The 72,089-nt window shown below is 41.3% G+C and overlaps 1 protein-coding gene across 1 annotated transcript; it reads right to left on the bottom strand.

The window, feature by feature from the left end:
- Nucleotides 1-13,737: 13,737 nt before the first annotated feature.
- On the bottom strand, nt 13,738-53,172 carry MRPS9 (mitochondrial ribosomal protein S9). The gene is made up of 10 exons (XM_065419988.1): nt 53,041-53,172; nt 41,949-42,011; nt 41,840-41,870; nt 37,661-37,740; nt 30,015-30,100; nt 26,223-26,298; nt 23,734-23,902; nt 18,476-18,584; nt 17,445-17,614; nt 13,738-14,012 (listed from the first exon to the last, which is right to left on the bottom strand). Exons 1-10 carry the CDS (start codon nt 53,083-53,085, stop codon nt 13,921-13,923), a joined length of 921 nt encoding a protein of 306 aa, XP_065276060.1. The 5' UTR covers nt 53,086-53,172; the 3' UTR covers nt 13,738-13,920.
- Nucleotides 53,173-72,089: the final 18,917 nt, after the last annotated feature.

Genomic DNA, 72,089 nt, shown 5'->3' with positions numbered 1-72,089 from the left:
TTGTATCTAGCACCTGTTAATACTAACAATTTGAAACACTGTCATTGAGTTATTAAGTACCATATATTACTGCTTTACCTTGCAAAGTCCAAGAGTAATTGAGTGGACCCAAAAATTCCAAGGTATTATTATTATTTATATTACCATAGCAACTAGTCATGTACCAGGACCCCACTGTGCTAGGCGCTATACAAACACAGCACAAACAGACAGTCCTTGCCCCAAAGAGCTTACAGTCTAAGTATGTTTTTTAAATGCCTGAAGAAGGCTTCTCCATTTACCATCTGGACACTGTGATACTAGTGAAGCAACATAAAAAAGCTTCTTCCCAATTAATGTGAAAGTTGTATCTATTGAAAGTTGTAAGGCTATTAAGAAAAATACAATCCTAGACAATTTGGGATCAATGCCTAACTTCAAATGTACAAATCCACAGATCTCAGGTAAAATTTTCAGAAGTGCCTAAGTGACTTAGGAGCCTAAGCCTCATTGAAAGTAAATGGGACTTAGACTCAAGTCACTTAGGCACTTTGGAAAGTGCTAGCCTTTGTCCCAAATCTGACTACATTAAAATATACAAAACCTCAGTGGCTTACCATCCCCCTCCCCCTATAATGTCAGGTAACTTGGACAAGCAAGAGGGGAGATTCTGAGGAGACCTATAAGGTTATGTCTGCATGGTCCAGGTCGACAGACTCCAGCTAGCAAGGCTAGTGAGAGTGCTCTAACAATAGCTGTGTAGACGGTTCTTTGAAGTTATGGCTTGGGCTGGAGCTCAGGCTCTGAAGCCCACCCCTTTTTTCTATCTCATTATATAGTTCTCGCCGAGGACCCTAAAATAACAAAAACACCTTGTATTTAACATGACAATGCCCAAAACACCCTTCACCATTGGCTTGTATGTTGTCATATCCTTCATCTGTTTTGCCTATGAGGATTGTACCTTTTTTTGTGGGCAGAGACAGTCTATGTGTTGGTAAAACACCTGCTAAAATGGGGCCACAAATGGGGGCCTCTCAGTTGTACCAGAATATAAATAATGAATAATAATAAGACAGTTACAATATCAAGCACCCGAAAGTTAGGAAATTCAAAAAGTTAACGTTTCCTCAGGAATATTAATTCTGCTGTGATGCACACCCAATCTATATTCATTCCTGTTTATCTGTTAGAGAGACAAGGTGAGTGAGGTAATATCTTTTATTGGACCAGCTTTTGCTGGTGAGAGAGACAAGCTTTCAAGCTTACACCTGGAGAAGAGCTCTGTGTATGCTCAAAAGTTTGTCTCTCTCCAATAAAAGATATTACTTTACCCACCTTATCTCTCTAATATCCTGGGACCAACACGGATACAACAATACTGCATATTTATTTGTTGTCAGTAGTATTCACTATTAGAGTTAGGCAAAAAAAATTGTCTGAAACTTTTTTCATTGAAAAATGCAGATTTGGGTCAATTAAAACATTTCACACATTCATTTTGACAAAATTATTTGGGTAAAAAAACCCCAAACCCTAACTTTTTGTTTCAATATTTTCTAAATGAAATGTTTCCATTCTGAATTACTTTTCATTAGAAATTTATTGAATTTTATTTAAAAAATATTTTTAAAAGCTCAAAAATTAAATGAAATGTTTTACTCAACCCAAAATGATTTTTTTTTACTTTTCAGTTTGCCGAAAAATTCAAATTTTTTATTTTAGGTTAACCCAAAATGTCTTTTTTCTTCCTGATTTTTCAGGTCTGCCAGCAAACCAAAAAACCAGTTATTCTAACAGCTTTACTTGCAGTGTGCTTTAAGTACAGACTATATTGGCTCTCAGCTGTCCCAGTGTGTGGAGGGGAACAGGAGGCTGAACAAAAAAGTGGTTGGGTCAAGCTAAATCCAGACAAGGTGGAGATGGTGCTACTATGAAGGGGAACTTATTTTGAGGAAGTGGTTGCGGTTACCTGCTGAGGATATCTTCCCCTAATTGTCAAGATAGTGTACAGTGGCAGGGTAGTATTGGATTTCTCTCCATTGATATCTAATAGTTATAGTGGTTTGGAACAGCTTCCCTCTTCAACCACCCAAAGAGCGCCCCCCCTTCCTCACACACATAGATCTGGATACAGGGATCCATGCTTTTGTCATTTCAAGACTAGATTTTCAAAGGAGCCTCGTGACTTGTCTACAAATGAAAGTAGTTACAGAATAGGGTAGTGTATGAATTTAATGTGGAATAGCTATTCCTGAATAACTCCATTATGTAGACAAGCTGAAGGGGATTTAAGCGAGCAGCTCCCACTGACTTTCAATGAGCCTAATTGCCGTAGGCGTTTCTGAAACTCCCAGCCTAGATTACAGCAATGAGCACTATCTGCGACTGGCATGAAGGGCATATAGAAATTGCAACTGGTCTTCTACTAAGGAGAATGAACAAGAGAGGTTGCTTCAGACACTCTGGATTTTGCTCTGAATCTCTAATCAGTTTCAGATTCAGTTCACAGTGCTGGCTCTGGCTTCAAAGCCCTTAGACCAGGGATAGGCAACCTATGGCATGCGTACCGAAGGCGGCACGCGAGCTGATTTTCAGTGGCACTCACACTGCCTGGGTCCTGGCCACTGGTCCGGGGGGGGGGGGGGCTCTGCATTTTAATTTAATTTTAAATGAAGCTTCTTAAACATTTTAAAAACCTTATTTACTTTACATACAACAATAGTTATATATTATAGACTTATAGAAAGAAACCGTCTAAAAAGTTTCTACTGGCCCGTGAAACTAGAGTGAATAAATTAGAGTGAATAAATGAAGACTCGGCACACCACTTCTGAAAGGTTGCCAACCCCTGCCTGACTTCTCCTCGTGATGGTTTTTCCCTCCATACCAAATCACAGCAGCTACAAGCAACCGACTGTGCCAACAACCTGAAAGGTGAGACTCGTAGGCATCAGTGGGAAGAGTGGAGGGCCTTGGCTGTGTCATTCCTGACCAGTGGAGATCAGGATGTGGCCAAGGCTTGCCAATGTATGGACACAGTGCAAAATTCACCTCTTTGCACAGGCAGATACCCCAGTGAAAGAGCTGAGGAATGACTGGCAACATCCTCTTAGCAGCCAACCCCCAAACCTTGAACCCATTCAGGATTGCACACAATCTGTGGAGCTTTTTTTAGGTAGAATCAATGCAATTTTCATTTCATATATAGCACCTAGCTACTTTGGTGATAGATTAAAAGGTCAGCATGAATGGAATGAAAAGGTGATATCTGAAACAATATCGTCAATGAAATACTGTATATTACCTTTGTCGGAAGACGGGACACAGGGTTAGATGGACCATTGCTCTGACCCAATGTGGCCATTCTTATGTTCTTGCATTCTGATTTTTTTGTGCTGAGCAAATTGATTGTCCTGCTTGCTTCCTTTCCTTGCCTCCAAAAGTGTTTATATAAATAAATACTTTCTGTAATGATTCATTTTTATATGCATGAGCATTTTATGAAAGAAATTAACTGTACAGGTAAAAGTGCAGATTTAATTGCAGAACTTTCCACATCCTAGGGCAACATTAAAAGCTTTACACTAGTGAGATAGAAAGTTGATGCATATTATTACTTCGCTAAATTGCCAGAAATTAGTACTCAGCTTTGTTTTGCAAGTCTGTCATGATATAGAACCATAAAATTCTGAATTAAGTTTATGCCATTTTTTAAAACAAACATTGCAAATCTGTTTATATAAAAATAAAAATATTCCACAAAAATGCAGCAGATTCAATCATTCTTTATCATACTAGACATATGGGCTAGAATCACAAATGGACTTGCACACCCTGCTGTCTAGTGGAATTCTCAACAGCAAGTTAGGCATCTAGGGATTCTCGGAAGCCAGAAAACTGAGCATGGAGCTCTAAGCTAGTCAGGAGTGAAATGCAGAGGAAAGGGATGGGAATTAGGCTCAGAGCCCCCGAACTCCCATTGATCAGAACCTTAGGCGCCTGACTGAAGGTGCAAGTCCAAATCCCTGCTCCAAATTAGTTAGAGCAGGGACTTGAAAACAGGTCTCCCGCACCCCAGGTGAGTGCCCTCGTCTCTGTGCTATTGGCTATCATGGTATGTCTGGCTCTGGCTTTCTCCATACTAGATGAGGCTGGGTTTTGTCTGCCTGAGCATGGGCTGACCTGGCTTGGGCACCTAAAGCCAGAAAAGAGTTCATAGCTTAGAATACTGAGCAGAGATCAGTGCCTGCCTCTGACCTGTCAGTCAGATGTCTAGAGACCCAGATCAATGGGCATTAGGTGCCAAAATGTTTTTGAGGATCTGGACCTACTCCCTCTCTTTCCTCTGCATTTCAATCTTACCTGGATTAGGTGGCTCCCTGCTCAGCTTGCTGACATCTGAGATTCCCTTTCTTAGGCACCTAACTCTCCCCATGCATTGTATGGGGAGCTTTGATGGCTGACTTCGCTGGCAGGGCACTTGGGATTAGGTATTGCAATGCCTATGTATCTTTGCGGTTTTAGCTCTAGGCACTTAAGTACATTTGTGAATCTGGCCCATTCATTTTTGTCAACCAATCAGGCTATCAATAACACACACACACAGAGCAAACTACATTTTGTGACAGTCAAAAAATTCATAGAAATTCAGATTTTCTATTCTTAACACATACTGTTTTACTGTATATGACAGCATCTGTGGTCTGGGAGATCATATTCTGGACTTTGAGCCCCCAATATTCAGGCACAACAACATATGTTTAGGACAGTGGGTCAGCCTTAATAACCTGGAATGAAATTGGTTTTGCTGGTAGGAGTAGCAACCAGAATCAAGAATGGTATGTCACTTGCTGTACACCAGTCTTAAATCATTAGATTAGACATTAACCTTTTCGTGTATAAGAAACAGGTGCAAGCAAAAACCTTTGTAGCTCTTTTGCTACATTCTTGGTTTCTCTAGTGTCCCACACTTCCCCCAGAAGCCTAGAAGATGTCCTTTTCTACTTAAAAGTAACACTCTCTAGAGGAGATGCAGCAATGACTTTTCCCCAGGCTTGGAAGACATTTTTTAAAATCTGTGGGAAATTATCAAGGGCTTTTAAAAATAAATATGTTCAACACTCATCCTCTCCTCACAAAACCCTCTGCTCTTTTGAAATGGTGCATTGGGGTCATGTCTGTTCACCAGCAGGCTAATATTACTTCCAGTTTTAAAAGCGATTACTTCTTTTAATGACAGGTTTCAGAGTAGCAGCCGGGTTAGTCTGTATCCGCAAAAAGAACAGGAGTACTTGTGGCACCTTAGAGACTAACAAATTTATTAGAGCATAAGCTTTCGTGGGCTACAGCCCACTTCTTCGGATGCATCCGAAGAAGTGGGCTGTAGCCCACGAAAGCTTATGCTCTAATAAATTTGTTACTTCTTTTAACTTTGTGGTGGTTCTTACGGTACCACTGCTCCAAAGTCAGGTTTCAAACATCAACCTACATATCTCTCAGAAGAGAAAGTGATTTCATGGGTTCTGGGACCTTCAAAGAAATTATTTATAAATGGAAATGAGTCTGCTGAAAACTAGCCTTATTGCACAACATTATTTCAATAATTAGGGAAAGTTACCTGCCAAAAGCCTTAGAAACAAAAACTGAATTAATCCATTAATATCTTCAAGAGATGTTTACATTTGCATTAATCTTTCATTGTACTTTCAGTAAGTAATTCATCATTATTTTCTTCCTGAATACTTAAACATTCCTTTTGGAAATACCCTTGGTTTCATTAGGTTGTAAACTGCTCCATCTTGTGGCAAAAGAGTGGTACTAATGGAGAGCAGAAAATGTCTCATCCTCATACAGTTCTGTATTAGGAATCAGTACTTCCCCACAGAGAAATGTGAAAGTTACTGGAACTGGACTCTAATGAACATTCATTTTGTCTTGCAGTAAAGCTAATATTTGCTGTGTCAACATCTGTTTGTTCCCTCCCACCTTCTGAAGGTAGGTTCAGGAAGGGTTGGAAAAGGCTGTTTGTTACCGAGACATTGTTAAGCAGAAGGCATGCCAAGCACATTTATACTTTTAGGCCCAGAGTCAGGAAAACCATCAGGCATATTCTTAAATTTAAGCATCTGCTGAAGTACCTTTCCTGAATAAGGATGCTTTCCTGAATTAAAACTTCTCTTTTTCCCCATCAGTTTAAAATATTTTCACTCTGTGATTTCAGTTCAGCAAGCAAAAGACAGGCAGCAACACTGGCTCCATGGATTTGAAGGGGAGGGATTGAATACAGTGGGAAAGTTTAATGCTGAGTTACATAAACTGAGTAAATAGGCCTTTTTCTGAAGTGAAGGAGTTTTCCTCATTACCACGGATACGATTTCGTCACAGTAAAATTAGGCAAAATTCACAGAATAGTCATGGTAAAAATGTACAAAATCAGGGTATGGTAACAGTGGGGCTGAAGCCGGAGCCCGAGCAGGGAGGAAGCCAAAGCCGAAGCAATTGCGGACATCTGTTAAAGTAATGGAATCCATGACCTCTATGAGCAAATCATATCCTTACCCATTACCTATGTGCATCTGTGCCAAAGGAAAAACAATAGTTACAGTAACTGTGGCTCTTTGAGAGGTTTGTGTCTGCATGGATCCCATTCTCGGTGTGCATGTGCCTCATACATATGGAACAGGAATCTTTTGAATAGCAGTGTCCATTGGGGCCATGCCTGTGGCCAACTTGTCCTCCTAGCCCCCCAAGGGCATAAAGAGCAGAGCAGGCACAAACATTCTTGTTCCTTCACCAATTCAGAATCCCAGGAGACACAGATTCCAAAGAAGCAAAGATGGAGGGTGTGTCTGATGGGTCTCAGGGAGCCCAGGACTGAGACACACCTTGTTACCCCCCTGCCTCCAGCAAAATGGAGAATTGCTTGTGTTTAACTGGGTGTCAGCTCCCTGACATCACCAGCCTGTTAGCCACCCAAACACTCTCCTCTGGACAATGCCAGCTCTTCCTTCGCTTTGCAAGTTAACTGTAAGTGTACCCCAGTCCCCGAGCCCTTTGAAGCGTTCCTCCGTAGTGTCCAACCCCTTCTCCACTGAACACTCACATATATGCCAGGTCTTGGACAACCTCTGGGAAGAGATTAACTGACTTTCACAGCCTTCCCCAATGCCACAAATAAATTTCCTGAATGGGTTTATCCTGTCTAAACACTAATGAAGGGGTCTTGAGCCAAAGTGTAGCCCTTAGATTTTCCCAGATTTGAGTGGGGTTTGGGGAAGAAAATGGACAGCTTGACGGTTTGGTTTAAATGAAAATCAGACACCATCTTGGTAAGAAACTTAGCTTTGGGCCTCAGCACTACCTTATCTCCAGTGGTTAATTTGTGCCAGGACTTGACAGGGCTGAGCCTGGCACCTCAAGGCTTGGCAGTTCATAGCCCTGGCACTTATGGGCTTGTTACATCAGTTATGAATGTAAAAAATAATTGCTTGAGCCCCAGCACCTCTTTCATTACAAGTTAAGCACTGCTTATCTCTGTGGCAGATAGTATAAAAAGAGTCTGCAGTTAGTGCTTGAATTTTGCTAACCCTCCTAGCTGAGGAGATAGCTACCAGAAAGGTGGTTTTGAGTATGAGGTGGTGCAGAGAGCACATGGGTAAGTGTTTGTGGGGCGGGGAAGGGGAGATGGGGATGGGGAGAGGGGAGGTCCGTAAGAAAAACATTAAGGGGAAAGGGGAGGCTTCCAAATTGGGAAACAAGCATGAACCCATCCTTTTAGAGTTTTTTAAATTGTGGGATAAGAGAACCCTGCATAAGTTTGAAGGGGTGTGTGAGACATGCTGAAATGGCAACCAAATGGGCCCAGATAGAGCTGGTGGTGTGGCCTGATATCTTGAACTAGAATATTTAATCCAGAATTTTAGGAACAGAGGCTTGAAATGGGGTGAGACCATGTTGTGAAGCCCCGCTGGAAAATAGATTGATCTTGGAGAGGGCTTCCTTCACTCTATAAGGATTTCTGAGATCTCTGTGGAACAATCCCTGTCTGTTGTACTCAGCCAGCCAACTTCCAAGCAGTCAGGTGTAAAGATGTGGGATCTGAATGGAAAACCTGTCACCAGTTCTGGTAGACTGGGGAGAGAATCAGCAACTGTGTGGACAGACCAGGTCTGAGAGTCAATGTCTTACCCAGTAAGGGGCTACCTGACCGTCAGGGAGAAGGGGAAGAAAAATACAAAGATCTTCAAACTCTTTGAAGGACCGTATGCATCGAGTCTTTAGGTGGCTTATGTTGGCTCCCCAACCTGCTGTGAAGGCAACTATAATAAGTATCATCATGAGGCTTGGGGTACAGAATGGTACCCCTTTGTAGACCATCTGGGGATTTGTCCAGCAGTCTAGGGAAGATAAAATCGGATTTGGTTTCATGAGATGAGTTGCCACATGGTGTTTGGTGGGCTGGTAAACAGACCTCAGTCAGCATTGGAGAAGGCAGAGGTGAAGTCTGGCAAGAGGTGTCACAATACCATGTGACATAATAGTTTGAGGTATTTTCTTGCTATTGTTGCTGGGTTCTCCTTGACTATGGAGGCCAGGAACGTGATTGTCTGAAACCTGTCTAGACAGGGCTGGCTCTAGGTTTTTTGCTGCCCCAAGCTCCGAGAACGCAATTGCCAAAGCAAAAAAAAAAAAAAGAATGGCCGGAATGCTGCCCCTGGAATTGTGCCGCCCCAAGCATGTGCTTGCTTTGCTGGTGCCTAGAGCCGGTCCTCTGTCTAGAGGAAGATATGCCTTTACTGATTTGAAATGAGAAGAGCCCCTATAAATCCTCCGGACTGGGTTGAAGTAAAGGGATGATTGACTCTCAACACTAAGGCATGGAATAATTTGAGGACTGTAGACAGCACACTGGAAACTTCCTGTGTGGATTTCCCTCTCAGAAGCCATTCATCCAAGTATGAGTAGATGTGTCATCTCAGATGTGCCGCCACTATTGCCAAGCATTTTGTGAATATATTTGAGGCTTTAGAAAGGCAGCACCTTGTATTTGGTAGTGTCCCACTAGAAACTGGCTGAATGAATAGCTAAAAGTGAAAATAAGCTTCCTGAAGGTCAAAAGCCATGGACTAATCCTTGAGCTTCTGTGAGCAGATGATGGAGGCTAGTGTCTATCATCCCCTGCCTCCATTTGAGTCAGTGTAGAAATTTGTTTAGTTCCCTCAAGTCAAGGATAGGATACATTTCCCCTTTTCTTTTGCAAATAAGGGAGTAGTGACAATAGAAACCTTCCCTCTGAACGCCTGAGGTACTTCATCTAAGAACCTCAAAAAATGTAAGCTACCCATTTCTCCCCTCAACTGTCCCTCATGAGATGGGGTCCTTTGGTGCCAGAAGGGACTTAGCTCCACACAGAGCAGGTGAGCCAAAGAATCAGTCCCAGCGGCCTGTCCACAGTGATCAGGCTTCAGGACCTGTGGTTTAAAAGAATCAGAAGGCCTGTGGCTCTCTTTAAAACTTTTGTTCTTTCTAGTTCTGGGGAAGAGGATTGGTGACGTGAATCACCCTTAGAGCACAGCTTAGATTTTCCCTGCCACAGTATAGTGGAGGCAGCACCAGTCCTTGGCACTGAACTCCCAAGTCAAGGCCAAATTCAGTTTGGAGGCATAAGGACAGCTGCCTAAAGAAGTTGCTGGCCCCTTCTCAGTACCGGCAACAGGAGAGGCCCTTCCTGCAGGAGCATTGAAGGAATGGTATCACTGGGCAGAGAATCCTTTTGGAGTCAGAAACATCTTTTGGAATCTGATGCTTCCCTCATGGACTGCTCCAGTAGGTAGAGCTTTAGCAAAGTATCTCCAGGGCAGCAAGTTGTGATGGAGGAGGGCTGGTATACAAAGCAACAGCAATTTGTGCAATTCAATATAGATATTTTGTCTATTCACTCGTCTCTGATTTTGACTAAATATGTCCCATTTATTATTGAGCCCCACTGGTTAATCTTAGATCTATACACTCAGAAAGGCTAATGTATTGGTAACTGGTTAAAAGATAGGAAACAAATCGTAGGTATAAATGGTCAGTTTTCAGAATGGAGAGAGGTAAATAGTGGTGTCCCCCAGGGTTCTGTTCTGGGACCAGTGCTATTCAACATATTCATAAATGATCTGGAAAAAGGGGTAAACAGTGAGGTGGCAAAATTTCCAGATGATACAAAATTACTAAAGATAGTTAAGATCCAGGCAGACTGCGAAGAGCTACAAAACGATCTCTCAAAACTGGGTGACTGGGCAACAAAATGGCAGATGAAATTTAATGTTGATAAATGCAAAGTAGTGCACATTGGAAAGCATAATCCCAACTATACATATAAAATGATGGGGTCTAAATTAGCTGTCACCACTCAAGAAAGAGATCTTGGAGTCATTGTGGAAAGTTCTCTGAAAACATCCACTCAATGTGCAGCAGCAGTCAAAAAAGTGAACAGAATGTTGGGAATCATTAAGAAAGGGATAGATAAGACAGAAAATATCATGTTGCCTCTATATAAATCCATGGTACATCCACATCTTGAATACTGTGTGCAGATATTGTCACCCTATCTCAAAAAAAGCTATATTGGAATTGGAAAAGGTTCAGAAAAGGGCAACAAAAATTATTAGGGGTATGGAACAGCTTCCATATGAGAGATTAATAAGACTGGGACTTTCCAGTTTGGAAAAGAGATGGCTAAGGGGAGATATGATTGAGGTCTATGAAATAGTGACTGGTGTAGAGAAAGTAGATAAGGAAGTGTTGTTTACTATTTCTCATAACACAAGAACTAGGGGTCACTAAATGAAATTAATAGCAGGTTTGAAACAAATAAAAGGAAGTATTTCTTCCACAGACTGTGCGTTGTGTGAACTCCTTGCCAGAGGATGTTGTGAAGGCCAAGACCATAACAGGCTTCAAAAAAGAACTAGATAAATTCATGGAGGATAGGTCCATCAATAGCTATTAGTCAAGATGGGCAGGAATGGTGTCCCTATCCTCTGTTTGCCAGAAGCTGGGAATGAGCAACAGGGGATGGATCACTTGATGATTACCTGTTCTGTTCATTCCCTCTGGGGCACCTGGCATTGGCCACTGTTGGAAGACAGGATACTGGGCTAGATGGACCTTTGGTCTGACCCAGTAGGGCCGTTATGTTCTACTGAGCTGAGATTTAGAAGTGGCTGCGCTTCCTGATGTTGCATGTTCTTGTGAGAGAGATCTCTGAAAAGAGACAGGGAAGGTGGGTGATGGTTGGGGAAGGTTTGGAATTGGAGGTAATATTTCATCTCTATGATTTCCAGGGCCCAGAAGTCTGTAGTGGTGGTGCTCCAAACATCATAGAAAGGGTGTGTGGGGAGGGGGGGGATAAAACACAAAAAAGTTACTTACTTGTACAGTAACAGTTGTTCCTCAATATGTGTTGTGCACTGCAGGTGTGTGGGCGCCCAATGTACTCAAAGTGGACGTTTGCCAGCAATACCAATGGATAGCACGTGTCTCTTTGTGTGCTGAGTTGAGGACATAAAAGCAGCCTCCCTCTGTTTAATTGTATCATTGTATATCTCATGGTAAGTGTTTGAGATGGTGCCCAGATTGAAGAACCTCTTCCACTTTGCTACATATGCAGCTCTAGTGTATTGTTTTCTGCTGCTCATTAAGATGGCTTAGACATTTTGGAAGCATGACCTTTCCTGAGTATTCAACAGAGATCATCTGTTCAGCGAGGTGGAAAGATTGGAGGCTGGGATACAGACTTACCCTGGTTCTGAGTAGGAGAACCTTGTCTAGGGGCAAAGATATTCGTGACTTGATGTAGGTCCGTGAACCAGTACTGACTTGGCCAACCTAGTGCCATTGGAATGGTCTGCCTTATCCCTTTTCAGTACTCTTGGGATGAACTGAGCTAGTGGGAATGTATATTGGAGGTAGAGTGGACTGGGGAGAAAGAAGGCATCTGTAATAAAACCCAGGCTGCAGACCAACCCGGAACAAAATCTCTGTTGTTCAGGCTGGTTGCAAATAAATCTATTACTGTCTACCCCAACTGGTGGAAGATCTGGAAGAGTATTACCTTCCTGATTGACCACGCATGTTGGTATATGAAATCCCTGCTGAAGATATCTGCAGTTGTATTTCTCACCCCTGGAAGGTGGAAAGTTTCAGAGATACCTCTTTTCTTATGTCTAATTTCTTGGGCTCCTTGTCTGAGTTGATTTTTGTTGACTTTGCTAAGACCTCCCAATTGGTGACAACTAGTGACCCCAAGGTGGGGTGCGTATAAAGTTCCCCGAAGCCCTAGAAAGGCACTTGATAGTGACGATCTTCCCCTTTTGATGTTGGTGCCAAAGCAGCAGGCATCTGCCAGAGCAATTTAGCTGGCTCTAAATGTCCCTTGGTAATAGGCATTGCAAGAGATCCAGGAACAAAGATGTACAGGATGTCTAGGAGCTTGTGTATTTTTCCTGGACCACCTCCACTGGAATCTCTGGTGTCCCAGCCCAATCAGGAGATGATATGGGAGCCAGCATGAGATTGTCCTCTGTCTGTGACTCCTCATAAGAGCCATTAGCAGTCTATTCAGCTGACAGAAAGAGCAGATTGGGCTGGCTGTAGCTCCCCTGTGAGGTGGTGGTGAAGGGGATCTAGCGCTAGATTGGAATGTAGACATTACTGGGCTGCATCATGTTAGAAGACCAAAGACCTAGGTGTTCATAAGTATAAGGGACAGATTGGTCAAGGGGGAAGATAGTAGGGAGTACTCTCCTTCTTTGAGCTTCCATGTCCAGGGTAGTAAAACTCAGCCATCAGCTCCATCTCAAGTTTCTACTGGCCTGAATACTTAGACCCCAGGGAACAAACTAGTGAAACCTTACTACTGCCTTCTGAACTGGAGGACTAGAATGAATAATGCTGCCCCAGACTGCCCGTATGCTGCTTCTGGTCAGTACTGCTGATGTGCTCAGTATCAGTGTAGGGCCAGCGATCGGTACTGAAGGATGTACCTTTATTACTGCAAATAGTGAGGAATCTGGTAGATATCAGTAGGTCTTTGGACTCCATATAGGATTTCGGTACCAAATCAGTTGGTGCTGAAGTCAGACAGGAAGATAGCATTGGTACCAGAATTGACAGTACTGGGGATCTTAGTACTTGGCAACTTTCGCAGTACCAAGGAAGTCGGTTTAGAGGCATGGTGACTGCTACCTGTCTGTATGCCAAAGGGATCCTTTTGGGACCTTGTACTACCCTTTTCAGTTGAGGATTGAGAGGATTTGTGGCTCCTAGAGGAAGGACCTGGTGAAAAACTTAGATTTCTTCTTTGTGTGTGCTCGGTGCTCTTTCCTTCCCATCCCCCGAGATTTTACTGGAGGAGGAGGATAGGTTTTTAGGAGCAACTCTTTCTACTTCCTAAGTAGAAGAGCTAGCGGGCATGCTTTTTGATGATAAGTGCTTAGAAGTTTCTGCCCCAGGCATTCTGGGGTCTAAAGAGGGATGCACTGATCTCTCCATCAAGAACATTTTCAGAGAAGACTCAGTAGCTCTCTGGATTCTCTTAGAAAAGGCTCTACATATGGCATCTCTCTCTGTTATGTGCTCCTCACTCAGGCGCAGTAAGCATCTGGTATGTCCATCATTAAGGGTATGACTACACAGCAGCTGGGAGGTGTAATTATTTTGGCCTCATAGATCAGACAAAAGACTTTACAATTTTCAACTTTTAAAATCTTTTAACAACTGACTGCAACTTAAAAGAAATTCATTTTTTTAAAAGAGGAAAAACACAGTAATTAGAAACCAAAAAATGTATTACCAGATATATTTACACAACAGTGATTGTAAAGAAATCATACAGTTGGTGATGTTTTGAAACTGTTGTAACACAACTTTTAACATCTGCTCCAGTTAGACTCAGCGTTTTTTCCAGGTGAACTTCCTGCGGGCTCCCTCTTGACCAGGCTTCTTTCGTTCCCTGACACGTGGATCAGGTGTCAGTAGTCCAGCTACAGGACAATATGAAGACAGTCATTTCATGAAGTACAGCATTCACTAATATTTTGTGTGTGTGTGTGTGTGCGTGCGCGCGCTTCAGAACAATTGGTGACTTTGCACACCACATGAATTGCAACATCTAGGCCCAAAAGGAGGACAAAGGTACAGCTTGAAACCAACAAATGGGAATTTAGTTTAGTCAAACCCCACAGAATTTTAACACTATTACAGTATTTGAATTTTGTACATTACAAATCTTATAAAAATCACCCCAGTGATGTAAAGGACATGTTATTTGTTCAAATATTTGAATTCACTTTTAGACAGCTATAAAAAATTATATAAAACAAATGGAAGAAAGAGGAAGTTGATAGTAATGAACATAAATCAGAAGTTAGTAATTGTAAAAAAAGAAATCGGTAAGGGAAGCAAAGGGACACAAGGAGAAATCTATGGCTAGCAGAGTTAAGGACAATAAGAAGGAGCTTTTAAATATTTTAGGAACAAAAAGAATCCTGACAATGGTATTGGTCCACTACTAGACGGTATTGGGAGAATTATCAATAATAATGTAGAAAAGGCAAAAGTGTTCAATAAATATTTCTGTTCTGTATTTGGAGAAAAACAAATGATATAGACTCATCATATAGTGATGATAATACTCCTTCCATTCTACTAGCATCTCTGGAGGATGTTAAACAGAAGCTACTAAAGTTAGACATTTTTAAATTAGCAGGTCCAGATAACATGCATCCAAGAGTTTTAAAAGAACTGGATGAAGAGCTCACTGTACCCCATTAATGTTAATTTTCAACAAGTCTTAGAGAAATGAGGAAGTTCCAGAATACTGGAAGAAAGCTAATGTGCCAATTTTTAAAAAGGGTAAATGGAATGACCTGGCTAAGTCTAAGCCTGTAAGCTTGACATAGATCCCAGGCAAGATAATAGAGTGGCTGATATGGGACTGGATTAATAAAGAATTAAAGGAGGGTAATGTAATTAATGCAAATCAACATGGGTTTATGAAAAACAGATCCTGTCAAACTAACTTGACATCTTTTTTTGATGAGATTACAAGTTTGGTTGATAAAGGCAATAGCGTTGATGTAAAATACTTAGACTTCTGTAAGGCATTTGACTTGGTATAGCATGACATTCTGATTAAAAAAACAAGAACGATATAAAATTAACATGGCACATATTAAATTAATTAAAAACTGACTAACTAATAAGGTCTCAAAATGTAATTGTACGTGGGGAATCATCATGCGGGTATATTTCCAGTACGGTCCTGTAGGGATTGGTTCTTGGCCTTACACCTTTTGATATTTTTATCAATAACTTGGAAGAAAACATAAAATCATCTCTGATAAAGTTTGCAGATGACAAAAATTGTGGAGTGGTAAGTAATGAAGAGGACAATTCACCGATACAGAAAGATCAGGATTGCTTGGAAACCTGGGTGTAAGCAATATGCATTTTAATATGGCTAAATATATGTGTATACATCGAGGAACAAAGAATGTAGGCTGTACTTATAGAATGGGGGACTAACCTAGGAAGCAGTGATTCTCATAGGCGCCGACTCTGTGGGCGGTCCAGGGCTGGAGCAACCACGGGGGAAAAATGGTTGGTGCTGAGCACGCACCATCAGAACCTCCCACCAGCGCCTCCTGCTTGCCAGTGGGACCTGATGATCAGTGCCAACCCTTCCCTCCCTGCGCTTCCCGTCTGCTGCAATCAGCTGTTTCGCAGGGCGTGGGAGACTTGGGGGGACGGGGGAGGAGTGAGGATGCGGTGCGCTCGACGAAGGGGGCAGAACGGAGCAGGAAAAGGCGGGGCTGGGCAGGGATGGGAAGAGGTGGGTGGGGTTGGGGCCTTAGGGGAAGGGGTGGAGTGGGGGGTGGGGCCTGGGGTAGAGCTGAGGGTTGACCCCCACCCCCATCCCCGGCACATTGAAAAGTGGGCACTGGTGGTGACTCTGAAAAAGATTTGGGGGTCATGGGGGATAATCAGCTGAACATGGACCTTCCAATGTGACGCTCTGGCCAAAAGAGCTAATGCAATCCTGGGATATATAAACAGGGATTTCCTGAGTAGGAGTAGAGAGGTTATTTATTTTACCTCTGCATTTGGCACTGGTGAAACCACAAGTCAAGAAGGATGTTCATTAATTACAGAGGGTTCATAGAAGAGCCATGAGAAAGATTTAAGGATTAGAAAACACGCCTTCTCGTGGTAGACTCATCTAGTTAGCTTAACAAAGAGAAGATTGAGGGGTGACTTGATTACAGTCTGTAAGTACCTACATGGGGAACAAATATTTAATACTGGGCTCTTCAATCTGGCAAAGAAAAGTGTAGCACAATCCAATGGCTGGAAGCTGAAGCTAGACACATTCAGACTGGAAATAAAGCATAAATTTTTAATGATGGGGGTAACTAACCATGGGAACAATTTATTAGGGTTGTGGTGGATTCTCCATCACTGGCATTTTTAAAATCAAGATGGTTTTTCTAAAAGATATGTGCTACAAATTATTTTGAAGAAGTTTTGTGGCCTGTGTTAAACAGAGGGTCAAACTAGATGATCCAAATGGTCCCTTCTGGGCTTGGAATCTAGGAATAAGTAATTCAAAAGCACATTAAGCGAGACAAAAGCTTGCTTAGAATTATGCTGCCTTCATTATTATTAGGAGTTTAACACATTTCCCTCTAGTCTATTTAAAAACTCAATGTTTCTAATTCTGCATTGTTGTAATAATGTGGTATCTTCTACATATAGGAAAATATCAGTTACTGCAGCTACCTAGGGTGGTGGTTGTTTTATTGGTGCCTTCTGAATAAGGGAAAGAGGAGGATCCTCTAATCTGGTCTATTTAAAGTAGCCTACTTATACTTATGCTCCTTGTCATCCCTTCAGATCAAGTTGAAACTAATCTACTGGTAGCCCTAACATTTGGTGCTTGAATGCAGGAACAAGAACCTTTAGAATATAGGAGATTTGTTTCTATTCAACTGATTAGCAATCTTGGAATCTTTTCCTCCCACAAAATTTGGACTCAAGGTTTTTCTCTGACTTGATATATTACTACATATTGTGTTTTTGCACTGACAGGATGCAGCCTAAGCAGGTTCTCAGGCTGGGATTGTGACCCTAACATCTCATGAACAGGTGCAGAGGCTATTCAAAGAGGAAATACAGTTGGGTCATTTGAAAGATGTCAGGAAGACTGACTATTAAAACTATTCATGACTAAAGTCTGGGTCCTGAAAATACTTATGCACATGAGTAGTCCCACTGATTTCAATGGAATTACTCACTTCTGTGTTTTCGGAGAGTCAGGCCCTTAACAATCTTATTAATCTTAGTCAGTTACTGGAAAAGTGTGTAAACACATATTACTGTTGGAATTATGCATTCTTTCCTACTTATGCTCATACCTTGCCTCAGAAATTCCACTTCATTTTCAGTGATGAAACTACATAGGGCTCTCGCAGAGGCTAAACGGATTGCTCCAGCCTGTGAGGACCTCCCTCCACCAGAGACGGTACAGACCATATCATGTATTCCAAGTCTATCAAGGAACTGGAACGGGAACATTAACTGTTCTCTGGAAAAAAATATAAGATACACACAGTATTTAATTTTTATAAATTGCAGATTATATATAACATTGCTAGTTTATGAGAGAGTTAAATGATGACCTGACATATGTAATCTAAAGAAATGCAAGCTTCCCTGTACTGCTTTGTCAATACATTAAACCAGATGTGAAAGGACTATTATGCATTTAGATTATTGGACTATACAAGGTGTTTGAATTGTATAGCCAACAGGAGGAATAAAATAACCTCACATTGGCTTGTTCTAAGGAAACTTTTTATAACTTATCTTCAGAAATCTTGTCAGTGTAAGATGAACTGAAATTGTGTGTGCAGTCCGTGCAGTCTGAAATTTTAGGTGAAGTGTCTTGAATTACATTGTTTGTTTGTACTCTACTGATATATGTTGGAGTACGACTGTGTCACTACTGCCCCGGGACACTCAGGAAACAGATGTATTTCAGGAGTGCATTCCAGTAAACAAGAGTTTCTCTGAGCTGAGCAGATCCCATAACTGAAGTACCAAAATGATCTGTGTTCTTATTCTTTGCAATCCTCCTTGGAAAAAAAGGCAGATGACAGACAGCTCTCAGCTGATACACTTTGAGTTCTCATAATCATTAGGAAAAATGGAAACAAGGTGAAGTCTTCTTAAACTAGATACTTATACAGGAACAGGAGACAGTGTCAGCTTCATAGAGCTAAAGATCCATGCAGAAACATCAAGAAAAAAAAATCAGTGATCAAGTTATAATAATAATAAATAATATTAGCTCTTTTTGATGTTTTGAACACTTGAAATGCTCTACCAAAGCATGATAGTTTCTGTTTAGGTTGTCAATGTTAAAACAGATACATGGTGCTCTCACCTGTCTTGCATCACTGGAAAATAACATAAATAATCTACTCCGTTCACTGTAATTTTTCCGCTTCCATTGTCATAAACTACTGCGGTTGCTTGCGAAGTCTTTCTTTTGCCTTAAAATAAACAAAGCATCCTTTTGTTATTGTGGGTTCGTTATTTTTCAGCATATCAAATGCAAAAAAAGCCAAGTAGATCTTATATTTTCATACAGCAGCAATGATTTTCTTTTTGGAAGTAAAGGGGGTAGGGTGGGGGGTAAATATAAGCAACATTCAGCAAGCTACTGCACTAAATAGATTTTATCATTTTGTTAATGTTCATGGAAATAAGAGAAAAAGGACAAAACCCATCAGTATATCCCACTGTCACGGAGTATGGGGGGACTCAGGGCCCTGCACCCCCGGCGTCCTGCGATTCACCATGACTCTCAGCCAGCCAGTAAAGCAGAAGGTTTATTTAGACGACGGGAATACAGTCCGAGACAGGTCTTGCAGGCACAGACAACAGGATACCCCTCAGTTAGGTCCATCTTGGGGTCCTTGGGCACCCTAGCCCCCCTGGGAGGTCAGAGCCCCGTCTGCCTCCCAGCCATGGTCACTAGCCAGCTCCTCAGACTCTGCCTTCAGCGACCCCTCCCACAGCCTTTGTTCAGTTTCCCGGGCAAAGGTGTCACCTCGCCCCAGCCCCCTCCTGGGTTCTCAGGTTACAGGCTCAGGTATTTCCCTTCAGTCATTCTCCCATCCCCCAATGGAGACCATCCTAGCCACACTCCCCTGTCAGCACTTACAGATCACAGTAAGAACAGTCCCAGTTCGTCACATCTCCCCCCTTCGAGACCGAACTGAGCGGGGTCACTTTAGCCAGTGACCCGGGGAAGTTCGAACCTACCCCCGTTCCCATGGATGCCCCAGCATCCCTCCCATTCCTGGGTGAGAATTACACCAGGCCCCTCCAGTTTCACTCCCCCCCTTAGGTCGGGGGTGCTCGAGGGCATTTGCAGTTCGCATGGGGGAAGGGTTATGCGGCCTGTGCCCTTTTCCCACCCCAATACCCCTGGGGTTCCAACTGGGCTGCGGTCTTCTCCCAGCGCTCCAGTCTGGAGGTCTGTGCTTCGGGCTCTCTTGGTTCAGAGCCCCCCTTTTAACCTTGGCCACCCTCTGGAAAGGCTCCTCTATGCTGGGCAAGGGTCCTAAAGCCGTTTTCCCCTTGTCCCGGGCCTTCCTTCCCCTCTGACAGGGGTCACAGGATCGGCAGTACTGCCGGACAGTAACAAAGACCCCAGGCCAGTAAAAGCTCCGTAGCAGCCTCTGCTGGGTATGCCAGGTTCCCTGGTGCCCTGAGAGGGGGGTGTCATGGGCCCGGTACAGCAGCTGGCGGCGATACTTCTGGGGTACCACCAGCTGCCTCCTGAACCCCCCTGACTCCATTTTCCCTGGGGGAGCCCATTCTCGGTACAGGAACCCCTTCTCCCACAGGAACCTTTTCCGGCCACCTCTCCCCATGGCCTGTACCGCACCGAGGTCGGCCAGGTCCCTTATCTTCCGTAAGGAGGGGTCTTTCTGCACCTCGGCCTGGAACTCAGCAGCTGGGACAGGGATGGCCACCTGCTCTCTCTTGCCGGCTGGGTCTGAGGCCGCAGCCTCCCTGAGCCGTGTCCCTGGGCGTTCCCTCCCCACCAGGTTAGGGTCCTGCACCTCGGGCAAGGCACCCTCCCCAAGGCCAGGGCGCAGTGCCCCTCGCCGGCTCTGACGGCGGGTCACAACCAGTGCACTTGGTGGGTTGCTTGACCAGTCCTCCAGGTCCCCCCCCATCAACACCTCAGTGGGCAAATGCGGGTGCACCCCCACATCCTTGGGGCCCTCCTTGGCCCCCCACTTCAGGTGTACCCTCGCCACGGGCACTTTGACTGGTGTCCCGCCCACCCCCGTCAGGGTCAGGTAGGTGTTGGGCACCACCTGCTCTGGGGGCACCACCTCGGGCCGGGCCAGCGTCACCTCTGCGCCCGTATCCCAGTATCCATCGACCTTCCTCCCATCCACCTCCAGGGGAACGAGGTACTCTTTCCGGAGGGACCGCCCCGCGCCCACCGTATAAACCAAAAACCCTGAGTCTGGAGCATCCCGCCCCGCAGAGGAGCAGGCCTGGAGCTCTCCTCCCTCCTTAGCAGGTGGTACTCTGCCAGCCCCCCTTCCCTGGGAGTGCTGCCTCTCGCCCGGCTGGGTCTCTACCCAGTCAACCCTCTGTGGGTTTGGTCTGCTCAGTCTGTCCCTGAGCCTGGGGCACTGGGCCCGTATGTGACCTCTTTGGTCACAGTGATAGCAGACCATGTCCCAGGGGTCCCCTCGAGTGGGTTGGATGGACCTGACGCTGGATCTTCCCCTTTGGTGGGGTTTCTCCGCATTTTCCCGCTGGGATGGCCCATGGTGACTCTCGCTCTGCGTTGAGGTGGGACTGTTCCTTTGGGACTCCTCCCTGCCAGCCCCTGACCGGCTCTTTACAAACTCATCGGCCAGCTGGCCTGCATGTCGCGGGTTCTCTGGCTTTTTGTCCACCAACCACAGCCTCAGGTTGGATGGGCACCGCTCATACAGTTGCTCCAGTACCAGCAGTTTAACCAGGTCCTCCTTTGTCTGGGCCCCAGCAGCCCACTTGCTGGCGTATCCTTCCATGCGGACGGCTAGTTGCAGATATGAGATCTCCGGGGTTTTATCCTGACTCCGGAACCTTTCCCGGTACATCTCAGAAGTCAGCCCAAACTCACGTAGCAGGGCCTTTTTGAATAGTTCATAGTCCCTTTTTTCCGCCTCTTCCAGTTGGCGGTACAAGGCCAAGGCTTTGGGGTCCAGTAAGGGGGTGAGAGCCCGGAGTTTGTCTGCAGGATCAACCTGGTGCAGCTCGCAGGCCGTCTCAAAGGCATCCAGGAAGTCATCCATGTCCTCCCCCTCCTTACGTGGGGCCATGATGCACTTATCAAAGCTTCGTGCAGTCCTGGGTCCCCCCTCACTCACCGCAGCCGGGGTCTCGCGGCCCTTCAGCCTCGCCAGTTCCAGTTCATGATGCCTCTGTCTCTCTTCATGCTGCCTGTGTCTCTCATTCTCCTCCCGTTCATGCTGCCTCAGTTTCTCTTCATGCTGTCTCTGGTGTTCACGATCCTCCAGCTCTCTCAGTTTTAGCTCTATCTCCCATCCCAGCCCATTCCGCTCCACGGATGCTGCGCGTCGCCGGGAGGATCCCCTGCTGGCCGGCGAGCGTTGCCGGGAGGATCCCCTGCTGGCCGGGGGGGACCCTGCGCCCTCGGTATTTGCTGGGCTCCTCCCCACCCTTCCCCTAGGCATAGGAAGGAGGGGTCTCGGGAAGCCCTCAGCAGCCGGCTGACCACTCCCAGCTGGGACAGACACTGGGGCCTGCGCTGCATCTGCCAGGCTGCTTCCCTCAGAGACAGGGATCAGTTCATTCGCGCGATCTCCCTTCTCCAGCTGGGCAATGAGCTGTTCTTTGGTGAGCCTCCCAATGCGCACCCCCCTCTGCTTGCACAGCTCCACCAGGTCGCTCTTAAGCCGCTTGGCATACATCTTCCTGCTGGCCACTCACAGGCCTGTGTGCTCACCGCGCCCCACAGTCTCCAGGGAGACCCCTAGTGTGCCAGCCCTTCTCGAGGTCACCACCTCTCTGCCAGGGTCGAGCTGCAGACTCCTCCGCCCCTGGGACCACTCGCTGCGATCCCCCGGGGGACCCTGTTACTGCAAAAGTCCTTCTCGCTGGTCACACACTCCCAGGGGTGATAACCGTCTCTCTCTGACTCCTCAGCACGCCTGGTCCCCGTCAATCCCCCTTCGTTTTACTTCTCCCCAGTCACTTACTGCAGGAAGCGCCGTCCACGGGGTGCAGTAGATCCCACCGCTGCCACCAGTTGTCACGGAGTATGGGGGGACTCAGGGCCCTGCACCCCCGGCGTCCTGCGATTCACCATGACTCTCAGCCAGCCAGTAAAGCAGAAGGTTTATTTAGACGACGGGAATACAGTCCGAGACAGGTCTTGCAGGCACAGACAACAGGATACCCCTCAGTTAGGTCCATCTTGGGGTCCTTGGGCACCCTAGCCCCCCTGGGAGGTCAGAGCCCCGTCTGCCTCCCAGCCATGGTCACTAGCCAGCTCCTCAGACTCTGCCTTCAGCGACCCCTCCCACAGCCTTTGTTCAGTTTCCCGGGCAAAGGTGTCACCTCGCCCCAGCCCCCTCCTGGGTTCTCAGGTTACAGGCTCAGGTATTTCCCTTCAGTCATTCTCCCATCCCCCAATGGAGACCATCCTAGCCACACTCCCCTGTCAGCACTTACAGATCACAGTAAGAACAGTCCCAGTTCGTCACACCCACACAGTACAACTTTGAACAGTTTTACTTTAGAAGATGAAAAGCAATATTCTGAACACTAAAAAGTAACTGCGAAAGATGACTGAATGCGGTAATGATACATGAAGTGCTAAAGCACTTTGTTGCACTTGTGCATGTTCCGTAGCTACCATCTCATATGAAGCATCATTGCAGGAGCTAATAATAAACATATTTTGTGAAAAAATTAAGATACTTTGTTAAAAAATGTACCATAGAACATCAGTTTAATAAAGAATGTTCATATGAATCTGTACGTACAAATTAATTATACTGGTATGAACAGTGCTTCTACAATTTTTTGTCCACATTTTGTAAGATTTCATCGTAAACTATCTACAGAGTTTTATATCTCTGTGAAAACATTAGCTCTGACCTAAAATATGACATACAAAATCTCAGCCCAGAAGAAATAGTCTGGTTTACATCTCTGAGCTCCGGTAATGTTAAAAAGGTTGTTTGATAAATGAATTTTGAAACCTGTTAGCCTGTGAAACAGATCTGTGCTTTTGTGTATTTAAAGGGAAAATAAGATAGTTATTGAACTTATGAAAACTGGCTATAATGCCTTTTCTTAAGCAATGCCAAGTACCCATATCTACTAATTTCAACAACTAGTGATTTACTATTATTTTGAAGGTTCTATCGTAGATCATCATGGATCATTAGATAATGGCATTTGTGCCATACACTTCCATTTTGATACCAAGACATCCATGAAAGAATTGTAAAATATCAATACAAGTGTATGAAATAAAGAAATGCACCAACCAATACAAGACTTTGCTGAGTGTTGGGGTTACAAAATAAATTTCTGAGTCTCAGCTGGAGACCTTCACCACTTCAACCAGACAGACAAATGTGAAATTATTACCTTCCCCAGTGCTGAAGGCGACTCCTTGCTCATCATATTGCAGGGACTCAATCACCATCTTTTTTAATTGTATAGCTAGTTCTTTGCGAAACTTTAGCACATACTCTTCTTCGATGCCACAACATGGCAACTTCACTAATCTTTCTAGCAGCTGAATACACGTTGAATACTGTAGAGAATAAAAATTCATTAAGAGATGCAGGTGAAATTGCATTTGCTAAAACTTTCTATTTTTATACACTTGATCTTTTCTTCTTTGCTTTTATTGATGATTTTTGACAAGATGACACTTTTGCATCCACATGCTGCTTCAAAAACAGCATGCAAATGCATCATTTTCTGTGTGACTAAAGACATCTAATCCTTTCTTCAGGCAACAATGAATCTTGAATTCAGAGTACATCCAACCTCTTTGTAATACAGGATTATAATATTAGAATTAAGTTCATCTCAATTTTAAAAGAAAACTTCTACTGGGCCTTAGATCTGAATTTTTTTTTATTAGAATAGAGGAAAAAAAGCTTTCCCACTCATTTCCAATATGTCTATAGAAATGGAAATAATTTTATTTTACTAAACTGCACCTCAATGATTATATTTCATAATACATAAGGGAAATATATCTCTTCAGCTGTTCAAGCTGAGTTACTTTAATGTTTATGATTTCCTTTAAAACTGAACAATCAAGATATTTAAAAATTCAAGAGACACTTGACTTAAAGGGCAACCTCTTGAAATAAATTATCCTTTGCTCCTGTGTGCTTTTTTCCTAGTTCTTGAACATGTGATTAGAAAGTAAACACCTCAGCATTAACCCCTTTGTGCTGAAAGCTGGGATGCCCTGCTACAAGGCATTACTTGCAGGAGTTTTGGACCACCGGTAACAAAGAAATAGAAGGATGCCATTGTATTTAAGAAAATTTTTACCCTATAAGTAGGAAAAAAAGTATATTTTAAAAATTACTTTTGAGAATTTTTTACCTATGCTGTATTTCCAGCATCTTCTGCAGTGGGCTACTTTCTTACAAATAAATTAGCAAATAAATTTTGATATCACTCGGTTTTATGTTTTATTTCAGTCCAATGTTCTAATGCAGATTTCTGTGGCAACGCTTTTTGGAAAAAAACGACATTAGCATAACACGTATGCGCCAAATGCCTTTAAAAGTGGGGGGGGAATCAAATTGTGGAAGCTGTAAATGAGGAAAACCTCCGACAGTTCTCTGAGCATGTAGAAAAAAAAAAAAAATCAATTGCTTCCATTTTGTTTAGTACCCTTAATGCAAGCACCACAGAAAGCTTTGCTGCAAAACAAAACATAAGATAAATGGAGCAGGCAAAAGAGTACAGCGAATATCTAAAGGACTCAATACAGTACATGCAAACATTTCAATTTATTTCCAGAGGCTGAGCCTTTGTGCTTTTTTGTATTTATTCACAGGCCAATCCCTAGTATTGTATTTTCTAGCCCACTGATATTTCATAGAAGTGTGAGGTACGGTAGAAAGACAAGCTGTGAGGAACACTAAAATGTCTGGGTATGCTTGTGAATGCGGAACAATTCCTGGGGCTTTGGGAAAATAAACAGGAAAATCCATACCGACCATCATAGTATTACAAGAGATACTGAAATTGAGGACTGCTTCCATTGCTAGGGAGATGGTCTGTAGTCTGAATCGCTAAGGGATGGTGGAATACACAGCAATGAAGGATGTAGAGGATAAAATATCTAGAATGCTTAGACAAAAGGTTGTCAACCCTGTCTGGTGCAGCCCAATTCAAACTTCAAATTTCACTGGGAAATTAAGGTTCCACAGGTAAGATGTAACTTAGATGGTCATACAGGCAGACTGGATCTGGATTTTTGGACCTCTGTTCTTATTTGGAAAACCTCAGTGTAATAGAAACATCAGCATTATTCCTCGCCCATGGAAACGAGCTGCAATAGTGAGTTAACGGACTTGTTCTTGGAGATGCAAGTAGTAAGGTGCCAGATGCAGAGTTCTTCAGAATCAATTTCATATGATGCAAGCATATTGCAGATAATAGTCTGTCTTGTCTATAGTAGGGAAATTTTGCAAAAATTTTCCACCATCACTACCATCAGTTCAACTTCATCAATAATAGTAACATTGGGAGCCCTATAGATGAGCGCTACTCAATGCCAATGGGGTTTTAAGCACCGTGTTAATTAGACCGTCTCTGAGCAGGGTTATATGATCCAGCAATGGCACATCTACACAAGAGCTCCCAATGATGTTACCACTGATAGAAATGGATCATGTTAACAATGGTGGGAAATTTTTGTAGCATGCATGAGATAACATGCCAATATGACAAACATTTACTTAAGCGAGGAGCTGGAGGGGGGAAAATGGACGATATTTAAAAAAAAAGCACCTGCCTCCAAGACATACTTTTTCGGGATGCAGCCGGAGTCTGTACTCTTAAGATACAGGTCCCTTAAATTAAAAAGATTAATTACTCACATCGTGATCTGTCAGTTTTTCCACTAACATGTCTTCCAATTCCTCCTTAATCAGCCATCTGCTGCCAATCAGGTTTCTGTTTAAAATATCACATATATTCTCTTTTTAATTAACCATGCAATTAGAGTTATATCACAAAGGACCATACATACAGTCAGGCTTGGTTTGGAAATGTATTTTCTACTGCAAAACAGTATGATATTCACTATGTAAATACGATTTATAATGTTTAAGTTAGTTATAAAAGCTCTTTCTTATGAAAGGAATGGTAACTACACTTATTAAATTCATTGCATCAAGAGTTAATTATGAATTTTACTTAAGTGTCACTCATTATTGCTACTGAAGTTAAAAGCCAATCAGCAGTTCCACGATAAGCTAATTTTCCACAGATTTATAACTCAGTTCTAAAAACTTGGCCCACAAGGTTTCAGCAAAACAAAATGCACACAAAACTAGATTCAAGACAACAACAAGTCCTTGTCTACACCAGAACTTCCCCTGTTAATCCTTGCTCTTACTGGTGCAGCTCTGCTGGTTGCAGCAATGTGGGGGTGCTCATATAGGAAGGGAACTAGTAGCCACTGGCATTTTAACCATGTCATCTAGACCTACTCTGAGCTAGGTTAGACAACATGACAGTGCTGGACTCTGTATCAGCACTCCCACTGTCGCTACCAACGGAGGAAGTGCGCTAGAGGTAGCAATGGTGGAAATTTTAAAGAAAACAGTCCAGTGTAGAGAGACAGCCTTAAGGTCTGAATTAAGTTAAACCAATAAAAGAAAGGAAATTCAAAGCACTGTCCCAAATATGCCCTTTTCATGTAGGTATTATATAAAAAGTGTTCAAACATTGGCTGTTGAAACAGTATACTTCATATAGTAATGGGGGTGAGATTACAAGGTGACCTAAGGATGAAGCCTTAACTCTTATTTTTATGCTTTTGTAGGTTTGTTAGAAACAATAAATGTCAATTAATATTTTTAGTGTCACAATTAAAGGTCCCAAATCTGGGAAGCATCATTATTCAGGGATATACTTAACTTTAGCATGTGTTTAAGTGCTTTCCTGAATCAGGGCATAAAATGACCTCCCCTACTGCCTGACAACATTACTGTTTTCACTGGCAGCTGAAGTCAGGATCCTGCAAAGATTTCAATACATGCTTATCTTTATACATGATAACCTCAATGAAGTCAATGGGATTACTCACATGTGTAAAGTTATGTGTGTGCTTAAGTCTCTGCAGGATCAGGGCTAACCTTGTAGTTAAGATTGCAAAATGTCTGTATAACAGCCCGTTTTCAGATGCTCAATTCTCTGAAAAAAGTATTTCTTCATTTTAGAGTTAAACTATCTATTCTTGTCCCAGTGGAAGAGGCACATGTTTTTGGAAAACTTGAAAAAAATCCTTCCAACCACTTGGTTTTTAGAACATGAAAGAAATGTTGACCACCATTATTCACATGAGTAAATCAATTGGCAAAATTCTGGAAGGAATCACATTAAATCAGATTTTTCAGCAGCATCCACTATGAACTCCAACCCCATTCTCCCCTTGCCTACTCAGGTTTAGGTACGTCTATGTAGCATTTTGGAGCTAGCGGGACTGAGCCTTCTGGCCCGGGTGGACAGACTTGGGCTAGCAGGGATTCACGCTAGTGCTCTAAAACTAGCTATGTAGACAGCGCTTTGAAGTTGCAGCTTGGGTTGGAGCTTCTGATTCCAAGCCACAACTTCAAAGCTTTTTCTATACAGCTATTTTTAGAATGCCAGCCTGGGCAGGAAGGCTCACTCCTGCAGGCTCCAAAGGGCTGTGCAGATATAGCCTAAAGGGCCTCTCCTAGAAAGGTATGATGAATAAACGCTACACGCCATAGGAAACTTTAATCATAAAGGAATGTGGACTTCAGTCAACTAAGAAACAAAGATGAAAAAACTAGTGTACCACTGCTAAAGACAAATGTCTCATGCTAACACAACTGTCCCAGCTACCAAAATAGAAAAGCATAGCAAGGTGCACTGAAGTAGTTATAACCCCAAACCACAGTGCTGAAGAAAAAAAAGATATATGCGCTCTTCATTGAAATTTACCCATAAAAAAAACCACACAAAATTAACGGCTAAAATAGAAAAAATTGCAGATCATCATTATGGAGAATTGGAACACTACATAATGCTGGATTGAAGACACACAGCAGGAACATCATGAAAGAACCGCAGCCCTGAAAAAGCAACCATTTAACTGGGAGAAGAAGGAGTGCACCGTGAGAATATGACACAGATTCCTTGGTTTCAATGGAACCTCTCCAACCCTATAAGCCTTCTCTGAATCCTCACTGCCCACTCAGTCTATGGAGGAATTACTACAAAAAACTCTCAAAACACAACTGGGCTACTGCATCCTAGTTTCTGGATTCCTCAAAGGAAGCGAACTGCACCCAGGTCTTATAATATTGATTAATTTCAAAGACTGGCAAGCAATCTTGACTGCAGCCATTAAAAAGGCTCATTAACAGACAAATGACCATTATGGTCTTCCAGGAATTTTCCTTTGACTTTCAATAGAAATGAGTAACCAATAACCCAGTCAGTAAAATCCTCAAGGAAAATGGCATTGAACATAGAACCATCTACCGTGAAAACCTTCTGTGGAAAAAAAAAAACTCAAAACACCTTCACCCAACAAGAGTATTTAAATATTGTTCTCCATCCTCTTCTAGTCTCAGTTATGTGCTAAACAAAGGCAAGAAGCTAAGAGAGAGGAGGGGGAAATTGTTTCTCTTTTCCCTTTTGGAAGAGAAGGAAGAAAAGGGGTAACGGAAAGTAAAACTACTTAAATATGTTGGCACTGGGAAGAAAAAGAGGAGGAAGTTAAAAATGGAATGGTTAATATAAACACAATAAGGAACCTATTAGATTCCTTGAGTGTTGAATCACTTATCCATAATTAGGAATTATGATCAGAAATGATTGGTCTTATGACTGAAATGTTAACTGTATTGCCAACTCTTATGAATTAATCACGAGTCATGGGATTTTGGCACCTGCAGGACAAGCTCTCATGACATGAGACACTCCTCCATTCCTGCTATCTCCAGGGCTAAACTCCCAGGCAGAACCTAATGCAAGAGCTTGTGGGGCTGACGACACACACCTGGCCTTGCCATTGAGCCCTGCCTTCACGTATGGATTGGCCCGCCATCTCAGCAGCATCTCCTGTCTTTGTAGCTCATATAAATCTTTACTGAACAATAATTGAAACACTTGATCTACAGTCCGAATGCTTTGTGTTTCTTGGATGTTCATTGCTTTCTGAGCTCCATTTTATAGCCCTTGTGCAGGAAGGAATATGGTGGGGAAGGTGGGAAACTAAGAAGGAGAGACACTAATAGGAAATGGATGGCAGTTCCCCTATTTTAGGAATGAGGAGAAGCTAAGTGGAGTCTCCATCTGAGCAGTCAGGGAGAGGTGTGCATTTTTTGTGACTTAAGGTTGATGTTCCAACTAGAAATGATCACGCACACATTGGCAGAGAAGTAGATGAATATACAGGTGTTATAAAGACTAAAAAACATCCTTTTTTTTATCATCTCATGTTCTTTTGGAGTCTGGTTTTTGATCTCCTGAGGTTGGCAATACTGTGTTATTTCACATGAATTATTTCAAAATTGTCTCTCCAAAAATCAAATCAAAAATGTTTGAAACCAAGATTGTAAGAAGTGCTAAAATAATATATTAAAGCAATTTAAAAAAACTGATATCAATATTAGTGCAAGCCGGAAACTCACATTTGTTTTCTGTTCTCAGCAAGTAAGCCTTGGGCTCTCAAGTGGTCTTGGTATTTCTGAATGTCTAGCAGTTTCCCATATATTTCCTAAAATATATAGAAATATGCATTAAAGGGTACAGATATTTTATTATTTATATGGTTTTAAATAATATTCACACATTACTTATCTATGTATGTGTATTATCTAAACATCCTGAAGTGTACAAAAAGAGGATTGTAAAAAATGGCTACAGTATTTAACAGTTAAAAGTACACTGCAGGTTCAAAATGTATACAAGACCCTGATCCTGCACGGACTACTGCTCATGGCAGTTAAACATGTGCGTAACTGTTTGAAGGATTGGTACTGAAGTCATTCTTAAAACTAAAAAGGAGGTGGGCAATATATCTATATAAAAAACACAATTACTGGCTTGAACTTTGAACTGCCTTTTTAGAAAAAGTAAGTATTTATATAGTGTATTCCATGCAACTCTGTTAATTTTGGTGATATTTATTATATTTGTATTACGTAGCACTTAGAGGCCCCAACTGAGATCACGGCTTCCTTGTGCTTGGGGAAGTGCATAAACAAATCTGCTTTTTTAAAATACTAGTCAGTCAAAAACTCAGCAAGCAACACACACAGTATAGCAAGTACATTTTTGTCACTGGTGTATTTTCAAACATGTGTAATAATGAATCTGTTAGAAGTTTAGGTTACATATCAATATATACAAAAAACGGTATTGCAAGGGTGAAAGGATTCAAAACTATTTCAGTTTCAGTGCTACTATTTACGTAGAGTTTAGCCCTTTTGTTTGTTGGAATACTCTATGCTTAGCTAGAGATTCCTTGCACAGATAAAATGAGGGATTGAGGATACACATTTAGATAGGTTTTTAACTTTCCTTAATTGATTTCTTACCCATTTAGTAAAACTTCTACATAAGCCCTGCCTACATTAGGAAAATTTTGTAAAAAATTCCCACCATTGTTAACACCGGTTCACCTGCAGCAATAGATAGTTTGAGTCAGAGTCCCTTCTCCTTTCCTTCCAAAGCACACCCATAGGAGCAGAGTTAAGGCTGTCTGGTTGCCATAGCTGTGCATTTCCATACTTTCAAATGTTAGGGTTAACTTTAATTCTAAATTTCCTGAGTTTAAAGTGTTTGTTTTTTGATAATTTAACATTTTTGTAATTCTTTTTAAACCCTGAGATTATTGGTACATACTCTCAATCTTAATTGTTTTCTTCAAGAATCTAGCTTTCTGATGAAGCTAAATTACCCATAAGTTTAGTGTTCACGCTAAAGAGAAACATCAAAATACTTTGAGTTACAGCAGCAACTTAATCCTAAGTAAAACAAGTAATATTTATAAGAAAAACAGAAGTGGTGGTACTACAACTAAATACTGCATATTCCAAAGAACCCACTTAGATTAGCAAGTGGTGACAACAAAAGCCTTATGGATGAGCACTGTGTACTCCCTTCAATTATTTTACGAAATACAATGGGTGCTAATAAAAACCTCAACATTCACAGCCCCAGCTATCTGCAGCATCAACAGTATCTTCCTATACTTAGAACAGGAGATACTATAGTGCTGCAATTACTGTGGAGTTGCAAGGATTAAATTTTTACATTTTATAGACTACTTTACAAAAAGCAAAAAATTTAAAACAGTGAAACAGATGAAATGTAGGAAAGCCTATGAGTTTTTAGTAATAACCATTGTATGAAGTGCTAATTGTTAAAATACGCAATATCATAATTTGAAATAAGTGACAAAGATGCTGATGCAACACTTAAATACCACTTAACACTTAAATAATAAAGAACTTCCTTACAGTAGTAAGCACCCACCAATCATGATTTAAAAATTTCTTTATCTATAAATATACATTCCCAGTAGGGTTGCAATAAAAATATACAGATATTTAAAAGTATCAGAATAAGTTAACCGTAGGTTTACTGATTTTCTAAAGTAGTTGCACTCACAGCACTTAAATGGTTGTGGAATCAGTTAAAAAGGAATCTGTGATGCAGGCTGGTGCTGAGATTTATAATAATGTAATAAGCAAATTAAATATTTTTAGAACAGCAACTTAAGTGTATAGAACCTCTGAAGTACAAAAAAACCCAATTGCTTTATAAACAGCACAGACCAGACTGAACCGTAGCAGTAAGCCTTCCAGTAACTTTTTAATTTTGGGTAGGCACACTAGAAATCAACTAAGTATGATCAAATCTGTGTAGAATTTTCTCCCAATCTGTGGCATTTATGTGTGTCTACTTCTATATTTTAACATCTGATATCCTAAAACACAGGAAACATTATTCAAAATATCTAAGACTGAAATAAACTGCTCCTACATCGCAATACCTTGTGAGATACCTCGGTGTGATTACCTGGTCTGGTCTCTCACTTTGTAGGCTAGTGAGGTATGGAAAGTGCTACTCAGACAGCAAGCATCTCATGCCACTCTGAAGCAACTCGTGCATTTCAGTTAGGAATGGGGTTAAAAGGCAGTCAAACCCGTCAAGAAAAACATTCACAGAGTAGGGTTGGATGGTGTGAGGTTTACCTGAGAATAGATAGAAAATTTTTGCATCTATGGGATAGAAGTGTCAGGTAAAAGCAAGAAAGCTTAGGTTCTTCTCTGGGGCTAAATGTTTTCTTGATAGCAGGTCAGGTGACTGAGGATATGATTACACTGCAAAGAAAAACCCACGGAACCAAGTCTGAGAGCTTGGGTCAACTGACTCACAGGGCTCAGGCTGCAGGGCTAAAAATAGCAATGTAGACATTCCTGCTCAGGCTGGAGCCCAGACTCCAAGACCCTCTCCCCTCCGCTAGGTTCCAGAGCACAGGCCGCAGCCTAAGTGGGAACATCTACACTGCTATAGCCTCACAGTCTGAGCCCCAAGAGCCCAAGTCAATTGACCTGGGCTGTGAGACTCAATGCTGTGGGGTTTTCTTTGCAGTGTAGACACACTTTATGAGGCTTGTCCCAATAGAATAGAGGACATGAAGAAGTGGGTTCCTATGAGTGGCCTAAGACTTCTGGAAGTAGAATGAATAAAGCTGGGAATGCACAAGAGATTTTTGGCCATTGAAAGGTTTGACCTAGATAGAGCTTGTCAATTAGGAAAGGGGCTGGATTGGCAGCCCTTGTAAATATATGGGAAGGCTGTTCGCTTGACTCCCGACTCTACAGCTTCTTCTCTTCTCCTGTATAGGCATACAGTATCTTCCTATCTGGTGAGAAAGCAGATGCACTGAGGCAGCTGGGACACCTATCTACCTCCCTATTGAGCCAAGAGCAAAGTGGATACTGGAGCACGTCAGACCCTGAAGTGAGATTATTAGAGAACCACCCAGGATTTGGAATGCCTTACTCACTGCATCCTAATGTGCACATAATTTATTGGGAAGGTCAGCAGATAGTACTAGAATCCTGGGCTAAGTACAAAGACAATTGAGATGAGAGCTGCTGTAAGGAAAGAAAGGGAGTAAATACAGTTGTAAGTTTACTGTAAACTGGCCTTAGTCTGAAGTGATTTTAAATTGTAATTAAAATTGCTTTGAGTAATATGCAACAAGTGTAGAGGGAGACCTTGAATAATCATTAGGCTCAGAAGCTCTACTGAGATGAATGAGTGCAGTTCATACTTCTTTTGTTTCACCCTGCCCGTTCGTAGACTTGGAAGTTCATGTCACAACTAAAAATCATTAGAAACAACTTTTCTTTTCTTTCTTTTTTTTTTTTTAAAAAGGAAAACTTCAAATCTGCATTAAAAAAGTAGGATTTTCCTGAGAATTTCTGAAAATGCCAGATCCCCTCAATGTATTGAAATTCCATGTATGTGCATTTCTAGTGATTAGAAAGAGTTCCTATTTTCTGGAATGGTTTTATCAGAGTGACTTACTGTCTACATGAAAAAAAATCTAGACTAGGGAAAAAATGGAATGCCATATAAAAAGTACTTCTCCTACAATCAGTGTACGTCTTACAGTAGGAGAGGTCTTCTCATCGAATACAATTGCCAATACCTTTCAGTTTTGCTTCCAACTTTCATTTCTCTCATGGAGTGAAATTTAGGTTACAAAACTTTATGGACAGGAGTAGTTCTACTACTTCATAGGACTACTCATGCGTAAAGTTAAGCATATGTATAAGACTTCGCAAGATTCAGGACTTAAGAGGGTAAGATGCAATCATGATGTTAAATGCTATTTTGCAAAATAATCATATATAATGCCAAACAATTACATCTAAATCCTCATTTCCCAAAAATTATAGGAAACTACTGTAGAGACTCTCACTTTTCAGAAGATTTCATCAAGATGCAATAGTCAAACTCATGAATGTACATGTCTGTTGTCTTGTAATATCAGCTATTTTGTTTGCATAATAGCTGAGTTTACAAGACACTAGGCAGCCATAAATGCTCCCACATCTAATGGAAGGATCAAATCCTTAATCTGCACTAGGATGCACCCTTTTAAAGAAGGATTTATTCTTATTACTAAATAAATTGAGGACAGGAATGAGTGAGAACTGGATCTTTGAAAAGTATCCTCAAAGAACAGAGCAGCTTATGAAAAACATCTTTGTATATTTTTGATCTAGTTTTTTTTTTTGGGGGGGGGGGGAAGGGGAGGGGAAAGAGGGCATGTTTTAAATGCCTGGAGGACCCAGAACATCATGCATTAAATTCTTTAGGTCACTTGCCTACCTTGAAAGTGAATATTTTTTGACTTTGATATATTATTTTTAGTTTTTTTTAATCAAAACACTCAATATACTTAAAATGCCCTGGGATGTAAATGAGTGTCATTGAATACAATTTTGATAAAAGTAGCATAAGGCCACAATGATGTTTCCATTCACTGAGATTTCTGGAAGAGAATAATAATCAGAACTACGTACGCTACAAAATTTGTCCAACAAAAAAATGTATAAAATAGGACACTTTGTCTTGTTGATCACATTACAAAACCTGACTATATTACTTGCAAACAATGCAATTTTCCATGTTGTATTCAAAGTGCAACATTTTGAATGAGATGAATAGCCACAACACATGTGAAGGGGTTAAATTCTCTCAATGTACGTTAGAGTTACATGCAACAAATCCCTTGCGCATCAAGAGGTGAATAAACTGCCCCGTCCCCAAGACTAAACTATATTCAACAAGCAGAACAAAGAGAGCAATGTGAATACAAAGGATATTCAAGTTTTATAGAAGTCTTACTTAATATTCAAGTCATACATTCACATATAAACTGGATCTTATAAGATGTACGGTGAATATATGTATTCACTACTTTTAACAGATGTCTAACATTTTTGATTAGCATTACCTAAACAAATGGCACTGCTGTGACTGGTTGTCTCAACTGCAATTAATAAAATCTGAGATCCCTGTCAATAAATGCAGTTGTGACTGACAAACATTTAGGCCAAATAATCATTTCTTTATCCTATTTATCACTCTTTATGTAGCAATTATTTAAAAAAAAAAATCCATACAAAAGATTGTCATTCATGCAAATACTGCATTAACATGCAATCTTTTCTTTCTCCCAGCTGTATGAATTACAGTTTTGGTAGTTTAAAAGAAATCAATCTATAATGCTTATATAACACATTTAGCCTGATGAGAGATTAAAACAATGTTAAGCATTGTATACAGTTTCACCTTTTTTTGCAGCTGCTTAACTAAAAGGATGTTAAATCCGGTTTAATTAATTCTGCTTTATATAATTCTATTTAATGGACACATTTAGAAATGTCCCAAGAACACTCAAGTACTTTAAAATATCCTACAGTAATGAAATCTGTTTGTCAAGCAGATTTCATTTGAAGACGATTTAATCAAGTGGTATCGTAACAGGATACACACTATCCTTTGTAAGACTATTTCTTAGGCAATCTTACATACCTTTTTTTAAAAGGCTAGGAAGAGCTAAAAATAAAATTGTGCTCCTTGTAAAATTTGTAATTTCTTCATTATGATGGAACACAACAAAACATCTTGCCCTTGGGTTGCTCTGTTTCAGCCAAAATAAATGCAAATGGCTTGTCAGATGACAGCTGTTTGATAAGGCTCCTCTACAAGACCTGCATGCTTTACTTTTTTCCGTGAAACTTGGGATGAAAGGCAGAAGGCAGGAAGAGAATTAATGTAGCATACAGTCTAAAGGCAATGCTACAACCGTGATTAAGTAGAAAAGTTAAAAGGCACAGATTTTCCACAGCCTCGCTGCGTGCAACCCATCCGTGTAACAAGTTGACAGGCCTAGCGCGTCAGCTCCATCATCCTCTCCGACAGCTAAAACGCAGCATTGCATCCCTTTTCAGAGAAAATTTGCGTCTGCACCATGAAGCGTTGTACATTATTTCTTAGCACTGCAGGGGGCTCAAGTCCATATGGAACCTTCACAAATATTACCACAGATCAAACCAGCGGCGTTTCGAGGCAGATTTGACATACCTATTTAAATGAACAGCAGGGGTCCTCGGGCTGCCTCAGGCTGTGCAGGAGAAAACCTCTGTGGAAAGCCTATGCTGCAGCTCCATTACTCAGCAAAGACACACTCTACATTTATCATTCATTTCATTTCTGCCAGGGCAAGAAGCTCATTTGCCCAAGGTCAACAAAAAACGAAAAAAGGGTTTTTTCCAAGAAATAAATGTACCTGACAAGTGGGGATTTTGTCCTTTGGGTTCGTAGAGCACAAACAAACACCAGATAATTCTCAAAAATAAAGAAAACCTATGCACAGAATTTGATTTTTGGGAAGTCCAATAAATGTTGTTGTAACTTTTTCAAGAGTACATAATGAGGAAAACAGAATCTGACAGGAGCATCAAATTGAAAGTACCGGACTACAAAAGTGGGTCTTTTTTTGTCTTACATTAACCATACATTAAAATACTACACATCTCTCTATAAGGCTCTTCTAGGGAGTCAAAGAATTTATGTGCTACTAATGGGCATATTTATAAAAGGGCTCTTCATAACACACAATAAAGAAGTCGGGACCAGCAGTGTTCTATCAGATGTAGCTTTTATCGTAAAGGTAAATGACAGAGATCCCATGGTCTTGCAACCATACTAACCTAAGTGCACATTAAGTTTACATGAAAAAAACAATCTTTAAAAAATGTTAAAAAAATATAAATATATTGAGCTACTTAATACAAATTTCCTTCACATTAAAGATCAGCACATTTCTGCAATTCTTCTCTTTAAGACGAAAAACCATGTGTTTTAAATATGATAATGAATAATCCTAAATCTGGTCATCTCTGTTGGATGGACATTCATCACCGCTAACCCTTACTGATACTAAATTAAACTACAGTATAAAATGAAATGTTCAGAATATTCATACCTAATTCATAATCAAAACCAAACAGAAAAAAGGAAAACAAACCATTCGCTTTTAAATTAGGCAAAAACTTCTCTCTAAATGAAAGAATAAATATTATGACTTAACAAAACACATTATGTTTCACCTCTGGTAGTGTTATTATGGTCCATTATGAAATCACTAGGTAAATTCAGAAGCTTCTGAAATGTAGTTCTGATGTAATGTTTTACTTGACTTAGAGTTAACATTATTTATCATAGACTATAATGTACTTACATGCATTAATGAATAAAATGACTGCTTGCCAGTATAAAAGAGAAAGTGAAATGGACGGTGATCTTCTCCCCATTGGATTGCTAATCAAAAGCAAAATTAGACAAAAAAGCAATAATATACAGCAACTAAATAACTGTATTTAAATTGCAGTTATATACCTCTTTTATAATACTAATTACCTTTTAAAATACCAGAGAGTAAAGACATTCAACCAGTATTCAACCAGTCTGGAGTGCTAATATTTTAACATACCTTGTTATAACCCACCTCAATCTGCTAATATAACCAGATATTTTTAATATAACATTCTAAATCTCTCATTACATAATGGAAGCCCTGCTGTACATCTTGAATAAAATCTCAAGGAATCTATGTAATAGCAATACAGCAAAAGGTGCCAAATTTAGACTAGACAGAAATGCACACTAAAAGATAATTATATGCTATATCAGAATTATGAAAGGTGCCAGATTGACAGCTCCAGAAAATAAAGTCTTCTAGAAATAGTAGTACTACTATATGGGCAGTCTCTGAATAAACTTTCTGACATTGCCTTGATAATATATCTCAACTATATTCTAGAGGGAACAGTGTACAGAACGCAGATATTTTTAGGCAAAACAGTTAAAACAGTTTCATCTGTCTAATCACAGGAGCCAAAACATTTATGTGATGCTTTAGCAATATAAAAATTATGAACAGATTTATACTTTAATCTAATAAAAATTTCCTTTATTTTAAAATTAAACTTTTCTGTCATTTTACCTCCTACAGTGACACGTCATCTTAATCTACAAATTGAATCTGAAGCAATTACCAGTGCCACTGCTGGGCAGAGAAGATGTACAGAAGATATTATAGTTAGGCTTGGAAGGATTAGATTTTTATGGGTGAATGTCGATTTCACAAACGAACAAAAATATTTTCTTCAAATCAGCAAAGTAAGGAAAATGCAGCCTCAGAACTTAAGAGTTTGATTTAAAGATATTTACTTTGTATATTTTGATATGCGATGTTGACAATTTGTATTTTAACTATTATAAAGCTTTAACTTTTTGAATTTCAATGTCTACTTTCATTAAATAATTATTGTCCGACCCCCCCATAATTACCTACAACTGCAAACATTTAAATAGATAAACTAAAAAACAATGCTTAAAATCCATAATTTTGTGCAGCTGTGAAAATCAATTCTCTTGATTCAAGGGTCTTCTTAAGTAGCACAACACTATGCTAACTTTACAGAAGATAACTAAAATGCACAAGTAACAGGTTCAGAACTATAAGCAGCTTTAGAGAAAGTATTTAGTAAAATACATTTAGCATATTATTTGTATTAAATTCTGCTGGTTTTAATAGTAGAAATTCAAATCTAACAGGTATATACAGGGTGAAATCTTTCTAGAGTGAGAACACTCTCACTGACTTCAACGGAGCCAAGATTTCACTGATATCAATTTCAAGCACTGACAATATTTATCAGTCATTTTTTGTCAAATATTCTTCAATAGGAGTACCTGACTTAGTGAGTTGATTTATTTGAGTTATTAAACCCGGACACCAAAGCTATACCTGGTTTAGGTAACATGTTAGATTAATTTAGTAAAGTCAAAGCCAGATTCTTGTAGACATTTGCACACATTACAAAACTTCCAGGTAATTTGGTATGCCCAGTCTATACTCAAAAGAGGCTAAGATGGGATGCTGCAGATAAAACAGGTGAGTAGAAGCTTATTTAATGCTGGCCTGCACTAATAAATCCTATCTTATAAATGGAAACAACGTTTTTGTTTCCCCTCTGCCCTCACCATGTTCATAGAGAAAGCAGCAGGAATAGGAAACGGACGTTGCTTTTTTTATGAACTGAAAAAGTTAATAAATCCCAACCATCTCCTCACCAATGAAGAAGAAACAGTCTGTAAAAGATCAGAGGCAGATGAAAACAAGTTCTGACAGACCCAATAAGCACAATATGCATTACAAAGAAAAGTTAAGGGAGGGAAATGGCAGAGGCACTAGTGGTAGGAAAAGAACTAAGCTGACAAAGACAGAAGGAACACTGGTAAAAACTGTGCCAAATTCAGACATCACATAAGCAACTGCAACTAAAACAATTAAGTGGCTTCTGTTTTCACCATGGTCAATTTCTTTTAAAACACGGGTTTCAGAGTGGTAGCCGTGTTAGTCTGTATCAGCAAAAACAAAAACGAGGAGTACTTGTGGCACCTTAGAGACTAACAAATGTATTTGGGCATAAGTTTTTGTGGCCTAAAACCCACTTCATCACATTGTCTCGACCCCCCACTTGGTAAGGCAACTCCCATCTTTTCATGTACTGCTATATAAATCTTCCTACTGTGTTTTCCACTCCGTGCATCTGATGAAGTGGGTTTTAGCCCACAAAAGCTTATACCCAAATACATTTGTTAGTCTCTAAGGTGTCACAAGTACTCCTCATTGACTGACTTTTAAAAAAAAAAAAAAAAAAAAAAAAAACAGTCAATGTGAAAGTTAGACTCAACATTTATTAAAAAATGCAGTTATGGACCAAATTTATGATAGTGTTTGTGTATTTGAGTCTGTAAAACTATGAAACTGAAAAAAAAAAAAAAAATAGGGTGAGAAGTATATGTTCACGTTGCTGCCTGATACTATATTGGCTGGTAATGGTATAGCTGCTCAGTGATTATGGCTCAAGGACCATTTTGAAGTACAAATTCGTATTTTTGCACTTCAGAGTTCTTAAAGACATAACTTTTAGAGAGTTGAACGACTTCCTTGAAAAATGGTGATAATTTCTGACAAGGCTGTTTTTGGATATAAATACAAAAACACTCCACAATCACTAGGATTAGACCAGTGTCTGAAAGAGTTCATAAGTCCTGAAAGCATATGTACTAGTAGTCTAGTGTTGTTAATAGGAAATGGCCATCAGACTTTTAAATCATATATTTATTATTTCCATCTTGCCGCCTATTCAATTCCAACATGATTTTAGCTTATATTTTTTAACAATGCACTGAAGTTAGAAATTAATGTTTTATACCATTTGAAAGCTAATGTTCCAAAATTTCAGATGATATAAAAAGTTGTTTTTTAGCTTTAAAGGTTTTCAGGATAGCAGCTGCTAATATATGAGCGTTCACATGAGGGAGAAAATAAGATATTACTGAGGATCAGAATTGTGTTTTTGGGGGGACTCAGTGGCTCTGGGGATGCAGAGCCTTTCACACACTAGTTCAATTCAAGCTCAGGACAGTAGCAACCGAAAGTTGTTGCAATGTTTGTTTAGTGTTCCATACAAAATGATTTTGGTAGTCTAAATAGTTTCCACTGAACAGATGTCCAAACAAACAAAAAACACTACTAGGAATGAGACCAAAGACTGCACAGGCATGGAAACTGCAGAGTTGATCCTGCCAGATCAAGGCTAAGGGCAGATAATAGTCTGCACATACTGTGCCCATTCTTTGGATAAAGAGATCACTTCAGTTTCCAAGGCTGTCAATCTGCTATTCTTCGCAAGCACTGAGTTTACCTGTTTTTTTTTTTTTTTTAATTATATTTTATACCAAATACTAAAAAAGCAATGCTTTATGGTCAATCCAAAGCCACTGAAGGACACCCATGGACTTCAGTGGCTCTCGATCAGATTCTAGGTATTTAAAATGTTTCCCAATGGCAGAAAACATTTCTTTCTAGCCATGGTGGTTCACAAGACATCTTCTCTTAAAAAAGGTCACTGGTCCCTTGGGGTATGTCTACACGGCCATTAAAAATCCTTGGTCACAGACTCGGGCTCGTGCTATGGGGCTAACTGCAGCGTAAACATCCAGGCCTGAGCTCAGGCTGTAGTCCAAGCTGGAATGTCTACATTGCAATTAAACAGTGCTGTAGCCCCTGCCCAAGTCAGCTGGCACAGGCCAACCATCGGATTCCAATTGTAATGTAGACATACCCTCACTCTAGCAGTACTTTTTTCACTTGTGCACGTCCTCAGATCAGTAAAGTTTCATATTACATTTGAAAGGTTTGTGTTTTTATTACTCGGGTGCCTCATTAGCAGCTATAAAAAACATTAATAAAGGAAATGTAAATGGGTTGCAGGAAAGAAAACAACATAGAGGCTCATAATAAAAACATTGTTATAGACTAGAAAGAATAGCTATGTACACTTACCTCTTTGTTTTGGAAAAATTTCAGTGGGATGCTGTAGAAAAACAACAACAAAAAGGTTTAGTATGCCATGCTAAAAGTACTCAGACAATTCACTGAACGTTGTTCTTACCTTCATTACAGGCCTGGCCCTTTTCTCAAATAAGCCAGAGGGAAAGAGGTAGACAATAGCTTTCTGCAAACAAACACACAAAGATCAGATACATATTTGTTCTGTAACAACAAAATAATCAAATTCCTTACAGATATTTTTACTATGAGCATGCTATAAAAACCTAGACAGCACAGAGAGAGACAAATCAGCAACAAAAAATGGCATGTGCCTATATGCTGTTCTGAGAATAAAAGCAACTGTAAATTTATTTCTTTACACAGAATGAAAGAATAAGAAAAATCTAATTCTGTAGTTTGTAATCTAGTGGGTCTACAATAAGTGAACTGTTTTCTTTACTTTAAAGATTAACTTTAAATTCAGACAATTTATTACAAGAAATACTCAGTTGCAAGGTTCAAGTAATATACAACCTCCATTTTATTTAACCTAAACAGTGATTTTTAAAGAGTAATTCTCACCCATCTCAAAAACACCTAATGCTGTAACTTAGAATGGATTTCACATGTCATTTATCAAAATTATCATTTTCTTAATTTTCTTCCTGCAAACATCAGTGTTTGTGAAAGGTGCCAGTTTGATAGCTCTTGAGAATAAGTTCTCTATTTTTTCAAAGAATATTACTCCTGGGGGAATTCTGTACCAAAAATTTAAAAATTCTGCATATTTTATTTGTCAAAATAATACAATACAATCACACCAGTTTCAATTATTTTGGTAATGTATTTCAAAATACTTGTCAGTAAGTATGTCTGTAACAAAACAGACAATGAAAAAAATTCAGGAAATGTTTCTATCACAGATTCCTTACTAGGCATGTAAATACAGAACTTTGAGTAATTCATTTAAACTACTATACAGAAATGTTTCCTGCACCCCTCAGTGCAGGGCAAAGGCTTGGGGGAGCCAGGGGTAAAGGAGGAGCTGAGGGAAGGGGAGGAGCCTGGGAGTGAACTTGGAGGGTTGTTGGATGTGGGTGGGAAAAATATGGAATAGGTTTTTGGGGGGCCTGGCTGACCCCTAGCAGTCAGGCGCACCTGTCCCTGTCCCCATGTATCCCTGCACCCTCAGACACCCACTCCCCCCATCCCCATGTGTCCCTGCACCCCATCCCATGTGTTCCTGCGCCCCCCCCAGCCACCCCCCTCCCCATCCCCATGTGTCCCTGCACCTCCCTCACCATCCGCCTCTGTGCCCACACTCAGCCACCCCCCTTTCCCCATGTGGCCCTGCACCCCTTCCCCCTGTGTCTCTGTGTCCCCTAGCCACCCCCCTATGCAGCCCTGCACCCCTTCCCCCCATTGCCATGTGGCCCAGCACCTCCAATTCCATTCAGCCCCTGCCCCAGTCTGTCCTTCCCCAATAGCCATTAGGAACCTCAGTCTGACCCCCCAACCCCACACTGTCTGTTCCCCCATATCCCCTGTCTCCTGACTGGACCCCACTGGCAGGCAGGCAACCTCTTCTCCTCCCTATTGGCAGGGGGGAGATAGCTCAGTGGTTTGAGCATTGGCCTGCTAAATCCAGGCTTTTGAGTTCAATCCTTGAGGTGGCCATTTAGGGATCTGGGACAAAATTGGTACTTGGTCCTGCTAGTGAAGGCAGGGGACTGGACTCAATGACCTTTCAAGGTCCCTTCCAGTTCTATGAGATAGCTGGGGCTGCTCCTGCCTGGGAGGGGCTGCTCTGTTCTAGTGCCACAGCAGCCTCTGGTGGGCAAAAGGCAGAACTGCACCAACTTTCTGGCAGAAATTATTTTCTGTGAAAAAAAATTATGCGTGGCACATTAATTATGTGTGCACACAGTGGTGCAGAATTCCCCTAGGAATAGAATATAGACAAAATGGACAGAGGCAGCACAAGCTTCCCTACACTGTTTTGCCACAGAGTGCCAATCTGCACAGGAGATAACTAAGGGTTTGCAGACCACTGAGAATCTCCATTCCACCTAGATCCAGCACTTTTTCAGGAATGTCAAGCGTGAAGATTGTTGTCATGGAAATTTATATATGCAGGCTTCTGAACAACTATAACATGGGAACAACTGGTAGTCGCTATAACCTAAGCTCAATTTGAACCAGCAACCTGTAGGTGAAAAACTCTATTCCAATTACTAAACTTTAAACAATGAAGTCTCCCTTTAAAGATATTTAAAGGTCTGTCAATAAGACACTTACAAGTCAGGAAACATTTGAATGTGCATTTTTGCAACCCATGGTTTATCATTAAGATTATTGTTATATGCAGTACATGATACTTATTCTTCATCCACTCAACCAATATTTTAATGTGGTGTGTGTTCCCTGTTAATAAGTAACAGAATTTACTCTACAAGCAGATTAAAGACTGTAAACCATTTCTGGCACTACTGTAAGACAAAATAGCTTACAGTAATATTAAATCCAACTGGATATAATTCCTATTCAGCAATTTATTACTATGGCACTTTTTTTTTCAAAAATGGTTGAAAAAATGTTGATTAATGAAGCAAAAATAATGTATTAGATCAGAAACCCAATTTATTTTTCAAATAAAAAAAAATACATGTTTTGGTAAATGTGGGACTAAATATGGCCAATTTCAGTCATGACACAAAATTAACAACAGTATGAGCTTACTGATTTTAGAAAGATACAATATATTTGTACAATAGCACTAATAACAGAACAAAATACTGCAGTAGACTTGCTTGCATTTTTAGTGGACAGTGAAGAAAAATGAAATTACAAGAATTTTAGTTAAAATCTTCTCTCAAGAATTATGCCTCTTTCTTGGTTAGGTTACCTTAAGGCTATTACTTGCTGATAATTTTTTCTATGGACATGGATTGGTTTGTCAGTGCTTCAACCTACTTAATATGCATGGAGTGTAAAAAGACCTAGCCTATTATTTTCATTAATCCCCTACTGGTATTCCAAACAGAAATTTTGAGAATTCTGAAGCAAACAAAAGGATTAACTTGATTTTATGAAATGGTAATTTTGTTTCTCTTAGTGACTGCTGAATTCCCATTTGTTAGTCGATGGGCATTTTGTGCACAGAGAGAGAGTAGGTGAACACCTATTTATGAACAAATGGGGATTAATTACGATGACAATAGAGAAATCTGCTGTGAGCCAACTGATGTTAAACAAACACCTTATATAACAACATATTAAAGGAATAGATTATGGGTTAGAGACTGACAGTGTGTGTACTTAAAAGGTATCCTGTATATTAGCTCTCAAGGATTTGACTCAACCAGTAACTATTAGTAGGACACTGAAAACTCAATGTAAACGTGACATTCTGTTTTGCTGCAACTTCAGAGGTTTTGAAATATGTTTTCTTTCTAATGTGAATAAAACCAATCGATGTTGCATGTTTTCATGAAAAATGGAATTATGTCAGGGGAAGATGTGTGTCTGTCTCTATCCCCTAGTAGTAGTTAGGGTATTGGCCTGGGACATGGAACACCCTGGTTCAAACTCGTACTCTGCCTGATTCAGAGCAGAATTTTTCACCACAGTTCACTCCAAATTAGACAGAGACCCAAACCTGAGTCTCCCACATCCCATGCCAGCATCCTAACCATCCAGCTACAGAATCTCTCCCTCCCTCTTGGAAAGCTTCAAAGAAACAAATGCATCTTCACAAAATGTTTCAGCTTTGATGAAACAGCATATTTTGGGGGAAATGTTCTGACCACCTCTTGCACTCAAGTTTCATATTTATTAGTAACAGAAACAGAAGGTGGACCAGCCTCTAGACTGCCAGGATAACAAATCTCTCTGAAAACTGAAACTAGAGCATTTTAGTGTAGTTCAAGAGAAGGCTTCATTAACTGAATATGGATTTCCTTCAAACTTGCAACACTGAGTTTCAATGCAAGAATCCCTTCAGGAATCAGACCAAGATCTAGAAGACAATTATATTCTGTATATCCCAGAAAATATAAACGCAAACCAATGAATTCTAAGATATTCCATTACCAAGCCCAAAATGGTTGTGGTAGAGAGAGCACTACACACAAAAGGTTCCATACAGACTTTTCCAGACCAAACTGCAAAGTTTTCTTTAGGACTGGGATTCTCAAGTTGAGGGTGTGAACAGGTATTTGGGACCACTCTGTCCTTCCCTTAATGCTAAATGGGAGGGAGACTGACTGGATGGGAAGGGAAATCCAGTGGGAAGCGGAGCCCAGTATGAATAAGGCTGAGAACAGCGTCTTGAGGATAACATCAGAGTCTAGTGACAAATATGTTAAGATATCTGATAGAAGTTCGGTGGCGGAGGTTATAGCTATAGATAGCAGGTAAATATTTCACAACCCTATTAAATTTTCCTTGGGAACAGGCCTTATAATTGTCCCTGGGAATAGAATACAGCTCTTTAATATATGACAGACAAAGTTTCATCCCCCTCCACCACATTACTTTTCAGAATAACTGCACCCAAAGAATCCTGAAACCCAACATCCCACTTCTGTCTCACAAATAATTCTGTAACCCACTGCCAAAGAGTCTCTAGAGAGAGCTCCATCTAGAGGATAACAGCCTTCTTTTGCTAGGAGTTACTCCTTTAGCTCAAGTTGCAGAGCAGTCTCTCTTATGGATCTGAGAGTCCTGGGTTCAAACTGCTGATGGCCCATGTAGGAAAAAATATAATGTGATCACATAATTAAAGAACAAATCATAATGCATATACTCAAGAGTTGCATTTAATTCTAGCATTTCTTTAAAAAAGTGCTTGAGTTGGTAACCCTAATGTTCCTTCAGCATACTTATATATGGGACACACTTTTAAAGTTATTACTTGGGGAGGTACTGGATACCTTTAAACACTGCTAGTGGGCTTTTCATCAGTAGGTTACCAGTTTGAATCCACCCTAGCTCAAAAGGGACTGAAACTTGTTCCCATCATATCCAGTAGATGTTTGGTGGCCCCTCAAACCAATTACCCGCAAAAATGCAGAATAGCTCAGACATGGAGCTGCACAAAAAGCGTAGCAGCTATGCTGCACCCTCATTTACAGTATTATCCTTCTTCTGTTGTCTGGGTTTAAAGCACATTTTCCCTCCATTTGCAACCCAAAGATTCTTGTCCCTTCATTTTCCCAACGGCCAGAGAAAATCTGGCCTCAATTTTTACCTCAGATGGCCCAATTTATTGCCATCTGATGCACATTTAATTGTATCTTCAGGCATTTAGAAATCCATGCCTTAATTCAAACTGGATTGGCAAAAAATATTAGGTCAGACTCATAAGTCAGCAGAGGAAGAGAGGGGAGGCAGTTTGTGTCTGCGGTCTTCAGGATCTACAAAGCCACTAGAGCTCCCCAGCACAGGCCAGGGAGACCTTAAGCTGTCCTACTGCCTCAATGGTCCTATGGAGCTTTGTTATGGTGCAAGTCCACCCTGGCCATGCTTCCTCCTGCTCCAATTCACCCAGACCTCGCCTCCATTATACCCATGGCCTACTCTGGAATGCTTCCTGTGCTTAAACCATTTATGGAGGTGGCACAGGGCTAGCGGAGAAGCCTCCAGCAATGGGGGTATTTTCTAGGGGAGTCTTAAATCTTCCCTATGGCTCCTTTGCTACAGCATAATTGGCACAAAAGGTCCCTAGCACATTGAAGAATCAGACACAATGATGCTTATACTCTACTTTTACATACATAAAGCTTTAAGCACTGAATACTAAACCAGTTCAGTTCTGAGACTATACTTCAGGGCATAAAATTTGAAACATTTCAGTAGGGCCCCTGGCTCCCTAGATGATGTTACTGAATCAACTCCCTCTGCTCTCCAGCCTCCTCAGCCTGATTCCCACTTCCCTTTCCAACTCTGTTATGCTGGGAAATCTACAGTTCTTGAACCAGACTCCAATACCAACTCCAGCTCAGACAGTTTTCAATACTATATTCTTTTGGGCTAAAATGTTTAATGGAACGGTTGCTCTCACTGAGTCAGCAATGACTAAGAATGTTAATAATGGTGGTTGTTTCCAATATCTTTTTAAAAAAAAACTTCCACACAAGTTTCTTTAGTGGAGATTTATGTGCAGTGAAAGTTTGAAGTGTTAAATAAAAGGCACTTTAAAAAGTTACAAACCCCTTCAAAAAACAAAAATATCCCAGACGTTTGGTCAAATCACTTAACTTTCCTCAAAAAATTCTGCTAAACCCTACTCTAATTTGAGGACAACAAACTCTTATTCAAAGCTAAAGGGATACGTGAAGAAAAAGTCAAGTAATCTCATCTATGGGATTGCTGTAATTTTACGCAAATAAATACGTTAACGTATCTGATAAAAAAAATAATCTACTGCTGCAAGCATCTTTTAAAATCAACATTATGTCTATAAAACTGGTACCATATATGGAAAAATGTATACATAGTGTCCTATGAGAAAAAATAACTATTTGCATAGTAACAACTTCTCAAAATATTAAATAGCTTATTTTTTATATTAGAAAAGGAGGCGAAAAAACAAAACCAAACAAACAGAAGTCACCAGTCCAAGTGGACTTCTCTGGGGATTTTGCTTAAGTAAGGAAGATTTGACTCCCTTGGGACTAGCATTTTACACAGAATAGCACTCACAGTTTTTAAGAGTTTCTTTAGGTAAAATCTGAATATCCTCTAAAAGTTAAATGTGCTGGATTGTTTTTAAAAACCAATCCAACTCCAACATACATTTTTCACTATTATAGGACTAAAAATGTCTTACTCCTTACCCAAAGGAGAACTTATGTGGCACACAAACAGCATATTATTGTGAGCCAGGGGTTTCTCATTTAATCAATATGCTTTAGGCCACAAAATTCTTTGTGGGGAACAACTCTCCTACCCTTGTACAAAGACATTTGCAAGTGAAACTAGTTTCCTTAAAACATTTGTTTTACATTTAAACATAAGTCAGTCTGTATGTCAATTATCATTTAAGACCTATGCCCTACTCACCAAAAGATGCTTAACATTTATCTATAGATCAAATACAAGAGCTGCTCTACATTTTTATTTTTTTTTACACTAACTCTACTGAAAGACAGCAGCTTTATATTGTGCTCAGATATCTGGAACAGTATTTAGTAAGTCCATAAAAGGAAAAATAAAAATACTAGGATATAAATAGATCACAGGGTTTAAGGTGCTTTTCTTATATTAATCTTGCTTAGATTTTTGGCTTTAAACTAGAATATTAGTGATCTGACAGTTTGAAGTGAAGGCAGACTATTTACTATGTCTATAAGTTAAAGGTAAATCACAAAATAAAAGGATTACAGACTTGACCAGGGAAAAAGCACTGGGTCAGGACTGCAATCTCTATTAATTAGATATCCCAGCTGGGCAGTGGGTATGCAGCTGTTAACTTGATCAATGACTTACCTAAATGTCATCTCTACTGATTCGCTTATAAATTACCAGCAAGTGAGACTAATGTACAGGTGCTAATTTATTTAAACTGTTCTCTGCAGTTCTACATAGCTTTATAAACTGCATCTGGCACCTAATGTTAGCTGTCAGTTGTACTTAGACATGCCTGTCCTAACGACTCTGTTCATTAGAAATGAGCACAAATTATGAAATATTGTGAAAAATGATACATCAAATGGAATGGGCAAAGCAAATCAATTAGAGAAACTTCATACCACATATTCATACATAGGAGAATAAAATATCCTGGTTCCAGAGCAAGGTCTATAATACCAATTAAAAAGCAATTGGTAGACTTCTGCAGTTATATATCAATTTGCTGGACTTTTTCCCCCCCAGTAATTTAGTTGTAATATACAGCTTAACTTTTCATTCCTAAATAAAAGCATCGGTAAGAGGCAATTCTGCATCCAAAACATCCAACAAGAGGATTAAAACATAGTAAACTTATTTCCCTGTAGCACCTGTTTTAAAATTCACAAGGTTTAACTTTTATTAAAATACACATAAATTGCCAATGAAAGAGAGTCTCATGTCTACTTTTGAAATGCACTGTACAGACTGATTAACAGTAGACGACATGGAGGTACGTAAGCACTCATCAGAAGGAATTATTACTATTCTAAGTGTAAAGCCTTATAATTCTGCTGCCAGTGCTAAGCAGCTTTTATATTTTTATAACAGAAATTTAATTATGCATAGCAGACATTATTATGCACTCAAAGTATTTTCAACACCTGATGGTATGTGAGCAACTTAAACATGCACAGTAGATACTCTGCAATACTAAATAAAATGCTGCGCTTTTATTTTTTCATCTTTTCAGAAATAAAATTGTTGAACTGGTCCCATACTTGTCACCTGCACTTCAGTAAGGAAAAGCGTAACGCCGACATTCCCCAGTCGTCAGTGGGCAGGATTGAACTGGGGACCTCTTGGAGCTTAGTGCATGAGCCTTTACCGCATGAGCTAAAAGCCAACTGGCTCTTAGCTAAGACTGTAAAGCAGACCCATTTTATCTCTCTCTTTAAGTGGTCTCAGTGCCACTGGATAGGACAGAACACCACACCCAGGAAGTGTGTGGGTTACATACTTCCCCTAGCTGAGGAAGCACGTCCCGAGCTTCAGCATCTTCCCAGTTGAAATCCCGGACAAGCCCCCACTTGTAACGCCGACCGACCCCGGTTGTCGGTGGGCAGGATTGAACCGGGGACTTCTGGAGCTTAGTGCATGAGCCTCTACTGCATGAGCTAAAAACCAACTGGCTGTTAGGCAAGTCTGTAGAGCTGACTCATTTTAATTCTCTCTCTAAGTGGTCTTGGTGCCACTAGATGGGACAGAACACCACACTCAGAAGGTAAGTGGGTTACAAAAGCTCATTTCCAGAATGAGCCTACTTTTCTTTATGGTGGAGCTCAGTCATTTTGTACAAATCGCCAGAGTATCCCTTGGGGATCTGTGTGCAGAGGGATCTTCCATCTTCTACATGTGTATTTATGGCATATATGCATGCATGGGAAGAGAACCCACGCCCCAATCAAATGGTCCTGCTGTCCACTTCCTGAGCTCCTATAGAGGCCTGTCCTCGAAAAACAGGCCCACGTGTGGAAAGGAAACCTGGACTGCAGGGAGGGAGCTGAATTGTAAGTGAACGCACAGCCTCCTACTACCAATCCTTACAGGCAATCAACACAGAAGTTAATACAACCTCCACACTGTGTGAGCTGTACGAACAGGTTTTTACTAGTTTGTGCATGCACGTCATGCAAATAAACAAAGACAAGCTCTGTTATGGGTGAAGAGAACTGTTTGCCAAATTGAGATAAAATATTTAGGGAAAGGAAATTTTATCATTTAATAAAAGCCAGAACAAGCAAAGTAAAGTAAGTCATCAAGGCCTCAGTCCTCCAAATTGATTCACCAGTGCACACCTTTACCTCGATAGAGTCCTACCGAAGTCAATAAGACTACATACAGGTGTAAGGGTCTGCAAAGGTATTTTTATCTCCGGGGGCACTATCAGGATATCAATATCAAAACATGCCTATCCACTACTTCAAATGCAAATAAAATGTAAACTATAAAATGTAAAACATGAAAATAAATACAAATATTAAATTCTCACAGTCTCAAATCTAAGCCTCAATATGGATTCAGAGTGCTACTGTCCTTAAAAGAAATAAAAAGAGCTCATCTCTGCTGTAAGCATATGACGGCTCAGAGCTCAAGACTTTTAACCTTACTGGCAAAGAGTAAGTCCCCTTTGTTTGCTCAGGCCTTTGCCTGAGGTGAGCTGGATGTGAAGTGTGTGCTGTCCAAGAGATTAGCTGGGAACATTGCTTTTTGAGTTTGTGATCTTTATAATAGAAGTTGGATTGTCATTTGTTGAGAGAACCAACCGTTGGCAGCATGCTGTTCATTTTTATATTGTTTTTACTGAGGAAAATTCACACAGAGAATCAAGCATTGAGTGCATATTTTTTTATAAATATAAATTAAAATAAGTCAAAGCTATTGTATGTCATGTGTGAAAATCAGCTATTACATAAACAGTAGCTTATTTTACCAGGCATGCAATGAGTGAGCAAAATCAAGTTTAAAATAGATGTTCTAATTAATATCTTTTTGAACATAAAATTATGCCTAGTATTGGATTTTAACTTGTTGGAAGATTAAAAGGTGGGACTATTCTTTGTTGGTTGCAACTACTTGTAAATCTAGACATTTGTTTACACAGAAATAACTTTTTTTATGATTAAGAAGTCAAAAACAGTTCCCAATCTTTTAGAATACACTTAGCACCTATAGCAGCCTAAATAGTTTATATTAGCAGAGAAGAGGTAAGAAAATATCCAGCAAAATATTTCAACCAGTGCTTCTCAAACTGAAGGACAGAAAAAGCTGCCTAACCTTAAGTCTACCTGCTTTCTCTGCACACAGATCCCCAAGGGATACTACAGGTAAAGTAGTGGGCATTTCCTCGAAAACCATCTTATTTCCCTGTTCCCACAGTGGCCATAATGCAGTGAGCTCAATTTTCTCTTCTTTGGTTCCATGACATGCTGCTCAGTCATGAGACTTCATGCAGCCTCACCACACAAGGCCACCCAAAAGGACATTTCTCCCCACCATCAACCTTCTGGGAAGTGGTGGAACAAGAGTGGAGCCACAAAGAAAGGGAGAATGCAGTTTGTGCGGGGGGGAGGTTATATTAAAATTACTAAGTAAAACTGAACCAAGGACTGGTTGTGAAATATCCTGTAAAATTTAAATTTGTATCATCAACTGCTGTGGTATCATGCAGGAAAACCTGACCTAAATATACACAGCAGGTCAAATGATGAGTAAATGTTTTCAAGTGCTATATAAACCTTTATAGTGGTTCCTATGGCCTTAGATCAAGGGGATTATCCATTAGTAGCTTTAAAAAGAACCTATTGTGCTTTAGCGGGATATGGGTATACAGTTCTATACTGCGATGTCTGACCTCACACACATAGCAGGGGTAGAATCTCTATTCACAGCCACAGTTGCAATGTATAGTAGTATTCTCTCTTATTCTGACAGTTTGATTAAAATTCACAGAGAGCTGAGGGGCTCATGCTGAAGTAAAGTGCTTTCAATATCTGAAACTCTATAGTAAATTACTTCTCCAACAGAGCAACTGTACTTACATCAATATCCTCTTGGGTAAAAGTTTCTGGATCTTCCCCCATCATGTTGGCTAAATGTCTTTTTCCTAGGTTGAACTCTTCAATCTGGTTTTTAATAAAAGCCTCTGTATACTTTTCAGGTCCTAAGGCTGCAACATTTCTCTTCTGCACTGCTGTAGTAGTATAGATTAGTCTTAATGTCTAACCAAAAACAAAACAAAAAAAGAATATTAAAAAAGAATTTGTACAGCAAACTCTAAGCAAAATTATTGGCATAAAAAGGGAAATGTGCCTTGTGCACAGTAGTGTAGAAACTAAGAAAAGGCACTCTTATTCAGAAAGTTGATTTCTTCTAGCTGCCGAAGACCCTTTTACAGACGTGTTGAAACAGTTTAACCTTTTTACATGAGAAAATAAATTGTGAACAATGGATTGTCTTTTTATCAAATTTATGCACCTATGTTTAAAAATGTTAAATCAATTTCAGTTTGTTTTCTGTAACATACACTCAGATTTCAGTAATAGAATGAAATGTAATATTACATGTGAAGAAGTCTCTGATGAAAACAAAACAACAAATTTTAGGCAAATAAACCACTTAGGCATTGTAAGTAAACAGTGACTGTATTCTTTTATCTCTCTGCACACAAATAATCTCAAAGGGTTTATACATATGTTCACAAAGAGAGAACTTCTAAATGAAGCATGAAAAGAACTGCAAACTTAATTCTGCTATCCCAAGTGCAATACAACAGTGTAATGAAACTACTAAGGTATAAAGTTTCCATGTTGCCCTGTCAAAGAAACAAAGAAAAGGAAATTAGGCACAATGCATTTTTGGGACAGTGAAATAGTCTAGGACCCATTCTTGCATTGAGAACCATACAGGGGCACCCCAGAGCCCACCAGTTACTTTAATTTTATACACACAGGCTCAGGGGTGCACTCATGTGTTTTTCATTGTAGGATTGGAGTTAAAATCTGTGTCCTACAGAACTCTTTCTTGTCCTAGTGTTGATAACAGAATTGTACAGACGATAAACTCTTCAGGACCACATCTTTATTGTGTTTCTCTACAACACCCAGCACAACGGGGTCCCAACCCGAACTGGAGCTTCTGTGCGCTACTGTAATACAAATGTTAAATGTTAATATTAATATTACAAATGTCAAACGTACTTGGTCCTATCCCTTCCCTACAACAGAGATATGCAGATATGAAGGCAGATGAAGCAATATTTCAAGCAGATATTAAAACTGTTTGATGCAACAGGCTTTATACTGGAGACTAGAAAGTTACTAAAGTCTTCAGTTTCTCCCCTCACCTCGAGACAAAAATCTTTAGAACTTCTAGAAGAGAAAATCTTTACTAGCCTAATGGGTAATTACAGTCTGCCTACCAAAAATCTAGCTGCAGTTTCAACTGGATATCATGTTATTTTCTGTGCTAAACCTTTGATGTGTGATGCAAAATAGCTACTGCAATTGGCATGGTATCACTCCATATAAACCGGTTACTTTGGAACCATTCAGTCTCTTTGTTATACCCATCCTATATCTCCACCCTAAACACATAAAATCATGGCATGAGGTGACTGCTACTGCAATCCTTATCCTTAAACCAGTGTCCATAGACCTAGATGGAGTTTAACAGTAGATAAGTTTAACAGTTCACCATCTACAGAATGCTATCACAAAAGAGTACATCCATGGAGATGAATTAGTACCCAGGCACACATTGTACACCTCTACCTCAATATAACACAAAATTCAGATATAACGCGGTAAAGCAGTGCTCCGGTGGGGCGGGGCTGCGCACTCCGGTGGATCAAATCAAGTTCGATATAACGCAGTTCACCTATAACGTGGTAAGATTTTTTGGCTCCTGAAGACAGCGTTATATCGGGGTAGAGGTATATGTCCTAATGCACCATGCAGGACAAGAATTATGCTAAGAACACTAAAATGAATGTTTAGGTATAGTCAATCATTCTAGAGGCAAAAAGCTACTAAATTCATTAATTTACATAAGGTTGCTGTTTTGATGAAAATAAAATAAAAATGAATATTCAAAGTCTGTAGAGGACATTGCGTCCCATTGTAAGATATTATCTGCACTTCCTAAGAAATCTTATTAGGACTTTTTCGATACTTAGGTTTGAACACCGACCATATTTTGACTGAACAATTAATCCCTTTGCCTCTTACAACCCTCTAGGGGAATTCCTATCAACAAATAGTAGCGAACATGGTTCCAGCTCATAATCCAAGGAACACTTGTCTTTGGCTTTTGTGGAAGACTATAAGATATGGCTAGACTGATTTGTTTTTCTTTCACCAAGATAATCAGTGGGTAAGACAACTGTAATTTCAATCAAGCACTCTGCCAGAGAAACAGAAGCATCATTGACAGAGCAGGAACGTCCCAATTTTGGCTTAATGCCAATTTTTATGCACTACTTTACGTGTCCTATGTCAGTATTAACAAAGCCTTGCTGCAGTCAAATTATTCCATAAACTAAACTGAGAATTGATGACTGGAGTTGTCTCTGTGGGAAGAAAGAAGTCACAAGAATAAAAGAGCAGAGGGGGAACATTTTGGAATGGAGAAAATATCAGAGTTCTATTCAATAGGCCACACTCAACAGTGACCTGAAGCAGTTATCATCTGATGGCTGGTCAATGGCCTACTGTGTGAATTTGCAAAAAGAACAGGAGTACTTGTGGCACCTTAGAGACTAACAAATTTATTAGAGCATAAGCTTTCGTGGGCTACAACCCCCTTCTTCGGATGCATATAGAGTGAAACATATATTGAGGAGATATATATATACACACACATAAGTGAATTTGTGAATGTGTGAATTTGTGGTCTCACTGTACCTTCTGGTGTATATGTGACCACAGTAAAAAAATAATAAACAAACTGACAAAAACTTAAAGGTAGCTAGTTAGCAGCCTTATTGCCAGCTGTAGAAGAGAAACCAAAGAATGAATGGACTTGTCCTCTCGCTTCTAGGAGTCTTCTCTCCAGGTCAGGGTTTAAAAATCTACATTTAAATTCAGCACTTTGAGTTAAAAACATATATGAACTAGAAAATATATGACTAGATACAGCTTAAACATTTCAGATATAACTGGCAACTACAAACTACACACCCAACACAAACACATGTGCGTAGTCCCACTGAAATAATGAGACTACATAGATACATTTATTTGCAAAATTGGAACCTAAAGGCTATTCTAGCTTTCACTGGCTGCTAATGGCGGCAACAGGCTGAAACTACAAATGGCTATTAGCATAGAGTAGGGATCTACTAGTCATGTTCTTTTTCCGCTGGCCATACCTCTTTTCCCTGCAATGCTGACAACAGGAAGTGGGATTGGAATAGGAACATAACATAAGAACATAAGAACACAAGAAAGGCCGTACTGGGTCAGACCAAAGGTCCATCTAGCCCAGTATCTGTCTACCGACAGTGGCCAATGCCAGGTGCCCCAGAGGGAGTGAACCTAACAGGCAATGATCAAGTGATCTCTCTCCTGCCATCCATCTCCATCCTCTGACGAACAGAGGCTAGGGACACCATTCTTACCCATCCTGGCTAATAGCCATTTATGGACTTAGCCACCATGAATTTATCCAGTCCCCTTTTAAACATTGTTATAGTCCTAGCCTTCACAACCTCCTCAGGTAAGGAGTTCCACAAGTTGACTGTGCGCTGCGTGAAGAAGAACTTCCTTTTATTTGTTTTAAACCTGCTGCCTATTAATTTCATTTGGTGACCCCTAGTTCTTGTATTATGGGAATAAGTAAATAACTTTTCCTTATCCACTTTCTCAACATCACTCATGATTTTATATACCTCTATCATGTCCCCCCTTAGTCTTCTCTTTTCCAAACTGAAGAGTCCTAGCCTCTTTAATCTTTCCTCATATGGGACCCTCTCTAAATCCTTAATCATTTTAGTTGCTCTTTTCTGAACCTTTTCTAGTGCTAGAATATCTTTTTTGAGGTGAGGAGACCACATCTGTACACAGTATTCGAGATGTGGGCGAACCATGGATTTATATAAGGGCAATAATATATTCTCAGTCTTATTCTCTATCCCCTTTTTAATGATTCCTAACATCCTGTTTGCTTTTTTGACCGCCTCTGCACACTGCGTGGACATCTTTAGAGAACTATCCACGATGACGCCAAGATCTTGTTCCTGACTCGTTGTAGCTAAATTAGCCCCCATCATGTTGTATGTATAGTTGGGGTTATTTTTTCCAATGTGCATTACTTTACATTTATCCACATTAAATTTCATTTGCCATTTTGTTGCCCAATCACTTAGTTTTGTGAGATCTTTTTGAAGTTCTTCACAATCTGCTTTGGTCTTAACTATCTTGAGTAGTTTAGTATCATCTGCAAACTTTGCCACCTCACTGTTTACCCCTTTCTCCAGATCATTTATGAATAAATTGAATAGGATAGGTCCTAGGACTGACCCTTGGGGAACACCACTAGTTACCCCTCTCCATTCTGAGAATTTACCATTAATTCCTACCCTTTGTTCCCTGTCCTTTAACCAGTTCTTAATCCATGAAAGGACCTTCCCTTTTATCCCATGACAGCTTAATTTACGTAAGAGCCTTTGGTGAGGGACCTTGTCAAAGGCTTTCTGGAAATCTAAGTACACTATGTCCACCGGATCCCCCTTGTCCACATGTTTGTTGACCCCTTCAAAGAACTCTAATAGATTAGTAAGACACGATTTCCCTTTACAGAAACCATGTTGACTATTGCTCAAGAGTTTATGTTTTTCTATGTGTCTGACAATTTTGTTCTTTACTATTGTTTCAACTAATTTGCCCGGTACCGACGTTAGACTTACCGGTCTGTAATTGCCGGGATCACCCCTAGAGCCCTTTTTAAATATTGGCGTTACATTAGCTAACTTCCGGTCATTGGGTACCGAAGCCGATTTAAAGGACAGGTTACAAACCTTAGTTAATAGTTCCGCAACTTCACATTTGAGTTCTTTCAGAACTCTTGGGTGAATGCCATCTGGTCCCGGTGACTTGTTAATGTTGAGTTTATCAATTAATTCCAAAACCTCCTCTAGTGATACTTCAATCTGTGACAGTTCCTCAGATTTGTCACCTACAAAAGCCAGCTCAGGTTTGGATAAATTATTGGAGATATCCTATCTCCTAGAACTGGAAGGGACCTTGAAAGGTCATCGAGTCCAGCCCCCTGCCTTCACTAGCAGGACCAAGTACTGATTTTGCCCCAGATCCCTACGTGGCCCCCTCAAGGATTGAACTCACAACCCTGGGTTTAGCAGGCCAATGCTCAAACCACTGAGCTATCCCTCCCCCCCATCTATACCAGCTCAATACCACTTTGCATTGGAGTAATGCTCACAGGATCATATGGTGCTAGCATTGTGGTACAAAACGCTGCACCAGATGGAAGGTTTCAGAGAGGTAGCCGTGTTAGTCTGTATCAGCAAAAGCAACGAGGAGTCCTTGTGGCACCATAGAGACTAACAAATTTATTTGGCCCACGAAAGCTTATGCCCAAATAAATTCGTTAGTCTCTAAGGTGCCACAAGGACTCCTCGTTGCTTTCACCAGATGGAAGAATCTGTCCTTCTGTTACATTTTTTGCAGCACTGTTAACCCAAGCCAAATTCTAACTAGGGTAATTACAAATTCTAACTAGGCCTACCCAAAATCTACCTGCAATTTCAACTGGATATAGTATTCTTTATTTCCTGTGCTAAACCTTTGCGTAGCGTTGCTGTGTGATTCAAAATAGCTACTGCAATTCAGCCCAGGTCCTATAAAATAGGTCAGCAGCGCTCAAACTGAGAGTCGCGACCCTGTTTTAATAGGGTCGCCAGGGCTGGCTTAGACTTGCTGGGGCCAGGGGCCAAAGCCCGAGCCCCACTGTCTGGGGCCGAAGCCTGAGGGCTTCAGCCTTGGGCAGTGGGGCTGAGATTACAGGCCCCCTGCCTGGGGCTGAAGCCCTTTGGCTTTGGCCCCCCACCCAGGGTGTCAGGGATCGGCTGGGCTCAGGCTTTGGTCCCCCACTCCTGGGAATGTGTAGTAATTTTTGTTGTCAGAAAGGGGTCGTGGTGCAATGAAGTTTGAGAACCCCTGAAGTAGGTAAATTAATCTTTGTATATACTGCATGAGATGAAAAGGATGATATGAATGTAAGTATTTGGTTGTTTTTTAAACTGAGGTATATGAACATGGTTTCTTATAAAATCTCTGCCAACAATAAGATGATAAAACAGGAGTTAGAGACAAGCACTGAATTTTAGTGCTGGAAATCCTGCTTATTCCCAGTTTCTGCTCTCTGTTTCAAGCTCTAGTGAATGTCTGGGAGAGAGAAACACTGAAGTATCTCTACACATTATCTCCTAGACACTTACTTCAGGAGAAAATGCTATTCACTCAGTCTTATTTTCCACATATATTCGTTATTTGTAATTCTTTTTAATGAACATAAGAATCCTCATTACTAGGCCCAAGATTGCTTTCTCTCTGCCATACTTTAAACAGGATACTTTTGTATTATGCCTGTAATTTTTTATTGTAATTTTCCCATTTTTTCTTTTCCCCTCAAGCTATTCATATTCTTCTTGTTTAAGTTCATCACTAATCAAAAGTCCCTGGACACAAACTGTTCAGAATTAGAAAACAGCCTCTTATGGAAATGAATACCTATTGTATAGGGTACCTCTTCTGGGATAAGAGTACAATTTCATGGGTCATCTGGGTAAGAACTACAAAGTGAAGTTAAATGCTTCTGGTATTTAAGCCAAACTAGAAAATACTCCTCTACAATATAAAGGAAATCAGAGGTTGTATTCATTATATACTTCATAAAGCGTTCTTGCAGATAGCATTCTTACCATTTTTAAAAACATAACTGTTGTTAAGAAACTCCTGAAACAATAGAATATTCCACCAGAAAAGAAACAGCCTTTCCTCCAGCCTAGCACAATTCCTTAGCACTAAGAAACTAATTGCTTTTAGATTATTTTCATTTAGAAAGTAATAGCACAGAGGTCTAAGTATCAGGTTTGAAATACCTATGGCCTGTTTATTTACTGTTAAATCAATTTTCACCTATCGAACTCCACTCAAGTCAGTGGAGATAAATGGGCATAAAACTAGTGATTAATACTGAGTAGAAAATCAGTCCCCCTGAACTCCCTGGAACATGGTCAGAGTTGACTTACTCCAGACTTCAAAAGTCAATACTGTCCATTTTACCAGGGTGTCTATGGGGGTATCAATACCAAGGCTTCGTTTCTGATATGTATTTTGTAAAGCACTTTAGGATCCTTCACAATGAGTCAACAAATAAACAAATAATTTTATATTAATTTTCACATTGGCTGTTCCAAGCCACTTCACAGGAAGCGGTTTTACTTAAGTGAAGTGCTTCTCTGAAAGGTGACTAAAAATGGTACCTGCTCACCCAGTCTATCTGCTCCTTGTGTGTATTTTGTCACATCTGCTTAAGTCAGTGAGAAAAGAAAAAAAATATATTACTTTTCATTACTGTAAGCCCTTTGGAAACAACACACCACTGAAGTGAATTGTTTTTTTCCCCTCCAAACAGAACTGTTAACTAAGTTCCAATTGCAGGGCTACCTAGACAACAATTGACACCTGGGTTTTGGAACCAGTGGTTGTGAATCCTACTCCTCATGTCCTATATACAGTTAGTCCATGTACATATATGTATGTCAGTAATAGGCAATTAGTTAATGGTGGGCTTCAGCAATAAGGCAGGAGGGTTTATATCGCTTATACTTTTTTAAACTTATCAAACGTAATGGAAGATTGGGATCACATAAACATCTGAGTCTTTTTTTGATCCTGCTAAGCTTTTGGACTCATCATCTTGTGTCTGGTTACTTTAAAGTAACTATGCATTGTGTGTAGTGGTGTTAATCAATTTAAATGCACTGCTTAGCTTGTTAAAATGAGGTCTTCTCATTCTTGTATTAAGAGAAAGAGTAAATAGGAGCACCATACTTACTTTTTTTATATTACTGACTGGGCTGCATCCTTAGCTGGTGTAGCTCCACCAAAATCAGTTGTGTTATGTCAACTTACACAGGGATCTGACCCATTATTTCGGTGTTGATATCAGGTACCCTCTTCGAGCTCCACTCTAAACTGAACAGTCCTAATCTTTTCAATCTCTCCTCATACATAAATCTATCCAGACCTGTAATTATTCTCAGCACCTGTCACTTGGCCCCTCTACATTTTTGAGATGGGCTGACCAGCACCAGACACTATATTCAAACTAAGAGTGTACCATCATTATAATAGTGTTACAATATTCGGAGTATTAGTTTTATTCCATTCTCTGTACCGTACACCTTAATATTTTGTTTGTGTTTCTAACCACTGCTGCACACTGAAGTGTCCACAAGGACACCAAGTCTTTTTCATGAATGGATACGGTTAATTTAGAAACCAGCAATGTGCGTAAATAGATCCAATTGCTCTTTTCAATGTACATTACCTTGCATTTGCCTACTCTGAATCATCTGCCATCTGTTGCCTAATTGCTTGGCTTTGTTAGGTCACTCAGGAGTTCCTCAGTTTTCACCATCCTAAATTATTTTGTCATTTGAAAATTTTGTCACTTCCACCCTCTTTCTAGATCATTAGTGAGCATATTATATGTTTTAATATATCTATAATACAGTATTCAACACCACTTCTAAAACACATCTCAAGGTTGATTTATACTTGCTTTTCAAACTGGAAATGCAAATTAGAAATAAGTCAACTTTTTAACAATGAAAAGATTATCAACTCATCATCACTGAAGTCTTTCAATCAAAGATTTGGGCATCTTTAAAGAGATGCTATAGTTTGCCCCAACTTCTTGGGCTGGTCAGCAGTCGCTTACATAACAGAGAAGAATAACTCCTTCTCCACTGTATGAAACCCTGGGTGAAGCTCTTTGGCCCACAGTTTGCAGAAGGCCAAACCAGACCATCATACTAGTCCTCCCAGACTTAAAATCAAGTCTTAGGCTATGTCTACACTACGGACCTTACAGCGACACAGCTGTACCGCTGTAAGGTTTTCCATGTAGCCACTTTTTGCCAGCAGAAAGCTCTCCTGCCAGCATAATTAAACCATCCCCCACAAGAGGCATTAGCCATGTCGGCAGGAGAAGCGCTGTCCACAACAGCACAGTTGGGGTGTGTGTGTGTGTTTTTTAGTGACAAAAGTGGTAGTGTAGACAAAGCCTTAGGCTATGTCTAAACTGTGCACCTTACAACGGCACGGCTCTGCTGTTACAGCCACGCCGTTGTAAGGTAAGCAGTGTAGCTGCTCTTTGTCACTAGGAAAGAGCTCTTCTGACAACAAAACAGAACCACCCCCACCGAGGGGTGGTAACTTGGTTGCCAGAAGAGCATCTCCTGCAGAGCACTGTCCACACCGTGTTTTTCATCATTAAAAGTTTTGTCATTCAAAGATGTGGGTTTTCTTTTTTTACACTGCTGAGCAACAAAAGTTTTAACAACAAAAGACATAACCATAGTTGCATATCACAAAGGGACTGAAGATGATGTGCAAAGCCTGGTATACAGACGGAGACAGACTGGCTTATATTGAATTACTCAAACCAGCGCAACTGTTGTGCACACTCCAATTAGTTTAAAGCAAACTGACAGCGGTTTAACCTGCATCAGTAAATGCCCAGACCCAAGCCAAGGGCACTACAGCAGCACGGCTACTGCACTGTGGAGCTCCCTAGGACGGATACCTCCTACAGCGACAGCAGCGGTTTTGCCATCCCTATACTTAATCCACCCGTCCACGGCAGTTACTAGGTCGACAGAGGAATTCCCGGCCGTGTCTACACCAGGGGTTAGGGTGACCGAACCATGGCGCTCAGGGATGTGAACTGCTCACACCTCCCCCCCATCCGGGTAGATCTAACTGCTCCGTGTAGCCCAGGGCTGGGCCGGCCTGAAGCCAGGAAGACCCCGCGCCCCAGCGAGCCCGATGCTGGGACCGCCCGCCGGGCACACTGCGATCCCCGACCAAGGACCCAAAACAGCGGCCAGGCCGGCTGCCCTCCCGCCAGATCCCAGCGCCCCCCTGCAGCGATGCCTCACGGAGGCGGGATAGGCGGGGGCGGCTCCGGCTCCTGCCCCCCCGCGCAGAACAGGCCGACGGGCTCGGCTCCCCCGGCAAGGCTGGGTCTCGCGAATACGAGCCAAACACAGACCCCTTAGCTCGCGTTTAAACGGCCCGGGGGGCGGGGCCGCTCGGTTCCTCCCTCCCGCGCTCTCACCTGGGCGCCCGGCGCCTCCCGGGCTCTCAGCGCCGCGCTCCAGGCGCGGCTCGCTCGCAGCACGCGCCCAACGGCGGCCGCCATGTTTGCGGCCCGAGCCTGTCAGCGTCGCTGAGCCGTGCTGATCATGGGGGGGAGGGGCCGCAGGAAGGGGAGAGAAAACAGCTGGAATTGGGGCAGGCGCACTGGAACGCTTGACACTTGTAGGGGGAGGAGCTTGGCCAAGGAACGGCCGCCCTCGCGCTGAGGATTGGCTGTTGGGGAAAGGCGGGATTTGTTAGTCTGACGTGATCCTGGCGGTGGCGCAGGCGGGCCGGCCGCGCGCCTGTGCGCGACTTTCCCTTTATCAGACGCTGTCGCTCTCAAGCTGCGGTGTTCGTTCTGAATGGAATGTGCGTGCGCATGCGGAGTGGGCTTGGCTTTAAAAGGGCGGGGTCAAGGTTAATGCTCCCTGCAAAGCCTCTGCTGTACAGTTCACCTCGCTCTCCTTGAAGTAACTGGGGGCCTGGCTGGTGTGGCAGTGGGAGAAGGGGCACCAGCTAGTGCATTGTTGCTTGTCCCTTATTTTATCTCCAGCCCTATATCTGGTGCTTGATGTCCCACCTCAACAATCATCATGTGGAGTGTCCGATGGGTTGCAGACTGTAACATGCACGTCACTTACTCATTCTTCTAGGCTTTCCCAGTTCCAGTTATTAGGCCCCCAATCCTGCAAACAAGTAGCGTATAACTACTCTGACACAAGGGGATTTGGGCATAAAGTTACTCCTGTGCATAAATCTGCTCAGGATTGTGGCCTCACGTTGCAAGGGCCTTATGGCACGGATCTCGTCATCTTGTGCCTTCATGGTATGGAGCATGCTGTAAGTGCTTCACAAACAATAGTAAGCTGCTGTCATGACCATAAGAATGGCCATAGTGGGTCAGACCAAAGGTCCATCTAGCTCAGTACCCTGTCCGCTGACAGTGGTCAATGCCAGGTGCTTCAGGGGGAATGAACAGAACAGGCAATCATCAAGTGATCCATCTTTCTGGCAAACAGGCTAGGGAAACCATCCGTGCCCATCCTGGCTAATAGCCATTGATGAACCTATCCTCCATGACCTTACCTAGTCCTTTTTGAACCCCTGTTATAGTCTTGGCCTTCACAGCATCCTCTGGCAAGGATTTCCACAGGTTGACTGTACGTTGTGTGAAAAAATACTTCCTTTTGTTTGTTTTAAACCAGCTGCCTATTAATTTCATTTGGTGACCCTAGGGTGACCAGATGTCCCGAATTTATCGGGACTGTCCCGATATTTGCTTCTTTGTCCCACGTCCCGACCAATGTTAGGTCGGGACACTGGACAAACAAGTAAAGGCTCCGGAGCCCGGAAGGGCTCACCCCACCCCCCGCCCCAACTCCGCCCCCTCCTCCCCCGATTGGCTCCCTCCCCAAATCCCCGCCTCTTCCCCAAGCGCGCCATTCCTCCTCCCTCCACAAGCGCTGGAGGGAGGCCCCGGAGACGCAGGGGGAGCACGGGGCCGGGGTGAGTGAGAGTCCGGCCTGGTCCCAAGCGCAGGCAGGACTCAGTCGGGCGGTACCTGGAGTGAGAGTAGGGGGGCAGCCCGCGGGGCCAGGCGGTGGCTGTTCTTCCCACCTGGGCAGCGGGACTCGGAGCTGCCACTGCTGCAGCTCCTACTGCCACGGCCGGAGGAAGCGGCCATGGCGCTCGGCGGCTGCGGCTCTGGTGCCAGGGCCCGAACCCCCGGAGCCCGGGCCTGTTGCGGGGACCCAGCAGCGCGCACGCTGCGCCCAGCCCCTGGCCAGTCACGTCTGGGCTGGCTGCCCACCTGGTGCAATCCCGCGGCGGCCCCGGGGCGGAGGCATCGGCAGCCCTGCCCCGTTCGTTCCCCTGCGGGACCCGAGCAGGATGAGGCGGACTCTCACTGACCTCGGCCCCACGCTCCCCCTGTGTCATAACTATAAAGGGAAGGGTGACAGCTCTCCTGTGTACAGTGCTATGGAATCCCTCCTAGCCAGAGACTCCAAATCCTTTTACCTGTAAAGGGTTAAGAAGCTCGGGTAACCTGGCTGACACCTGACCCCAAGGACCAATAAGGGGACAAGATACTTTCAAATCTTGGGGGGGGAAAGGCTTTTGTGTGTGTCCTTTGTTTAAGGGGTTGTTCGCTCTTGGGACTGAGAGGGACCAGACATCAATCCAGGTTCTCCCCATCTTTCTAAACAAGTCTCTCTTATTTCAAAATTGTAAGTAAAAGCCAGGCAAGGCGTCTTAGATTTACTTTGTTTTCTCAACTTGTAAATGTACCTTTTACCAGAGTGCTTATCTTGTTTGCTATACTTTGAACCTAAGACAGAGGGGATTCCTCTGAGCTCTTTAAGTTTGATTACCCTGTAAAGTTATTTTCCATACTGATTTTGCAGAGATGATTTTTACCTTTTGCTTTAATTAAAAGCCTTCTTTTTAAGAACCTGATTAATTTCTCCTTGTTTTAAGATCCAAAGGGGGTTTGGATCTGTATTCACCAGGAGTTGGTGAAAGGTTTCTCAAGGCTTCCCAGGGAGGGAATTCTTAAGATGGTGGCAGCGGACCAGATCTAAGCTGGTAGATAAGCTTAGCAGTTTTCATGCAGGCCCCTACATTTGTACCCTAAAGTTCAAAGTGGGGATACAGCCTTGACACCCTGCGTCTCCGGGGCCTCCCTCCAGCGCTTGCGGGGGGGGGGGGGGGTGTTTTTTTGCTCTGCCGTTTTTTTTTTTCTCCACTCCCCACGCCCCCCCCTCGCGTCCCGATATTTGACCTGGGTGATCTGGTCACCCTAGATGACCCCTAGTTCTTGTGTTATGAGAAGGACAAGGACAAATAACACTTCCTTATTTACTTTCTCCACACCAGTCATGATTTTATAGACCTCTATCATATCGCCCCTTAGTCGTCTCTTTTCCAAGCTGAAAAGTCCAACTCTTTTTAATCTTTCCTCATATGGAAGTTGTTACATAGCCCTAATCATTTTTGCTGTCCTTTTCTGTACCTTTTCCAATTCCAATATAACTTTTTTTTGAGATGGGGCGATCACAAGAATATACAGTTTTGCACCAAAAGTTTAAATATGAACATTTTGTACTTTTTAATCAGCTGTATTTTCTTTTCTTTTTTTGTCATGATCACCTTAGTGTGGACTCTCAACATCCTCCCCCACACATCAGGAACACTGCATTCAAGGTTTTTGTCCTTACAATAATGAAATTTGATCCACAAGAAGTTGTTCTCTTCTCAATCCAAAGTTAGAGACTTTTTTTTGCTTAAAATTATATTTGTATAGTAAGTAATATGGAAAATACATATGACAAATTTACAAAAGAATAAAAGAAAAGGATGCTATTCTATTTTTAACTCACCAGTTGTGTTGCACTGATCACCTAATCTACACATTTGTTCTTAGCATATTAAAATTCGCTAACATACACACATAAAACATGTTGATATTTAATGTATATCTGAAAACTAAGGCAGACTACAGTTAGCAGGATTCTGGTGTCTTTAAAACTAATATTTATTATTGGTATTGCAGTGGCACCTAAAGGCTCTAATCAAGGATTAGGACCCATTTATGAGAGGCACTGTACACACATGTAATGTAAAGGTGGAGCCTGCCCCAATAAGCTTACAGTCTAAGTAAAGCACACTGCGAAAATCAAAACACATTAAAATATAACCACTTGATATACTATCTCTTTCAAAATGAATTTTAATATAAATTGACTTTTGCCTGGTGCAACCCCATTTACTTCAGTGAGAATTGCATTCATGTAGCTGAAAGCAGATTTTAGCTTAGTGCAGTGGTTCTCAAACTGTGGGTTGGGACCCCAAAGTGGGTTGCAACCCTGTTTTAATGGGGTTGACAGGGCTGGCTTAGATTTACTGGGACCAGGGGCTGAAGCCAAAGCCCGAGCCCCACTCTCGGGGCCAAAGCCTGAGGGCTTCAGTCTTGGGCAGTGGGGCTGAGATTACAGACCCCCTGCCTGGGGCTGAAGCCCTTTGGCTTTGCCCCCCCCCCCCCCCACCTGGGGTGCAGGGATCGGGCAGGCTCAGACTTTGGTCCCCCTTCCTGGGGTCGTGTAGTAATTTTTGTTGTCAGAAGGGGGTTGTGGTGCAATGAAGTTTGAGAACCCCTTAGTGTATTAGTGTATTAAACAGCTAGCAAGATTTTGACTATATTTTTGGCATGTAGAAGTTCTACTGTATTTAGAGGTTGTTACAGTCTTCTGCTGAGCAGGGTTTCATGATTAATATTGTCACCACCTCTGTATATAGGTGGCAAGTCTTCAGAGCTAAGTGGAGCTCATCACATACATACGTATATATATATAAAGCTAGAGCTGGTCAGAGAATTTTGACAATAGCATTTTGCCAAAAAAAAAAAAAAGAGGGAGAAATGAACATTTTCAGCATTTTTCAAAAAATGTTTGTTATCATTTTCCAACCAGCTCTTAAACAGACCTCTCAAGGCCTCGTTTTTAGAAGCACTCACTGCTTGAGATGGATTATTGAAAGTGCACCTCCACCCCCCACCATGTTTATGCTCCCATTTCATCATCATCATGACAAATCCAAAAGGAAGGTAGCCTAGGATGGCCACGCACATGTTCCTGGGATACCGGACATTCTTGTACTTCTGGGAACAGCGTGGGCCCACCCATGCTGAGATGACCTTGCCACAAGGGAGTACCAGGTTGAAGAGTGTGGACCCCTGACCCGCCAGCGTGACTTCACATAAACTGTGTGTGTGAGAACATGCCAGTGGGGTTGGAGCAGTGCACTCTTCAAAATGGCGTTCCCCATCCCATACTGGACAAAATGACATCCAGTTTTGTCTCAGTACCGGACGGGGGACAAACCACCCAAAAAGAGGACTGTCTGGTTTAAAACCAGACAAGTGGCCATCTTAATGTAGCCTCCTTGCAGACTGAGCACCACCCAGATCAATTTCTAGCAAGGTCCTTAAGGTGGTCTGGCTGGATATTCAGACCACCATAGTTATTTCCATCACTAGCAATCTTATCACTCCACCGAAGCTTTTGGTGACCAAGTGACCATTGGCCATGTACCAGCATTCCTTGGTAAACACACTTCAGAGTTTGATGGTCTTCCAACCTAATAATATGCCTGTACCAAGAAAGGCACCAAAACTGAAGCAGTGCTGATGGAGGCAGTTGATGGATTCAGCTTTAAATATCCGAATTTCTGATCTTGTTCTGACATTTACAGCTGAGCAAGACAACGAGAATCAAGACTGTCAGTCCAGTGCTCTTCAGCCTTCCCCTTATGCACCCATTTGCTGCCCATCTGATGGTAGCTGGCTATAATCTCCTCCTACCCAGTTGTAGCTGCATATGTGGTCCCCTTCACAGGACATACAAGCCGCTAAGAGGATGGAAGAAAGAACTGGTGAGGGACTAGGGAAAGCAGGCAGCCAAGCAGGGGGAGGGGTTAGTGAAAGCCCTCTGAAAAGACACATTTATTATTATGGTTAAGAGCTGACAGACTGGTGATGTGTGAAAAAGTTGCACATTCATTATTATTTTTTATATGGAGATACAAATAGATTAAGCCAAATTTATAGGTTCTACACATTTATTGCAGTGAGGAAAGGGGGAAGAGAGCCCAAATGGCTCCTCTTATTGCACACCTGACCAAGGACTGGGCATTGTGGTAGCCCTTGCATTCACAGTGTGCAAGGACTACATTTGGCTAGCACCTGTGTTTGTCCAGTGCTGATTCTCTGAAGGGGAAGCTAAGGAGTGGAGGTCATAGCCCCACTGACTTACGTCCTGCCCTTGCCAGCAGAGCTGGCTGGGCATAGAAAGGAATAGACCCTACAACTTCTTCAAGGCCTCATTACTCCTATGTTCCCTGAAACTCTGTAAAGCACTGTGCCAACTAGGAAGTGCATCTCCATGCCACCCCAACACAGGGCATTTCTTTAGGGCATGATTTGTGTTTTCTGAAGTTGGTAGGTGTGCATGTAAGAAAAAAGAATACATGTTTTTAAGTGGAGCAGGTTTAAAACAAACAAAAGGAAGTATTTTTTTCACACAACGCACAGTCCACCTGTGGAAATCCTTGCCAGAGGATTTTGTGAAGGCCAAGGCTATAACAGGGTTCAAAAAAGAACTAGATTCAGGCAGTCTTCGGACTTACGACACAATTGGTTCCTGAAAATTGCGTCATAAGTCAAAATGTCGTAACTCGGAACCGCAATCCACTCCAGTGTGGGACCAAACGTCGTAAAGTCTAAACCAATTGTCGTAAGTCAAATCAGAGTGTCAATTCAGAAACATCGTAAGTACCATTTGTCATAAGTTGAACGTCATAAAGTCAAGGACTGCCTGTAAATTCATGGAGGATAGGTCCATCAATGGCTATTAGCCAGAATGGGCAGGGATGGTGTCCCTAGCCTCTGTTTGCCAGAAGATGGGAATGGGCAACGGGATGGATCATTTGATGATTACCTGTTCTGTTCATTCCCTCTGGGGCACCTGGCATTGGCCACTGTCAGAAGACAGGATACTGGGCTAGATGGACCTTTGGTCTGATTCAGTATGGCCATTCTTATGTTCTTATGTTCTTAAACTCTGTTCCACTGAGGCATTTTCCAAACATTTTACAACATATATGTACCTTTTGGCATATATTCTGTTCTGTACTGATTATTTTCTCATGATTATTAAAAGGAATGAATTTATTATAGCCCACAAGATATGTCGTCCCAACAATGCGCATACAACACATAGTATATTAATCTGCTTTGTAACAAATAATTAGAACAACTATCTTCCTCCAGTGGGTCTCACTGTCCTCAAATGTGGACCATACAATACTATTTGCAGGCTGCACATGTGAGGGTTGTCAGTTATATCTGCTATAAAAGGCTCAGCACTTAGGGGACTGTCAATCAAGTCTGTTGTGAGAGAGATTTCAAGAATCATTACTCCAACAGTATTTATCAAATACAAAAATAAAACAAATTTACATGAAAACACCAAATGCAGACTGATCGCATCATTTTATTTTATGGTGAAAGTGTTTTGAAATGAGCACATAAACTATAAAGGCGAATCAAACAGGCCAAGAGGTCTGTAAAAACATCTTACTAGAAACAGTGCTCTCTTTTGTGTGTTCCCTCACACAGCTTTTCCTCCTCCTCAAGCTTGTGACCCAAAGCCCATTGAAATCAATGCAAATCTTTGGATCAGGCCCATAATCTCAATCTCATTTTTTTCAAAATATCTTTTCCCCTTGTCTGTATTTTTTCAATATTTTTTAATTCGGTAACTCGCTTGGGGATAGTAATTACTTTTTCAGTACTAGGTCCTCAGGACTGCACCAGGTTTATGCACATGGGTAGTCCTGTCTGAACCCATGAAGTTCATCAACAAATGAGAATTTGCAGATATATGGGGAGAATTTGCTGTTATTTGAAGTCATTTGCTGTGCTTCACATAGATCCAAATGCAGTATCTGGGCCTTATTTTAGAAAGTGAGCATTTTGGGATTATGGAATTTGGCGGCTCTTCAGTTGTCTGCCCTAAACTTCTCCCCCATATATTTATGACGATTGCTATTGCTGGTGCAGATCCACCAGTGGTAGCAACAGTTGGAGTTCTAGCGTAGACAAAAGGTTTGCACCAGGGTTTTGCAAGGGTGTAGCTAGACCAGGGGTTGGCAACCTTTCAGAAGTGGTGTGCCGAGTCTTCATTTATTCATTCTAATTTAAGGTTTTGCGTGCCAATAATACATTTTAACGTTTTTAGAAGGTCTCTTTCTAAAAGTCTATAATATATAACTAAACTATTGTTGTATGTAAAGTAAATAAGGTTTTTAAAATGTTTAAGAAGCTTCATTTAAAATTAAATTAAAATGCAGAGCCCCCCGGACTGGTGGCCAGGACCCGGGCAGTGTGAGTGCCACTGAAAATCAGCACGTGTGCCGCCTTTGGCACACGTGCCATAGGTTGCCTACCCCTGAGCTAGACTGTCGTAGCAGCACCAGTGCCAACTCCTAGTGTAGATATGTTGCAGTGGTGTAAAAGGGATTTGCACCAATGTGACTTACCCTGTTTTTAACCCAGTGGAGTGCATATATGGTAGGGGTTTCCAGCTGTGCGCCACTGAAGGAGGTCCATTAGTATAGTCACACCAGTACAAAAATCCCCACTGAGACAAACCTAAGGTGCGAGTGATAGATGGTATTATTACTAGACCTGTTCTGAAACGGATTAGATAAAACAATAATTAAAATCCTGTTAAGTAACCTTTGCGTGGAACAGGTCTAGATGACCTGTTGGTAAGAACACCAAATCAGAATGGCAATGTTTTACATCCAACTTGCACTGGTGTAAATGATGTCACAACGTGTGGGACAACCATGAATATGGAACAACAGCAGCTACAAGGCTGTAAGAGAGAAAGTGGGGAGTAACTTGATCAAGAAGACAGTGAAAGTCCCAGATGACAGGAGTAGTTAGACGTGTGCACGCACACACAGCTCAACAAGTATTTGATTCTCTCTTATTTTAAAACCTGTTCCATTTGCTTGCTATTCACTTTTCTTCATCGGCTCCTAATTAAAACATGGAATCCCTATATGCTAGCAAAGTGCATCTGACATAGTGGAGGTTTCCTTTGAGTACACACATAAATTATATTTTAAATGAA

The sequence above is a fragment of the Emys orbicularis genome, chromosome 1, assembly GCF_028017835.1.
Source record: "Emys orbicularis isolate rEmyOrb1 chromosome 1, rEmyOrb1.hap1, whole genome shotgun sequence".
Lineage (NCBI taxonomy): Eukaryota > Metazoa > Chordata > Testudines > Emydidae > Emys > Emys orbicularis.
The sequence above is the reverse complement of the archived record's forward strand: the minus strand, read 5'-3'. Positions and strand labels throughout refer to the sequence as shown.

Bases quoted from the DNA above. Each gene is read 5' to 3' on its own strand.
- MRPS9 (XM_065419988.1), bottom strand. From the start codon at position 53,085: ATGATGGGGGAAGATCCAGAAACTTTTACCCAAGAGGATATTGAT. The intron at 37,741-41,839 runs GTAAGTGTACAT...GCTTTTGATTAG, and splicing joins AATTTTTCCAAAACAAAGAG to CAATCCAATGGGGAGAAGAT. The intron at 23,903-26,222 runs GTGAGTAATTAA...TATTCTCTACAG, and splicing joins AAAAACTGACAGATCACGAT to TATTCAACGTGTATTCAGCT.